Source organism: Pleurodeles waltl, chromosome 12 (assembly GCF_031143425.1).
Source record: "Pleurodeles waltl isolate 20211129_DDA chromosome 12, aPleWal1.hap1.20221129, whole genome shotgun sequence".
Classification (NCBI taxonomy): Eukaryota; Metazoa; Chordata; class Amphibia; order Caudata; family Salamandridae; genus Pleurodeles; species Pleurodeles waltl.
The window spans coordinates 127,561,562-127,633,650 of NC_090451.1; the positions used below are offsets into that span (position 1 = coordinate 127,561,562).

General features: G+C 43.2%; 11 non-coding genes across 11 annotated transcripts; all 11 read left to right on the plus strand.

Moving 5' to 3' along the window:
- Positions 1-3,420: 3,420 nt before the first annotated feature.
- Positions 3,421-3,494, plus strand: TRNAI-AAU (transfer RNA isoleucine (anticodon AAU)). Its single transcript has one exon. It is a non-coding gene; the product is annotated as a tRNA-Ile (tRNA).
- An 807-nt stretch (positions 3,495-4,301) lies between these two features.
- TRNAT-AGU (transfer RNA threonine (anticodon AGU)) lies at positions 4,302-4,375 on the plus strand. The gene has a single exon. It is a non-coding gene; the product is annotated as a tRNA-Thr (tRNA).
- Positions 4,376-18,209: 13,834 nt separating this feature from the next.
- On the plus strand, positions 18,210-18,283 carry TRNAI-AAU (transfer RNA isoleucine (anticodon AAU)). The gene has a single exon. It is a non-coding gene; the product is annotated as a tRNA-Ile (tRNA).
- An 808-nt stretch (positions 18,284-19,091) lies between these two features.
- Positions 19,092-19,165, plus strand: TRNAT-AGU (transfer RNA threonine (anticodon AGU)). The gene has a single exon. It is a non-coding gene; the product is annotated as a tRNA-Thr (tRNA).
- Positions 19,166-32,993: 13,828 nt separating this feature from the next.
- TRNAI-AAU (transfer RNA isoleucine (anticodon AAU)) lies at positions 32,994-33,067 on the plus strand. The gene has a single exon. It is a non-coding gene; the product is annotated as a tRNA-Ile (tRNA).
- An 808-nt stretch (positions 33,068-33,875) lies between these two features.
- Positions 33,876-33,949, plus strand: TRNAT-AGU (transfer RNA threonine (anticodon AGU)). The gene has a single exon. It is a non-coding gene; the product is annotated as a tRNA-Thr (tRNA).
- A 19,284-nt stretch (positions 33,950-53,233) lies between these two features.
- On the plus strand, positions 53,234-53,307 carry TRNAI-AAU (transfer RNA isoleucine (anticodon AAU)). The gene has a single exon. It is a non-coding gene; the product is annotated as a tRNA-Ile (tRNA).
- Positions 53,308-53,938: 631 nt separating this feature from the next.
- On the plus strand, positions 53,939-54,012 carry TRNAT-AGU (transfer RNA threonine (anticodon AGU)). Its single transcript has one exon. It is a non-coding gene; the product is annotated as a tRNA-Thr (tRNA).
- Positions 54,013-69,084: 15,072 nt separating this feature from the next.
- Positions 69,085-69,158, plus strand: TRNAI-AAU (transfer RNA isoleucine (anticodon AAU)). Its single transcript has one exon. It is a non-coding gene; the product is annotated as a tRNA-Ile (tRNA).
- A 779-nt stretch (positions 69,159-69,937) lies between these two features.
- TRNAT-AGU (transfer RNA threonine (anticodon AGU)) lies at positions 69,938-70,011 on the plus strand. Its single transcript has one exon. It is a non-coding gene; the product is annotated as a tRNA-Thr (tRNA).
- Positions 70,012-71,046: 1,035 nt separating this feature from the next.
- Positions 71,047-71,120, plus strand: TRNAT-AGU (transfer RNA threonine (anticodon AGU)). The gene has a single exon. It is a non-coding gene; the product is annotated as a tRNA-Thr (tRNA).
- Positions 71,121-72,089: the final 969 nt, after the last annotated feature.

The window sequence follows — 72,089 nt, forward strand, 5'->3', positions numbered from 1 at the left end:
ATTTGGTGCAGCTGGTGTATGGACAGGAATTCAGATCACTACATACATGTAGGAAAACTTTGTATATATAGGCCAAAATCACACACTGACACTTTATTTGTGGGAACGAGTGAATGTAGGCATGTATTTTTGTTTCAGAGTAAGTGAACTTTTATGCTGAATGGTCAGGACCCTGCGATTCCCAGGATTTATTATATTTCTGTACCAAATGCTTATTACCGTCTTCCCAGAGGATGGTATGGGACATGTTATTTGGGGATAGTTTTCCCAAAGATTTTAGATAGATGACTTAAAGAAGTTTCCGAAATTGACTGAATTACACCATAAGCGGCAGAGGAGGGAAACCTCTTCTACAGTGGTGGGAGATAACTTTGGTGCAGTGATTCCTTCCGTGGGAGTCATCCTAAATTCCATCAAGATACGAAAGTTGTCTACTATTGTGGATAACATGCTGACAAACTTTACAGGGGCAATACTCCTTATAGATACTGATTTAGCCGCGGATAGAGCTATGAAGCTTCAAAATAGGCTTGCTTTAGACGTTCTTTTAGCGAAAGACAGCAGAGTTTGTGAGATGATTAATTCTAGTCATTGTTGCTCATATATTCTGAATAATTATAGGGCGATAAGAGACTTACTCACTAACCTGACAAACTCAAGGAAGGACTTAAAAGAACTGAAATAACCAGGTGTTTGAGAAAAGGTTGGAAAAGGATTTGCTTCAGAGGGAAATTGGCTTAGTCAAATTTGGAATGGGGTACTATTAAAAATCATACAGAGAATATTAATTGTGATTGCTTGTATATTAGGAATATGGGGTTCATGTAAATTGTGTCAAAAGATAAAATTGAGAAAATCGCAAAATAATCAAAGGAGGGAAGAAAGAAATAGGGAAAGAATCCATAGAGAAGATTTGAGAAGAAGACAAAATACTGATGAGACAGAATTATTAAAGCAATGATGGTGAAGAAAGGTGTGACAACATATTTAGTCATCAGAGGAGGGACTGTTGAAGCAGATATGCTAATTAGAAATGATTAAGGAATGTGTATGCGTTTTGACTAACAGGAAATTGATAGAAAATTTAAATGTAGAGAAATGAATGTGCACGATTGAAAATGTGTCCACAGAGAGTGACAGCCAACTTATACGAACTTGTACTAAAATGATAAAAAATGTGAAAAAGAGTAATAATAACGTAGTAATATGTCATATTGAGATGTATAACCTATGTTTTGCATTATATTATAGAGTTAACTTAACCGAAGTTGAGGCCTAGTTACCAGGCCTCATGCAGAAGCTGAATTACTAGCACTACAAAGAAGCTGGTGCGTTGAACTGACCATGAACCGCGTATGTTAATAAAATCTGCTTAACTAGAATTTTCTGCAATGTACCGATAGGAGATGATGAAACTAGACATATAACAATACTGGTGTAAGACAGACTCAATGTACTTTCCCAGGACTTGAACAATAGAGGCACTGACTGGAGAAGAAGATGCAACATTTTCAATACCTGATGAACCCGATGATGAGGACACCGTACAGTGAACCAATCAACAAACTGAGAACGGCGTAATATTAGAGTTCATAGATTTGTGAAATTAAGGTTATTGGTTACGGTAATAACTGGTGATTGACTGACCAATTAGGAATTAGGAGGATGGACTGGAAAACCTTTAATAAAGTCATGGCAAGAGGTAAACATTTCGGAGATACGAGGGGAGAACTGATGCAGATATTAGATGGCAGAAGATGCGATTTGAGATTCTGTCATTGGGCTCGTGCTCTTGAGAGCCTGATGCGTTGCTGATAGATTGATGACCTGAAGACGAAGACTGACTTTGTTGCTGATCTATTCTGTGGATAGGTAGCTTTGACAATGTGACTGTTAATTTTTTTTTTGCCTTTCTTTCCAAGTACCAATTGCGCTGTTTGAATACGTTTTTCTTTTAGCTATATGTTTTCTAAATTAGTGTTCTAAATTATTTTTGCATGAAGTCCCACATGAAAATGCTAATCTACGTTAGGTAAGGTTCCTTTAGGTGACGTGAACAGTGACAAATGATTGATTAAACTGATTACTGAACTCTGCCATTAACGCTGATATATTAATCTGTGTTAGCTTATGCTGAAGCATTACAGCATATGTTTTTCTCAAGTTCTGATTAGATTATGTTATTCGTGATCACTAATTAACTAATTCAGAGCTGATCAAATAAAGTTAGAATTAATCAATGGACTAGTATTGTAACTAATAGGGAAATAAAATTGATAAAATGTATAATTGAGTTATGGTTATTCATGAAATGTTGACATTATCGATTGATGATTAGTGTTTTGCTTATTGATTATTGATACGTACATTGATAATTGATGATCATCAATTACTACATATCTAGGATACTCCATGCGATCCAAAAAGTTCATCAGCCTGTACGCTTCCCCTTGTAAGTTTACTTATTAAGGACCAGGCGCGCTAGCATAACCGGCAAAAGTGCAATTAACCATATAACAGGGTGATGTCATGCAAAGCGCTAGACTTCTGCCAAGCGAGATCGTGCTGTGAAAAAAGAGAAAAAGTAGTCCGCAAACCTGATGGAAAACAGCGAGCCTCGTATGTTTTCAGTACTTGGTCGCTGCACTCGAGGAGGGCTAACCACTGGAAAAGACATGACGTATGCATGCCTTCCACTAATGAAAGCAAGTAGACTTTAAAAAGCAAGCCCACGAACCAATGAAAGACTCTGATGTGACATGGACGGGGCTCCGATCCCTTTTCTAACTACTACAGCGTCTCACAAGCGATACGCATGCGCACGCGCATTTTAGCGAAGGCTCGACCCCAAAAAGGTGCTAAAAGTATTCAAAGTCAATGAAAATGTATTGGGCGCGAAAAGAGTTGTTGAAGGAGTGCCGAGAAAAGGGTACGGGAAGTGACGGGCTAGGGACGGAGAGTACAATTTATGATAGTGTGTGCTATAGATTGAGCTCGAGAAGCATGAGGACAACCTGTAGAACAGGAAACAACAAAGTAGCATAAGATTGCATATGCACAGTACTTGGACGGGGTCTATGGAGCGATTCTACTTTTCAGTCCATTTTCCCTGGAGTTGGGGCTCTTGTGGTTCTTGATAGCCTGTCGCCTTCAGTACAATTATTGATATAATGTCGGTGTTATGTAGTTGTAGCTTCCTTCTGTTTGAAGTTGTGGATTTACTTAGCATTGCCAGAGCACGTAAATGTCTTGAGGGAAAGGATGATGGCATAAGCATTACTCATCGTAAATGTCTTGAGGGAAAGGATGATGGCATAAGCATTACTCATCCCACGTCTGTTGAAGGAATCCGTAAACAGAGCCTCCTCTGCTCTATCAGTATACAGCTATTTACCAATGCATGAGTCTCTGATGGGGTATGGCCGGTTAGCTCAGTTGGTTAGAGCGTGGTGCTAATAACGCCAAGGTCGCGGGTTCGATCCCCGTACGGGCCAGTAATCTATTACTACCACTTTTCCTTTGCAGCTTAACGAACTAGAAAACCACGTAAACATCCTGCAGGACCTTTTAAGTAGCAGTTTACAGAATAGATTTTTCTTTATTCTACCAAATAAAAGTGTGAGCGATTACAGGATGCTGTAATAGTTATAGTTGACACTTGCTGAACCGCCATCCTCAGTGTTACCTAGGTACACTCGACCCGCACTTCTTCACGCTTTCTTTATTTCGGGGACTGCATGGACAAAACAATCTCGCTTTCTTTCCGAGAGTGGCGGGTCCCTCGGCTATACCGGGAAAGTTAGCTTAACGTCATCTTTGGAGACGGAGAGAATGTAGCGAGTAGAACGTCTAAACCACTTTCCTATCTCTGGGAGCTCTCTGGGGCTTTGCTTTACCCAGTGCGTGTCAGGGACCTCTGTGAAGCACTGGACAGGGCTGCTAGGGTCACGTGAGGAGTAGGGAGGACACGTGGGCTACGCACAAATTCATTTACGTGTCTTGTACATATTGGTGATCTTTGTATCATTGCTCTTTCGGTTGCATGTTGAGCTTGCACGAATGTTAAACACTTCGTCCACCAGTGTATGGCGTTTATACTTTAAAACATTACGAAATCAATAGAAATATTTATGTGTGCCGATATAATCTTTTCATGACCTATTTTTTACAGGTCCATTCCTTAGTCTGCTTTTCTCTCGTCTTTTTGTTGGGATCAGATGAAAAGAAACGGAGGCTTTAAACAGTTGAACACGCTGGCATTTTTAACACTGACTAAGACACAGTGACGTCAGCGATGGGGTGGCGCTGTGGCTTAGTTGGTTAAAGCGCCTGTCTAGTAAACAGGAGATCCTGAGTTCGAATCTCAGCAGTGCCTCAGTTTTCAAGCATTTTTCAAACAGATTAAAGAAAATAAACTGACAAAAAACATATAGATAGTCTGCAAACCCACGCTCTTATAATTACGCATTATACCATGAGTCCTCTTCCAAGCTAATTAACTCTTTTTTTTTTTTTTTTATGTTAAATTCTACCTGCCTATGGCAACAATTGAGTTTCAGTTGGCAGCAATGTAGTCTGGGTCCTATGTACTGATAGATGTAGGCTGTTCATTGGCTCTGAATCATGGATTGTTATTTATTGCATGTTATTTGTGAGGCTATCTATATCCAAACGTCTGTTTCGGAGGCCCCGTCATGCTTGAACTAATGGGCCCTTTTACTGATAAATAAGTTCTTTGCTGCTCAACACCATATGCAGTTTAAGTGTTGGACGGCTCTACATCATTTAAAAGACAGAGGTGGACTGAGAAGCGATTTTGACCTGTGGCCAAATAAACAATAATAACACCTTATCTGCGCTGCCATTCGCACTAGAAGCGACCATTCTAGATGCATTGCTGAATTAATATGTATTTTGCAAGCGTGCACTTCAACTGCTCGATGATTGCACATGATCTAATCGAAACACAAGCGAGTTTGGGTAGGGACAGCTGGGCAATGGGCTTATGGGAAATACTTGTGCTACACTTTGTTACTCTAGAGATGCAAGAATTATACATGTGACTGATGAACTTTATGTTGTATTTTATTGCCAGCAGGGGTCTTTTAGAGAGCTGTTTCAGTCACCAAATGGTTTTCATTAACTATGCATGGTAAATAAACGATATGATTTTATTTCATGTTACAGTGAGAATGTATTGTACCAACAACTGGAATATTTTTGACTTTCAAAGACCCATTGACAAAGCCAATCAGTTTGACTTTTTTCAGTGAGGAGATTTCCCCAGCATTCACTCACATCAAAGCACAGTAAGGCAGCAGTGATGAAAGCTTCAATCAACAGGCACAACACAGGCAGCAGCAGGGTGACCTTTAGTTACTGAGACTGTTACAGAACAGGCAGAAGAGGTTCAAGTTGCTCATCGCAAGAACAGACACAGTACAGGCAGCAGCAGGGTAACCTTCAGTTACCGACACTGTTACAGAACAGGCAGAGGGGATTCAAGCTTCAGTGCCCCAAGAACAGGCACAGCACAGGCAGCACCAGGGCAACCTTCCATATTGCATGGTTCGAGTCCACCTGCACAATCTGTAATTAAAAATATCCTGTTTGGTGAAATGATCTGTATAACGTGAAAATATAGTGAACTTGATCATTTTAAGATAATTTCAAGATGAACATCAATGATGGAAAGAAATGTTTCCTGGACAAATTTTACGATCCTAAAATGCTTAGGGACTCATTTACATGCTCCTTCCGCTACCGTAGAGTTATTTTTTTGGTGCACAAAAGTCCCCCACCTCCTGCCATATTTATAAACTGCCCCAATGAAACCATTGCGCCAGTTTGTAAAACTTGTGCCAAGGGAGGCGTTCCCCTCTAGGAGGCGTGCAGGAATGGCACAGTGACATTTACACAGTTTCACTGCATCATTCTAGTGTCATTTATTTAACACCTGCTCAAGGTCAGGCGTGAAAGTGACATTAGGCTGTTTTAAATGGGTCTCCCCAAACTTTGCTGGACTATCGCCAAAATGTTTGGTACTAGTCCAGCAAAGCGGCACAACTGGGTCAGAAATTTTGACGCAGTTGTGCTAACGAGTGCTATGGCGCGCTGTATTGTAAATACAGCGTTACCATGGTGTCATTAGGAGAGCGCAGGGCTGGGCAAGCACAATAGCGCATCGTGATTGATGCACCATTTTGTTGTAAATGTGGCCCTTAGTATAACAGAAAGGAGAGTACAGAATGTACCCAGAGAGAGAGGGGACTCTTATGGCTAAGGGCAGGGAGGCTAGATGGAAACAAGCTAAACTAGCACTTGTCACAAGATACACCTTATGTAGTCATAGGATTTTTAAGGTATTAAAGAAACATTGGCATCTCCTGCTGGAGATTCCCGGTGTGCTGGGCAAAATAAGCAAAAATCCAATGGTGGTGTATAAAAGAGGACACACGCTTAGGGATTTTTATGTCCCAGCTATGTAACGTCATTAGAACTTGAAGATACACGGCTACCGGATAAATCCCTGGAATTTTATACGTGCTGCAATTGCACAAATGGGTAGAATAAGATTAAAAAGTTTAAATACAATAGCTCTCGTGTGCATAAAGTTAAACACTTTATCAACTGCAACACTCAATTTGAGATCTTTATAACAGACTGTTGCTGAAATATGATTTATGTTAACAGCACGTACCGCAGTCTTAAGTTACGGATTCAGGAGCATTGGAGAGCACTGGATTCAAGTTACCCTGCCTAATGAAGGGTGATACTCTGAAAACCGGTCCGAGGATACTTGTTTCCAGTCCAAGGAGGACCTGGCTTGGCAGTTCGGGTTTGACTGTTCCCATAGGGAGCAGGGTCAAGCCTGATTTGCATACAGCTGGGTCCAAACTGGGGTGGCGTGGTGAGCAAAAAAAAAAATGGATTAAACCCAGGTTTGTTTGACTGTGGGTGAATAATTGCATTGTTCAGCATTCAGTCCATCATTTGTTCTTTTTGCAGTAGATATCCCATGACAGATCATTATAGGATGGCACATCTGAATGATCTAAGATTCTAGTTCCACAGGATTGATCATATTACGCCAATTAATCAGTGGAGGGATAGAGAACTGACCCTCAAACAAATAGAGGTGAACCAGTCGTTATCACACCATGGAACGTGGAAGGCCGGAAGACAATCTTGACAAGCAAATCAGCAGTTGCACTGCTGAACAGAAGTGACATAATATGCCTACAAGAAACATTGGCACTTAGCCCTTCAGTCCTACAAGACTATTATGAGCTCTTCAAACCAGTGAAATGTGCAAACCTGTTTGGTTGTATTTTTAATTTTTATCAAGCAAACAATTAAGGCCATCATATGCCTTTGAACCAAGCCTCCCCGGCCTTATAAGTGGCACTGACAACCAGGCTAGCACTCTGCCGCAAAAATACACTTTTACTCCTGATAAACTGGTACCATAATTCACAAAAGCTCAGAGACTTAGCACAACTAACGATCTCTGCAGCTGCCTTGAAACTATACTGCTCAAATATGCCATACATTAGGTCGTGCTGACAGGCAATTTTAACATCAGGGGTCTGAGAAATCCCCATATTATCACAAGAACTGTTAAAGAACAAGGAATAATGAACGACCTCCTAAATATTTTCAAACTAATCTCAGCCGAGCAAGCTCTAAAAAGTCAAAGCTCCCCACCTTTAAAGGAATCAGAACTATTGAGTACATTTTACTGTTGGAATCCCTAGCAAACCATTTTGGAAGGTTTGAGATCCCCAACAGGTGCGAGAGCGATAACAATCCTTTGATCCAAACTGTGAACGTAGGAGCCCCTCCGGCTACTAGGTACTAGGTCATGGGGTCCTCAACACAGGCCAAAGAAGCCAACTTATTTAAGAGGAACAAATGGAGGCCTATGGACACCTCAACAGTGAGGATTTGGCTCTGCAAAAAGATCTCAAACCCCAACACCACTCAGGGGGAGCTCTGCATCAGGTGGAGCAGACTGATCATGGAACTAATACATTGGCATAGGGTAGCGGCCGGCTGAAACAGCTGAATAGAGCTCCTCCTGACTAGCCTTCACAGAGCTGGCTGTGTGGGATTCATGGTGCCTCAGGCTGTAGTACGAGAAGCCCACAGGAGGCTGGGGCAGTGTGTGAGCTGAAGCATTATTGCTGAATATTTACTCGTGGCCCGGCTCTCGGCAGCATTACAGATAGGGCCCAAAGTTGCTGGTGCAAGCGGTTAGGGCAGTGCGAGCGGTGGCAGGAACAAGCGGCTGCCTTGCATCCTGGCCCCCAGGACAGCAGGCAGGTGTGCTTGTTGTATTTATCTAATAAGATGCAGGTCAAAACGATTAACATACAATAGGTAGATGTTAGGATATCACTGTAAAAGTGATATAAAGTGTCTTAAGTCTTTTAAAAACAAGTAAAGTTCTCTTAAAAACAATAAAGCTCTCTTGCAAGCACAAAGTACCTGGTTCGCGTTCAAAATCTCCGCAAGGGACCGCAGAGGAGGGGCGATGTGTGGAAAACGGGGAGGTGTGCGTCGGTTTCACCCTTTCGCACACCGACTTGCGTTGTTATTTTCCACGCAGGGGAAGGTTTTGTGTTGATTTACGGCATGCAGACTTGGTTCCTCTTCGGTTTGCGGGGATTTCTGGTGCCCCGGCGATTGAGCGTGGAATTCCGGGCTTGCGGAGTGAAGTCACAAACGCTGCGTCAATTTCTCTCTGGAACTCGGGCCGGTCGTCCCGGGTCAGCTATACGTCGATCCGGTGGGCGTGCGTCGAAGTTCTGGTCGCAACGCAGTCGCTGCGTCAATCTTCTCCTTGCGAAGTCACGCTTCATCATCCCAGTTCAGCGTGCGGTGAATTTCTGACCGTGTGGCAGGCTGTGCGCCATGTTTAGCAGGCTGTGCGTTGAATTTTTGCCGCACAAGGAGCCCAGTTGTTGGAGTGAAGTCATTTTGGTCCTGAGACTTCAGGGAACAGGAGGCAACCTCTATCCAAACCCTTGGAGAGCACTTCTCAGCATAGACAGGGAGCAGCAAGGCAGCAGGGCAACAGCAAGGCACCAGTCCTTGCCAGAAAAGCAGTCCCAGTGAGTCCTTTGGGCAGCCAGGCAGTTCCTCTTGGCAGGTCTGTTTCAGGGATTCTTCACCAGCAGGTTTCTTGTCCAGAAGTGTCTTTGAGGTAGAGTGTCTACCCTAAGAAGTGCCAAAGTCTGTTGTTTTGGGTCCTCTTCTTATACCCATTTTGGCCTTTGAAGTAGGCTTACTTCAAAGAAAAGTCTCACTTGTTTGTGAAATCCTGCCTTGCCCAGGTAAGGCCTCAGACACACACCAGGGGGTTGGAATCTGCATTGTGTGAGAACATGCACAGCCCTTTCAGGTGCGAGTGACCACTCCTCCCCTCCCTCCTAGAACAGATGGCTCATCAGAATATGAAGGCTACACCCCAGCCCCCTTTGTGTCACTGTCTGGAGAGAGGTGCAAACAACCTAACTGTCAAACTAACCCTGACAGGGAATCCACAAGCAGGCAGAGTCACAAAAATGGTTCAAGAAAGAAAATGCCTACTTTCTAAAAGTGGCATTTTCAAAACAAAGTGAATCTACGCTTTAATAATGTTTAAAGGCAGCCCCCAGGTTAACCTATGAGGGAGATGGGCCTTGCAACAGTGAAAACTGAATTTGGCGATATTTCACTATCAGTACATATAAAATAAATTAGTATATGTCCTACCTTAACCATACACTGCACCCTGCCCATGGGGCTACCTAGGGCATACCTTAGGGGTTTCTTATGTGTAGAAAAAGGGAAGGGTTAGGCCTGGCAAGCGGGTACACTTGCCAAGTTGAATTTACAGTTTAAAACTGGAAACACAGACACTGCAGTGGCAGGTCTGAGACATGATTACAGTGTTGGTGTCACTATCAGTGCTGCAGGCCCACTAATAGCATTTGATTTACAGGCCCTGGGCACCTCTAGTGCACTTTACTAGGGACTTACTAGTAAATCAAATATGCCAATCATGGATAAACCAAGTAACAGTACAATTTACACAGAGAGCATATGCACTTTAGCACTGGTTAGCAGTGGTAAAGTGCTCAGAGTTCAAAAGCCAACAAAAACTGGTCAGGAAAAATAGGAGGAAGGAGGCAAAAAGTTTGGGGATGACCCTGCAAAAAGGGCCAGGTCCAACACGCAGCAATAAACATGGAAAGGTATAATGGTTCCAGAATACAAGCTGGGAAGCGGGCTGGCAGGTTTGAAAGCAAAAGCTGTGTGAAAGAGATCGCATGGTTAGAAGCCAGAAACAGCGCCACCTATAATTCAGTATTCCAGCGTCCATCAGTTATGGAGCAACTGGAGCAGACATCTGGTGGAGGAAGCCAGGTTGTAGAGGAAGCAGGAGCTGCAACTAAGGCTAGGTCCATGACCGTGGTCTAAACAATTACAGGCCCGGGAAGGAGTTGAACTGAGCAAGGAGTGCAAGCAAGAAATCTGGGAAGATAAAGACTTAAACTGTTGCACTGCCTTGTTTTTTTGTTTTTTGACACTGTGATAGGGTGTTGGATTTAGGGGTTACAATATTTGATGCACATGCAATTCTAGTTTATTTTTGGTATGTGCAATGAAATGGAAGTGATAAATGTTTTGTGACTGGATAGACACAATTTGGTGGGAAACACTCTGCGGAGATGGCCAGGGGGAGCTCAACCATCTATAGCAGAACATGCAAGGTCTGATTGCCTCACATAGGGGGTGAGGGCAGGGAAGAGGGGAGAGCATTGGGAGATAGCTGTGGGAGGGGGATGAGAGTGATTGTGGGGTAGGGCTGGAGAGAGGAAGAGGGGGCAAGAGGGAGGGAAGGAAATAGAGCATAATGATGTAGAGAATCTGGGTGACTCAGTGGTGGAGTGCTGGTTTTATTGGTTGGTTTGCCAGGAGGAGTGGTACATGATTCATCTTTGATTAATAAGGATAAGTTATGTATTTTACAGTTAACGTATGCAGGCTCAATGATAGGAATAAGAGGGTAAAGGTGGCCGAGTTTCTCTGTGCTTTGGGGCTGGATTTAATATGCTAGCAGGCAACTCAAAAATCTTCGGTAAAAAGGGATCTGTTGCAAATTAGGGGGTATTCCTTGGCTGCCGGTACCTCACAAAGCATTACTGATAGGGGGTGGTGATATGAATGAAGAAAGCCCAGCTTACATCTAATCGAAGGCTGGTGGATAAGTATGGGTCATGGGAGATTCTCAGAAGTTGGGTAGCGGAAACAAGATTTACTCTATGCTTCAGCTTTGGTTCCAATTTTGATGAGATCAAGATAGGGGAGGAATCGACTGTGGGGCTATTGGAGTGGCCAATGCATTTAAGAGTATGTGGTGACTTTAATATTAATCTAGAGGTAAGCATACTTGGTGGGGTTACAAAGTGGTATCTAGGGAGGAAGCCCCAGGTGCTAAAAGCTCTTACTCAGCTAATGAAAACGCATGGGCTGATTGATATTTGGGAAACAGTGAAACCCTCGGATCCTGGCTATACATACTTTTCATATCCCCACTTGAAGTATACCTGTCTAGATTTTTTTCTGGTTTCAGAAGAGTTAGCTACTGTTAGAAATGGGGTCTCTAGTTGGCAGTCGGTTTGCACCCTGTCCAAGTAGGGACCCTTAATCTAATCAGGATAAGGAGATACCCGCGCAGATAACCCCTGCTCATCCCCCTGGTAGCCTGGTACTAGCAGTTAGGCTTATCTCAGAAGCAATGTGTAAAGCATCTGCACATAGCACACAGTAACACAATGAAAATACTAAAAAAGGACACCACACCAGTTTTAGAAAAATAGACAATATTTATCTGTGTTAATCAAGACCAAAGTGAAACAAATGCAACATGCATTAATAAAGATATTATTTTCTCAAGAATTAACTTAAAAAAACAGTTCCTTGAAGTTGGTAGCTTCACCTACCCATCATGGTGTGGTGATCAACAAAACCAACAGTTCAGGCCCTAATGGTTCATCCAATCTCTACGTAATGGTATCCTGCTGACCATGTGGCAGATTATGTCTCTTTTTACTTACGTCACTCTCTAGACAAGGTTACCAGGAATAAACTCAAATCTGAATGTCCCCGTCCCTCTTTACTCGACAATGTCACTGCTACCCCTGTGATTGATCCAAATATGCTCATGTTTTTTACCAAATTTTGGAAAGACCCTAAGGAAGGTGTGGATAGAGTCTGGTCGGGTTGCCAAGGTTGCCAAGATAAGCTTTTGGATGTGGTGGGACCTCTCACCAGGATTTTTGATTTGGCTGAGGAGGCCAAAATAGAAAATTCTCCAATAGACCCTGTGGTTTTCTCTAACGGGGCGCAACGCGCTATTTGTATGCTTGGGAATGCGAAAACCCAATTGTCTATTGAAAGAAGGAAGAGTCTCCTTCTAAAGATCGATCCTAAACTGGCATCTTTGGCCATTAAGGATGAGGGCCCTTCGGCTAAAGGTCTGTTATTTGGAGACTCCTTCATAAAGGAACTGGGTAAGTACGTCTCCACCTTCGCCACCCTGGACATAGCTCGTCTTTCTATTAAAAAGATATTTTCGTCACAGGTTTTTGCCAGGGCCGGCAAAGGCAGGAGTCGCTTTGCCGGCTGCTCCCTCAGAAGTAAATATACCAATCGAGACTCCTACAACCAGCAGAATCAGCTTGACACCTACACAGGATACAAGCCACGCTTCTACCCCCACAGTTCAAGAGGTTATCGAAACAGGGGTTATGTCAGCAAGGAGAGCAGATTTCCGGTAAGTGTTTCCAATTCTGGTCTTCCTCAGGGAGGAGGCAGACTAGCTTTGTTTCTAGATTCATGGTTGTTTCTCACGTCAGATCCCACGATTATTCAATCCATTCAAGGTTACCTCTCAGAGTTTTATCAACCCCCAAGTCAGTACCTTTTTCCTCTTCCCCTTGTTTTTTCTCAAGAAGAAAACCAACTTCTCCACAACAAAGTCCAGTCTCTCCACCCCAAACAGGCCATAGAACCATTTAAGTTCGACTCTTCGGGTTTTCTCATTACCATTTTCCTGGTCCAAAAGAAAAATCTGAAGTTTCGACTAGTTCTGAACCTCAAAAAATTCAACAATTTTGTTGTCTATCGACATTTCAAGATGGAGACTATCCTTCACCTCAGGGATATTTTACTTCAAAATGACTGGTTGGTCAGATTAGACCTTCAGGATGCTTACCTCATGGTACCTATTCCTCCCTCACACAGAAAATGTCTTCAATTTCAGCAAAACTCTTTCTACCAATTCAAAGTTCTTCCTTTCGGTCTCTCTTCGGCCCCTTGGTGTTTCACCAAGATTCTCAAGCCTGTAGCGGCCTTTCTCAGCTCTCACTGTGTTCGTCTGATTCTTTACCTAGACGATTTTAACCTGATGGCACAAGACAAAGACCTTCTCCTTGTTCGTGTACATCTTTGTCAAGATCTTCTACTCAAATTGGGATTCCTCATCAACTTTCAGAAATCAGCTGTCGTTCCAACTCAAAAATTGGAATTTCTCTGCTTTCCCATAGACACTACTCTTTCAATTCTTCAACTTCCCCAGCACAAAGTCTCCTTCATCAAGAAAGAAATTCGTCAATCTCTGTCCCTTCCACACATCTCACTCAGAACTCTAGCTCATCTAGTGGGAATTCTCGCTTCCTCTACTCAAGCTATTTTCCCAGGTCCTCTGCACTACCGCGGCCTCCAACATCTGAAGATACGCCATCTTCACAGGGGCCTTGCCTATTCCGATCCACTTGTTCTAGACTCTGAGTCCAAAGAGGAGCTTCTATGGTGGCTGACTCACCTAGATGCTTGGAACAGAAGAACTATCTTCTCTGCCGTCCAGATCTTGTATTAGAATCCAAGTTGGGGCGCAAGATGTGGTCAGATTTCGACTGGAGGCACATGGTCTCTGAAGGAGTCCTTGCACATAAACAGTTTAGAGATGCTTGCGGGTTCCTTTGTCATCCGCTCCTTTACAAAGGACCATGTAAGTTGCACCATTCTTCTCAGGATGGACAACCTAACCGCCGTCAGATATATCAACCATCTAGGAGGCACCAGGTCCAAGATTTTGTCTACCCTGGCAAAGCATCTCTGGGAATATTGTCTTCCTCGACAAATCTCAGTCAGAGCAGTTTACCTACTGGGCAATCTGAATACAGTTGCAGACTGGTATTCCAGACATCTTCACGATTCCAGCAATTGGCAGCTGCACCCTTCAGTGTTCAATCATCTTATTTCCATCTTTGGCGACATGTTCATAGATCTTTTTGCTTCTCCCCTCAATTCCCACTTTCCTTCCTTTTTCAGTTGGAGGCCGGATCTGCAGGCTCTTTCCATGGATGATTTCCTTCAGATTTGGCCGTCATCTCTTCTTTACCTCCCTTCCTTCTCATTCCTTGAGTCCTTGCACAAGCACGGAGACAACAATCCACACTAGTTCTCATAACCCCATTTTGGCAAGCTCATCCTTGGTATCCAACTTTATTGGAACTAACAACCGACCGTCCGGTCTGGCTTCCTCATTTCCCCAACCTCCTCTTAGATCCCCAAGGTCGACAACACCACTTGATCCTCAACAACTCCTTGTTCCTCATTGCTTTGAGGATTTCGGGTCAACCTGGAGAACCCCAGGAATTTCAGAGGATGCTCTCAAACTCATCCAACAGTCCAGGGCCCCTGGTACCTCCAAGGCTTACAAATCCGCTAGGGCCATTTGGTGCAGCTGGTGTATGGACAGGAATTCAGATCACTACATACATGTAGGAAAACTTTGTATATATAGGCCAAAATCACACACTGACACTTTATTTGTGGGAACGAGTGAATGTAGGCATGTATTTTTGTTTCAGAGTAAGTGAACTTTTATGCTGAATGGTCAGGACCCTGCGATTCCCAGGATTTATTATATTTCTGTACCAAATGCTTATTACCGTCTTCCCAGAGGATGGTATGGGACATGTTATTTGGGGATAGTTTTCCCAAAGATTTTAGATAGATGACTTAAAGAAGTTTCCGAAATTGACTGAATTACACCATAAGCGGCAGAGGAGGGAAACCTCTTCTACAGTGGTGGGAGATAACTTTGGTGCAGTGATTCCTTCCGTGGGAGTCATCCTAAATTCCATCAAGATACGAAAGTTGTCTACTATTGTGGATAACATGCTGACAAACTTTACAGGGGCAATACTCCTTATAGATACTGATTTAGCCGCGGATAGAGCTATGAAGCTTCAAAATAGGCTTGCTTTAGACGTTCTTTTAGCGAAAGACAGCAGAGTTTGTGAGATGATTAATTCTAGTCATTGTTGCTCATATATTCTGAATAATTATAGGGCGATAAGAGACTTACTCACTAACCTGACAAACTCAAGGAAGGACTTAAAAGAACTGAAATAACCAGGTGTTTGAGAAAAGGTTGGAAAAGGATTTGCTTCAGAGGGAAATTGGCTTAGTCAAATTTGGAATGGGGTACTATTAAAAATCATACAGAGAATATTAATTGTGATTGCTTGTATATTAGGAATATGGGGTTCATGTAAATTGTGTCAAAAGATAAAATTGAGAAAATCGCAAAATAATCAAAGGAGGGAAGAAAGAAATAGGGAAAGAATCCATAGAGAAGATTTGAGAAGAAGACAAAATACTGATGAGACAGAATTATTAAAGCAATGATGGTGAAGAAAGGTGTGACAACATATTTAGTCATCAGAGGAGGGACTGTTGAAGCAGATATGCTAATTAGAAATGATTAAGGAATGTGTATGCGTTTTGACTAACAGGAAATTGATAGAAAATTTAAATGTAGAGAAATGAATGTGCACGATTGAAAATGTGTCCACAGAGAGTGACAGCCAACTTATACGAACTTGTACTAAAATGATAAAAAATGTGAAAAAGAGTAATAATAACGTAGTAATATGTCATATTGAGATGTATAACCTATGTTTTGCATTATATTATAGAGTTAACTTAACCGAAGTTGAGGCCTAGTTACCAGGCCTCATGCAGAAGCTGAATTACTAGCACTACAAAGAAGCTGGTGCGTTGAACTGACCATGAACCGCGTATGTTAATAAAATCTGCTTAACTAGAATTTTCTGCAATGTACCGATAGGAGATGATGAAACTAGACATATAACAATACTGGTGTAAGACAGACTCAATGTACTTTCCCAGGACTTGAACAATAGAGGCACTGACTGGAGAAGAAGATGCAACATTTTCAATACCTGATGAACCCGATGATGAGGACACCGTACAGTGAACCAATCAACAAACTGAGAACGGCGTAATATTAGAGTTCATAGATTTGTGAAATTAAGGTTATTGGTTACGGTAATAACTGGTGATTGACTGACCAATTAGGAATTAGGAGGATGGACTGGAAAACCTTTAATAAAGTCATGGCAAGAGGTAAACATTTCGGAGATACGAGGGGAGAACTGATGCAGATATTAGATGGCAGAAGATGCGATTTGAGATTCTGTCATTGGGCTCGTGCTCTTGAGAGCCTGATGCGTTGCTGATAGATTGATGACCTGAAGACGAAGACTGACTTTGTTGCTGATCTTTTCTGTGGATAGGTAGCTTTGACAATGTGACTGTTAATTTTTTTTTTGCCTTTCTTTCCAAGTACCAATTGCGCTGTTTGAATACGTTTTTCTTTTAGCTATATGTTTTCTAAATTAGTGTTCTAAATTATTTTTGCATGAAGTCCCACATGAAAATGCTAATCTACGTTAGGTAAGGTTCCTTTAGGTGACGTGAACAGTGACAAATGATTGATTAAACTGATTACTGAACTCTGCCATTAACGCTGATATATTAATCTGTGTTAGCTTATGCTGAAGCATTACAGCATATGTTTTTCTCAAGTTCTGATTAGATTATGTTATTCGTGATCACTAATTAACTAATTCAGAGCTGATCAAATAAAGTTAGAATTAATCAATGGACTAGTATTGTAACTAATAGGGAAATAAAATTGATAAAATGTATAATTGAGTTATGGTTATTCATGAAATGTTGACATTATCGATTGATGATTAGTGTTTTGCTTATTGATTATTGATACGTACATTGATAATTGATGATCATCAATTACTACATATCTAGGATACTCCATGCGATCCAAAAAGTTCATCAGCCTGTACGCTTCCCCTTGTAAGTTTACTTATTAAGGACCAGGCGCGCTAGCATAACCGGCAAAAGTGCAATTAACCATATAACAGGGTGATGTCATGCAAAGCGCTAGACTTCTGCCAAGCGAGATCGTGCTGTGAAAAAAGAGAAAAAGTAGTCCGCAAACCTGATGGAAAACAGCGAGCCTCGTATGTTTTCAGTACTTGGTCGCTGCACTCGAGGAGGGCTAACCACTGGAAAAGACATGACGTATGCATGCCTTCCACTAATGAAAGCAAGTAGACTTTAAAAAGCAAGCCCACGAACCAATGAAAGACTCTGATGTGACATGGACGGGGCTCCGATCCCTTTTCTAACTACTACAGCGTCTCACAAGCGATACGCATGCGCACGCGCATTTTAGCGAAGGCTCGACCCCAAAAAGGTGCTAAAAGTATTCAAAGTCAATGAAAATGTATTGGGCGGGAAAAGAGTTGTTGAAGGAGTGCCGAGAAAAGGGTACGGGAAGTGACGGGCTAGGGACGGAGAGTACAATTTATGATAGTGTGTGCTATAGATTGAGCTCGAGAAGCATGAGGACAACCTGTAGAACAGGAAACAACAAAGTAGCATAAGATTGCATATGCACAGTACTTGGACGGGGTCTATGGAGCGATTCTACTTTTCAGTCCATTTTCCCTGGAGTTGGGGCTCTTGTGGTTCTTGATAGCTTGTCGCCTTCAGTACAATTATTGATATAATGTCGGTGTTATGTAGTTGTAGCTTCCTTCTGTTTGAAGTTGTGGATTTACTTAGCATTGCCAGAGCACGTAAATGTCTTGAGGGAAAGGATGATGGCATAAGCATTACTCATCGTAAATGTCTTGAGGGAAAGGATGATGGCATAAGCATTACTCATCCCACGTCTGTTGAAGGAATCCGTAAACAGAGCCTCCTCTGCTCTATCAGTATACGGCTATTTACCAATGCATGAGTCTCTGATGGGGTATGGCCGGTTAGCTCAGTTGGTTAGAGCGTGGTGCTAATAACGCCAAGGTCGCGGGTTCGATCCCCGTACGGGCCAGTAATCTATTACTACCACTTTTCCTTTGCAGCTTCACGAACTAGAAAACCACGTAAACATCCTGCAGGACCTTTTAAGTAGCAGTTTACAGAATAGATTTTTCTTTATTCTACCAAATAAAAGTGTGAGCGATTACAGGATGCTGTAATAGTTATAGTTGACACTTGCTGAAGCGCCATCCTCAGTGTTATCTAGGTACACTCGACCCGCACTTCTTCACGCTTTCTTTATTTCGGGGACTGCATGGACAAAACAATCTCGCTTTTTTTCCGAGAGTGGCGGGTCCCTCGGCTATACCGGGAAAGTTAGCTTAACGTCATCTTTGGAGATGGAAAGAATGTAGCGAGTAGAACGTCTAAACCACTTTCCTATCTCTGGGAGCTCTCTGGGGCTTTGCTTTACCCAGTGCGTGTCAGGGACCTCTGTGAAGCACTGGACAGGGCTGCTAGGGGTCACGTGAGGAGTAGGGAGGACACGTGGGCTACGCACAAATTCATTTACGTGTCTTGTACATATTGGTGATCTTTGTATCATTGCTCTTTCGGTTGCATGTTGAGCTTGCACGAATGTTAAACACTTCGTCCACCAGTGTATGGCGTTTATACTTTAAAACATTACGAAATCAATAGAAATATTTATGTGTGCCGATATAATCTTTTCATGACCTATTTTTTACAGGTCCATTCCTTAGTCTGCTTTTCTCTCGTCTTTTTGTTGGGATCAGATGAAAAGAAACGGAGGCTTTAAACAGTTGAACACGCTGGCATTTTTAACACTGACTAAGACACAGTGACGTCAGCGATGGGGTGGCGCTGTGGCTTAGTTGGTTAAAGCGCCTGTCTAGTAAACAGGAGATCCTGAGTTCGAATCTCAGCAGTGCCTTACTTTTCAAGCATTTTTCAAACAGATTAAAGAAAATAAACTGACAAAAAACATATAGATAGTCTGCAAACCCACGCTCTTATAATTATGCATTATACCATGAGTCCCCTTCCAAGCTAATTAACTCTTTTTTTTTTTTTTTTTTAATGTTAAATTCTACCTGCCTATGGCAACAATTGAGTTTCAGTTGGCAGCAATGTAGTCTGGGTCCTATGTACTGATAGATGTAGGCTGTTCATTGGCTCTGAATCATGGATTGTTATTTATTGCATGTTATTTGTGAGGCTATCTATATCCAAACGTCTGTTTCGGAGGCCCCGTCATGCTTGAACTAATGGGCCCTTTTACTGATAAATAAGTTCTTTGCTGCTCAACACCATATGCAGTGTAAGTGTTGGACGGCTCTACATCATTTAAAAGACAGAGGTGGACTGAGAAGCGATTTTGACCTGTGGCCAAATAAACAATAATAACACCTTATCTGCGCTGCCATTCGCACTAGAAGCGACCATTCTAGATGCATTGCTGAATTAATATGTATTTTGCAAGCGTGCACTTCAACTGCTCGATGATTGCACATGATCTAATCGAAACACAAGCGAGTTTGGGTAGGGACAGCTGGGCAATGGGCTTATGGGAAATACTTGTGCTACACTTTGTTACTCTAGAGATGCAAGAATTATACATGTGACTGATGAACTTTATGTTGTATTTTATTGCCAGCAGGGGTCTTTTAGAGAGCTGTTTCAGTCACCAAATGGTTTTCATTAACTATGCATGGTAAATAAACGATATGATTTTATTTCATGTTACAGTGAGAATGTATTGTACCAACAACTGGAATATTTTTGACTTTCAAAGACCCATTGACAAAGCCAATCAGTTTGACTTTTTTCAGTGAGGAGATTTCCCCAGCATTCACTCACATCAAAGCACAGTAAGGCAGCAGTGATGAAAGCTTCAATCAACAGGCACAACACAGGCAGCAGCAGGGTGACCTTTAGTTACTGAGACTGTTACAGAACAGGCAGAAGAGGTTCAAGTTGCTCATCGCAAGAACAGACACAGTACAGGCAGCAGCAGGGTAACCTTCAGTTACCGACACTGTTACAGAACAGGCAGAGGGGATTCAAGCTTCAGTGCCCCAAGAACAGGCACAGCACAGGCAGCACCAGGGCAACCTTCCATATTGCATGGTTCGAGTCCACCTGCACAATCTGTAATTAAAAATATCCTGTTTGGTGAAATGATCTGTATAACGTGAAAATATAGTGAACTTGATCATTTTAAGATAATTTCAAGATGAACATCAATGATGGAAAGAAATGTTTCCTGGACAAATTTTACGATCCTAAAATGCTTAGGGACTCATTTACATGCTCCTTCCGCTACCGTAGAGTTATTTTTTTGGTGCACAAAAGTCCCCCACCTCCTGCCATATTTATAAACTGCCCCAATGAAACCATTGCGCCAGTTTGTAAAACTTGTGCCAAGGGAGGCGTTCCCCTCTAGGAGGCGTGCAGGAATGGCACAGTGACATTTACACAGTTTCACTGCATCATTCTAGTGTCATTTATTTAACACCTGCTCAAGGTCAGGCGTGAAAGTGACATTAGGCTGTTTTAAATGGGTCTCCCCAAACTTTGCTGGACTATCGCCAAAATGTTTGGTACTAGTCCAGCAAAGCGGCACAACTGGGTCAGAAATTTTGACGCAGTTGTGCTAACGAGTGCTATGGCGCGCTGTATTGTAAATACAGCGTTACCATGGTGTCATTAGGAGAGCGCAGGGCTGGGCAAGCACAATAGCGCATCGTGATTGATGCACCATTTTGTTGTAAATGTGGCCCTTAGTATAACAGAAAGGAGAGTACAGAATGTACCCAGAGAGAGAGGGGACTCTTATGGCTAAGGGCAGGGAGGCTAGATGGAAACAAGCTAAACTAGCACTTGTCACAAGATACACCTTATGTAGTCATAGGATTTTTAAGGTATTAAAGAAACATTGGCATCTCCTGCTGGAGATTCCCGGTGTGCTGGGCAAAATAAGCAAAAATCCAATGGTGGTGTATAAAAGAGGACACACGCTTAGGGATTTTTATGTCCCAGCTATGTAACGTCATTAGAACTTGAAGATACACGGCTACCGGATAAATCCCTGGAATTTTATACGTGCTGCAATTGCACAAATGGGTAGAATAAGATTAAAGAGTTTAAATACAATAGCTCTCGTGTGCATAAAGTTAAACACTTTATCAACTGCAACACTCAATTTGAGATCTTTATAACAGACTGTTGCTGAAATATGATTTATGTTAACAGCACGTACCGCAGTCTTAAGTTACGGATTCAGGAGCATTGGAGAGCACTGGATTCAAGTTTCCCTGCCTAATGAAGGGTGATACTCTGAAAACCGGTCCGAGGATACTTGTTTCCAGTCCAAGGAGGACCTGGCTGGGCAGTTCGGGTTTGACTGTTCCCATAGGGAGCAGGGTCAAGCCTGATTTGCATACAGCTGGGTCCAAACTGGGGTGGCGTGGTGAGCAAAAAAAAAAATGGATTAAACCCAGATTTGTTTGACTGTGGGTGAATAATTGCATTGTTCAGCATTCAGTCCATCATTTGTTCTTTTTGCAGTAGATATCCCATGACAGATCATTATAGGATGGCACATCTGAATGATCTAAGATTCTAGTTCCACAGGATTGATCATATTACGCCAATTAATCAGTGGAGGGATAGAGAACTGACCCTCAAACAAATAGAGGTGAACCAGTCGTTATCACACCATGGAACGTGGAAGGCCGGAAGACAATCTTGACAAGCAAATCAGCAGTTGCACTGCTGAACAGAAGTGACATAATATGCCTACAAGAAACATTGGCACTTAGCCCTTCAGTCCTACAAGACTATTATGAGCTCTTCAAACCAGTGAAATGTGCAAACCTGTTTGGTTGTATTTTTAATTTTTATCAAGCAAACAATTAAGGCCATCATATGCCTTTGAACCAAGCCTCCCCGGCCTTATAAGTGGCACTGACAACCAGGCTAGCACTCTGCCGCAAAAATACACTTTTACTCCTGATAAACTGGTACCATAATTCACAAAAGCTCAGAGACTTAGCACAACTAACGATCTCTGCAGCTGCCTTGAAACTATACTGCTCAAATATGCCATACATTAGGTCGTGCTGACAGGCAATTTTAACATCAGGGGTCTGAGAAATCCCCATATTATCACAAGAACTGTTAAAGAACAAGGAATAATGAACGACCTCCTAAATATTTTCAAACTAATCTCAGCCGAGCAAGCTCTAAAAAGTCAAAGCTCCCCACCTTTAAAGGAATCAGAACTATTGAGTACATTTTACTGTTGGAATCCCTAGCAAACCATTTTGGAAGGTTTGAGATCCCCAACAGGTGCGAGAGCGATAACAATCCTTTGATCCAAACTGTGAACGTAGGAGCCCCTCCGGCTACTAGGTACTAGGTCATGGGGTCCTCAACACAGGCCAAAGAAGCCAACTTATTTAAGAGGAACAAATGGAGGCCTATGGACACCTCAACAGTGAGGATTTGGCTCTGCAAAAAGATCTCAAACCCCAACACCACTCAGGGGGAGCTCTGCATCAGGTGGAGCAGACTGATCATGGAACTAATACATTGGCATAGGGTAGCGGCCGGCTGAAACAGCTGAATAGAGCTCCTCCTGACTAGCCTTCACAGAGCTGGCTGTGTGGGATTCATGGTGCCTCAGGCTGTAGTACGAGAAGCCCACAGGAGGCTGGGGCAGTGTGTGAGCTGAAGCATTATTGCTGAATATTTACTCGTGGCCCGGCTCTCGGCAGCATTACAGATAGGGCCCAAAGTTGCTGGTGCAAGCGGTTAGGGCAGTGCGAGCGGTGGCAGGAACAAGCGGCTGCCTTGCATCCTGGCCCCCAGGACAGCAGGCAGGTGTGCTTGTTGTATTTATCTAATAAGATGCAGGTCAAAACGATTAACATACAATAGGTAGATGTTAGGATATCACTGTAAAAGTGATATAAAGTGTCTTAAGTCTTTTAAAAACAAGTAAAGTTCTCTTAAAAACAATAAAGCTCTCTTGCAAGCACAAAGTACCTGGTTCGCGTTCAAAATCTCCGCAAGGGACCGCAGAGGAGGGGCGATGTGTGGAAAACGGGGAGGTGTGCGTCGGTTTCACCCTTTCGCACACCGACTTGCGTTGTTATTTTCCACGCAGGGGAAGGTTTTGTATTGATTTACGGCATGCAGACTTGGTTCCTCTTCGGTTTGCGGGGATTTCTGGTGCCCCGGCGATTGAGCGTGGAATTCCGGGCTTGCGGAGTGAAGTCACAAACGCTGCGTCAATTTCTCTCTGGAACTCGGGCCGGTCGTCCCGGGTCAGCTATACGTCGATCCGGTGGGCGTGCGTCGAAGTTCTGGTCGCAACGCAGTCGCTGCGTCAATCTTCTCCTTGCGAAGTCACGCTTCATCATCCCAGTTCAGCGTGCGGTGAATTTCTGACCGTGTGGCAGGCTGTGCGCCATGTTTAGCAGGCTGTGCGTTGAATTTTTGCCGCACAAGGAGCCCAGTTGTTGGAGTGAAGTCATTTTGGTCCTGAGACTTCAGGGAACAGGAGGCAACCTCTATCCAAACCCTTGGAGAGCACTTCTCAGCATAGACAGGGAGCAGCAAGGCAGCAGGGCAACAGCAAGGCACCAGTCCTTGCCAGAAAAGCAGTCCCAGTGAGTCCTTTGGGCAGCCAGGCAGTTCCTCTTGGCAGGTCTGTTTCAGGGATTCTTCACCAGCAGGTTTCTTGTCCAGAAGTGTCTTTGAGGTAGAGTGTCTACCCTAAGAAGTGCCAAAGTCTGTTGTTTTGGGTCCTCTTCTTATACCCATTTTGGCCTTTGAAGTAGGCTTACTTCAAAGAAAAGTCTCACTTGTTTGTGAAATCCTGCCTTGCCCAGGTAAGGCCTCAGACACACACCAGGGGGTTGGAATCTGCATTGTGTGAGAACATGCACAGCCCTTTCAGGTGCGAGTGACCACTCCTCCCCTCCCTCCTAGAACAGATGGCTCATCAGAATATGAAGGCTACACCCCAGCCCCCTTTGTGTCACTGTCTGGAGAGAGGTGCAAACAACCTAACTGTCAAACTAACCCTGACAGGGAATCCACAAGCAGGCAGAGTCACAAAAATGGTTCAAGAAAGAAAATGCCTACTTTCTAAAAGTGGCATTTTCAAAACAAAGTGAATCTACGCTTTAATAATGTTTAAAGGCAGCCCCCAGGTTAACCTATGAGGGAGATGGGCCTTGCAACAGTGAAAACTGAATTTGGCGATATTTCACTATCAGTACATATAAAATAAATTAGTATATGTCCTACCTTAACCATACACTGCACCCTGCCCATGGGGCTACCTAGGGCATACCTTAGGGGTTTCTTATGTGTAGAAAAAGGGAAGGGTTAGGCCTGGCAAGCGGGTACACTTGCCAAGTTGAATTTACAGTTTAAAACTGGAAACACAGACACTGCAGTGGCAGGTCTGAGACATGATTACAGTGTTGGTGTCACTATCAGTGCTGCAGGCCCACTAATAGCATTTGATTTACAGGCCCTGGGCACCTCTAGTGCACTTTACTAGGGACTTACTAGTAAATCAAATATGCCAATCATGGATAAACCAAGTAACAGTACAATTTACACAGAGAGCATATGCACTTTAGCACTGGTTAGCAGTGGTAAAGTGCTCAGAGTTCAAAAGCCAACAAAAACTGGTCAGGAAAAATAGGAGGAAGGAGGCAAAAAGTTTGGGGATGACCCTGCAAAAAGGGCCAGGTCCAACACGCAGCAATAAACATGGAAAGGTATAATGGTTCCAGAATACAAGCTGGGAAGCGGGCTGGCAGGTTTGAAAGCAAAAGCTGTGTGAAAGAGATCGCATGGTTAGAAGCCAGAAACAGCGCCACCTATAATTCAGTATTCCAGCGTCCATCAGTTATGGAGCAACTGGAGCAGACATCTGGTGGAGGAAGCCAGGTTGTAGAGGAAGCAGGAGCTGCAACTAAGGCTAGGTCCATGACCGTGGTCTAAACAATTACAGGCCCGGGAAGGAGTTGAACTGAGCAAGGAGTGCAAGCAAGAAATCTGGGAAGATAAAGACTTAAACTGTTGCACTGCCTTGTTTTTTTGTTTTTTGACACTGTGATAGGGTGTTGGATTTAGGGGTTACAATATTTGATGCACATGCAATTCTAGTTTATTTTTGGTATGTGCAATGAAATGGAAGTGATAAATGTTTTGTGACTGGATAGACACAATTTGGTGGGAAACACTCTGCGGAGATGGCCAGGGGGAGCTCAACCATCTATAGCAGACCATGCAAGGTCTGATTGCCTCACATAGGGGGTGAGGGCAGGGAAGAGGGGAGAGCATTGGGAGATAGCTGTGGGAGGGGGATGAGAGTGATTGTGGGGTAGGGCTGGAGAGAGGAAGAGGGGGCAAGAGGGAGGGAAGGAAATAGAGCATAATGATGTAGAGAATCTGGGTGACTCAGTGGTGGAGTGCTGGTTTTATTGGTTGGTTTGCCAGGAGGAGTGGTACATGATTCATCTTTGATTAATAAGGATAAGTTATGTATTTTACAGTTAACGTATGCAGGCTCAATGATAGGAATAAGAGGGTAAAGGTGGCCGAGTTTCTCTGTGCTTTGGGGCTGGATTTAATATGCTAGCAGGCAACTCAAAAATCTTCGGTAAAAAGGGATCTGTTGCAAATTAGGGGGTATTCCTTGGCTGCCGGTACCTCACAAAGCATTACTGATAGGGGGTGGTGATATGAATGAAGAAAGCCCAGCTTACATCTAATCGAAGGCTGGTGGATAAGTATGGGTCATGGGAGATTCTCAGAAGTTGGGTAGCGGAAACAAGATTTACTCTATGCTTCAGCTTTGGTTCCAATTTTGATGAGATCAAGATAGGGGAGGAATCGACTGTGGGGCTATTGGAGTGGCCAATGCATTTAAGAGTATGTGGTGACTTTAATATTAATCTAGAGGTAAGCATACTTGGTGGGGTTACAAAGTGGTATCTAGGGAGGAAGCCCCAGGTGCTAAAAGCTCTTACTCAGCTAATGAAAACGCATGGGCTGATTGATATTTGGGAAACAGTGAAACCCTCGGATCCTGGCTATACATACTTTTCATATCCCCACTTGAAGTATACCTGTCTAGATTTTTTTCTGGTTTCAGAAGAGTTAGCTACTGTTAGAAATGGGGTCTCTAGTTGGCAGTCGGTTTGCACCCTGTCCAAGTAGGGACCCTTAATCTAATCAGGATAAGGAGATACCCGCGCAGATAACCCCTGCTCATCCCCCTGGTAGCCTGGTACTAGCAGTTAGGCTTATCTCAGAAGCAATGTGTAAAGCATCTGCACATAGCACACAGTAACACAATGAAAATACTAAAAAAGGACACCACACCAGTTTTAGAAAAATAGACAATATTTATCTGTGTTAATCAAGACCAAAGTGAAACAAATGCAACATGCATTAATAAAGATATTATTTTCTCAAGAATTAACTTAAAAAAACAGTTCCTTGAAGTTGGTAGCTTCACCTACCCATCATGGTGTGGTGATCAACAAAACCAACAGTTCAGGCCCTAATGGTTCATCCAATCTCTACGTAATGGTATCCTGCTGACCATGTGGCAGATTATGTCTCTTTTTACTTACGTCACTCTCTAGACAAGGTTACCAGGAATAAACTCAAATCTGAATGTCCCCGTCCCTCTTTACTCGACAATGTCACTGCTACCCCTGTGATTGATCCAAATATGCTCATGTTTTTTACCAAATTTTGGAAAGACCCTAAGGAAGGTGTGGATAGAGTCTGGTCGGGTTGCCAAGGTTGCCAAGATAAGCTTTTGGATGTGGTGGGACCTCTCACCAGGATTTTTGATTTGGCTGAGGAGGCCAAAATAGAAAATTCTCCAATAGACCCTGTGGTTTTCTCTAACGGGGCGCAACGCGCTATTTGTATGCTTGGGAATGCGAAAACCCAATTGTCTATTGAAAGAAGGAAGAGTCTCCTTCTAAAGATCGATCCTAAACTGGCATCTTTGGCCATTAAGGATGAGGGCCCTTCGGCTAAAGGTCTGTTATTTGGAGACTCCTTCATAAAGGAACTGGGTAAGTACGTCTCCACCTTCGCCACCCTGGACATAGCTCGTCTTTCTATTAAAAAGATATTTTCGTCACAGGTTTTTGCCAGGGCCGGCAAAGGCAGGAGTCGCTTTGCCGGCTGCTCCCTCAGAAGTAAATATACCAATCGAGACTCCTACAACCAGCAGAATCAGCTTGACACCTACACAGGATACAAGCCACGCTTCTACCCCCACAGTTCAAGAGGTTATCGAAACAGGGGTTATGTCAGCAAGGAGAGCAGATTTCCGGTAAGTGTTTCCAATTCTGGTCTTCCTCAGGGAGGAGGCAGACTAGCTTTGTTTCTAGATTCATGGTTGTTTCTCACGTCAGATCCCACGATTATTCAATCCATTCAAGGTTACCTCTCAGAGTTTTATCAACCCCCAAGTCAGTACCTTTTTCCTCTTCCCCTTGTTTTTTCTCAAGAAGAAAACCAACTTCTCCACAACAAAGTCCAGTCTCTCCACCCCAAACAGGCCATAGAACCATTTAAGTTCGACTCTTCGGGTTTTCTCATTACCATTTTCCTGGTCCAAAAGAAAAATCTGAAGTTTCGACTAGTTCTGAACCTCAAAAAATTCAACAATTTTGTTGTCTATCGACATTTCAAGATGGAGACTATCCTTCACCTCAGGGATATTTTACTTCAAAATGACTGGTTGGTCAGATTAGACCTTCAGGATGCTTACCTCATGGTACCTATTCATCCCTCACACAGAAAATGTCTTCAATTTCAGCAAAACTCTTTCTACCAATTCAAAGTTCTTCCTTTCGGTCTCTCTTCGGCCCCTTGGTGTTTCACCAAGATTCTCAAGCCTGTAGCGGCCTTTCTCAGCTCTCACTGTGTTCGTCTGATTCTTTACCTAGACGATTTTAACCTGATGGCACAAGACAAAGACCTTCTCCTTGTTCGTGTACATCTTTGTCAAGATCTTCTACTCAAATTGGGATTCCTCATCAACTTTCAGAAATCAGCTGTCGTTCCAACTCAAAAATTGGAATTTCTCTGCTTTCCCATAGACACTACTCTTTCAATTCTTCAACTTCCCCAGCACAAAGTCTCCTTCATCAAGAAAGAAATTCGTCAATCTCTGTCCCTTCCACACATCTCACTCAGAACTCTAGCTCATCTAGTGGGAATTCTCGCTTCCTCTACTCAAGCTATTTTCCCAGGTCCTCTGCACTACCGCGGCCTCCAACATCTGAAGATACGCCATCTTCACAGGGGCCTTGCCTATTCCGATCCACTTGTTCTAGACTCTGAGTCCAAAGAGGAGCTTCTATGGTGGCTGACTCACCTAGATGCTTGGAACAGAAGAACTATCTTCTCTGCCGTCCAGATCTTGTATTAGAATCCAAGTTGGGGCGCAAGATGTGGTCAGATTTCGACTGGAGGCACATGGTCTCTGAAGCACATAAACAGTTTAGAGATGCTTGCGGGTTCCTTTGTCATCCGCTCCTTTACAAAGGACCATGTAAGTTGCACCATTCTTCTCAGGATGGACAACCTAACCGCCGTCAGATATATCAACTATCTAGGAGGCACCAGGTCCAAGATTTTGTCTACCCTGGCAAAGCATCTCTGGGAATATTGTCTTCCTCGACAAATCTCAGTCAGAGCAGTTTACCTACTGGGCAATCTGAATACAGTTGCAGACTGGTATTCCAGACATCTTCACGATTCCAGCAATTGGCAGCTGCACCCTTCAGTGTTCAATCATCTTATTTCCATCTTTGGCGACATGTTCATAGATCTTTTTGCTTCTCCCCTCAATTCCCACTTTCCTTCCTTTTTCAGTTGGAGGCCGGATCTGCAGGCTCTTTCCATGGATGATTTCCTTCAGATTTGGCCGTCATCTCTTCTTTACCTCCCTTCCTTCTCATTCCTTGAGTCCTTGCACAAGCACGGAGACAACAATCCACACTAGTTCTCATAACCCCATTTTGGCAAGCTCATCCTTGGTATCCAACTTTATTGGAACTAACAACCGACCGTCCGGTCTGGCTTCCTCATTTCCCCAACCTCCTCTTAGATCCCCAAGGTCGACAACACCACTTGATCCTCAACAACTCCTTGTTCCTCATTGCTTTGAGGATTTCGGGTCAACCTGGAGAACCCCAGGAATTTCAGAGGATGCTCTCAAACTCATCCAACAGTCCAGGGCCCCTGGTACCTCCAAGGCTTACAAATCCGCTAGGGCCATTTGGTGCAGCTGGTGTATGGACAGGAATTCAGATCACTACATACATGTAGGAAAACTTTGTATATATAGGCCAAAATCACACACTGACACTTTATTTGTGGGAACGAGTGAATGTAGGCATGTATTTTTGTTTCAGAGTAAGTGAACTTTTATGCTGAATGGTCAGGACCCTGCGATTCCCAGGATTTATTATATTTCTGTACCAAATGCTTATTACCGTCTTCCCAGAGGATGGTATGGGACATGTTATTTGGGGATAGTTTTCCCAAAGATTTTAGATAGATGACTTAAAGAAGTTTCCGAAATTGACTGAATTACACCATAAGCGGCAGAGGAGGGAAACCTCTTCTACAGTGGTGGGAGATAACTTTGGTGCAGTGATTCCTTCCGTGGGAGTCATCCTAAATTCCATCAAGATACGAAAGTTGTCTACTATTGTGGATAACATGCTGACAAACTTTACAGGGGCAATACTCCTTATAGATACTGATTTAGCCGCGGATAGAGCTATGAAGCTTCAAAATAGGCTTGCTTTAGACGTTCTTTTAGCGAAAGACAGCAGAGTTTGTGAGATGATTAATTCTAGTCATTGTTGCTCATATATTCTGAATAATTATAGGGCGATAAGAGACTTACTCACTAACCTGACAAACTCAAGGAAGGACTTAAAAGAACTGAAATAACCAGGTGTTTGAGAAAAGGTTGGAAAAGGATTTGCTTCAGAGGGAAATTGGCTTAGTCAAATTTGGAATGGGGTACTATTAAAAATCATACAGAGAATATTAATTGTGATTGCTTGTATATTAGGAATATGGGGTTCATGTAAATTGTGTCAAAAGATAAAATTGAGAAAATCGCAAAATAATCAAAGGAGGGAAGAAAGAAATAGGGAAAGAATCCATAGAGAAGATTTGAGAAGAAGACAAAATACTGATGAGACAGAATTATTAAAGCAATGATTGTGAAGAAAGGTGTGACAACATATTTAGTCATCAGAGGAGGGACTGTTGAAGCAGATATGCTAATTAGAAATGATTAAGGAATGTGTATGCGTTTTGACTAACAGGAAATTGATAGAAAATTTAAATGTAGAGAAATGAATGTGCACGATTGAAAATGTGTCCACAGAGAGTGACAGCCAACTTATACGAACTTGTACTAAAATGATAAAAAATGTGAAAAAGAGTAATAATAACGTAGTAATATGTCATATTGAGATGTATAACCTATGTTTTGCATTATATTATAGAGTTAACTTAACCGAAGTTGAGGCCTAGTTACCAGGCCTCATGCAGAAGCTGAATTACTAGCACTACAAAGAAGCTGGTGCGTTGAACTGACCATGAACCGCGTATGTTAATAAAATCTGCTTAACTAGAATTTTCTGCAATGTACCGATAGGAGATGATGAAACTAGACATATAACAATACTGGTGTAAGACAGACTCAATGTACTTTCCCAGGACTTGAACAATAGAGGCACTGACTGGAGAAGAAGATGCAACATTTTCAATACCTGATGAACCCGATGATGAGGACACCGTACAGTGAACCAATCAACAAACTGAGAACGGCGTAATATTAGAGTTCATAGATTTGTGAAATTAAGGTTATTGGTTACGGTAATAACTGGTGATTGACTGACCAATTAGGAATTAGGAGGATGGACTGGAAAACCTTTAATAAAGTCATGGCAAGAGGTAAACATTTCGGAGATACGAGGGGAGAACTGATGCAGATATTAGATGCCAGAAGATGCGATTTGAGATTCTGTCATTGGGCTCGTGCTCTTGAGAGCCTGATGCGTTGCTGATAGATTGATGACCTGAAGACGAAGACTGACTTTGTTGCTGATCTATTCTGTGGATAGGTAGCTTTGACAATGTGACTGTTAATTTTTTTTTTGCCTTTCTTTCCAAGTACCAATTGCGCTGTTTGAATACCTTTTTCTTTTAGCTATATGTTTTCTAAATTAGTGTTCTAAATTATTTTTGCATGAAGTCCCACATGAAAATGCTAATCTACGTTAGGTAAGGTTCCTTTAGGTGACGTGAACAGTGACAAATGATTGATTAAACTGATTACTGAACTCTGCCATTAACGCTGATATATTAATCTGTGTTAGCTTATGCTGAAGCATTACAGCATATGTTTTTCTCAAGTTCTGATTAGATTATGTTATTCGTGATCACTAATTAACTAATTCAGAGCTGATCAAATAAAGTTAGAATTAATCAATGGACTAGTATTGTAACTAATAGGGAAATAAAATTGATAAAATGTATAATTGAGTTATGGTTATTCATGAAATGTTGACATTATCGATTGATGATTAGTGTTTTGCTTATTGATTATTGATACGTACATTGATAATTGATGATCATCAATTACTACATATCTAGGATACTCCATGCGATCCAAAAAGTTCATCAGCCTGTACGCTTCCCCTTGTAAGTTTACTTATTAAGGACCAGGCGCGCTAGCATAACCGGCAAAAGTGCAATTAACCATATAACAGGGTGATGTCATGCAAAGCGCTAGACTTCTGCCAAGCGAGATCGTGCTGTGAAAAAAGAGAAAAAGTAGTCCGCAAACCTGATGGAAAACAGCGAGCCTCGTATGTTTTCAGTACTTGGTCGCTGCACTCGAGGAGGGCTAACCACTGGAAAAGACATGACGTATGCATGCCTTCCACTAATGAAAGCAAGTAGACTTTAAAAAGCAAGCCCACGAACCAATGAAAGACTCTGATGTGACATGGACGGGGCTCCGATCCCATTTCTAACTACTACAGCGTCTCACAAGCGATACGCATGCGCACGCGCATTTTAGCGAAGGCTCGACCCCAAAAAGGTGCTAAAAGTATTCAAAGTCAATGAAAATGTATTGGGCGGGAAAAGAGTTGTTGAAGGAGTGCCGAGAAAAGGGTACGGGAAGTGACGGGCTAGGGACGGAGAGTACAATTTATGATAGTGTGTGCTATAGATTGAGCTCGAGAAGCATGAGGACAACCTGTAGAACAGGAAACAACAAAGTAGCATAAGATTGCATATGCACAGTACTTGGACGGGGTCTATGGAGCGATTCTACTTTTCAGTCCATTTTCCCTGGAGTTGGGGCTCTTGTGGTTCTTGATAGCTTGTCGCCTTCAGTACAATTATTGATATAATGTCGGTGTTATGTAGTTGTAGCTTCCTTCTGTTTGAAGTTGTGGATTTACTTAGCATTGCCAGAGCACGTAAATGTCTTGAGGGAAAGGATGATGGCATAAGCATTACTCATCGTAAATGTCTTGAGGGAAAGGATGATGGCATAAGCATTACTCATCCCACGTCTGTTGAAGGAATCCGTAAACAGAGCCTCCTCTGCTCTATCAGTATACGGCTATTTACCAATGCATGAGTCTCTGATGGGGTATGGCCGGTTAGCTCAGTTGGTTAGAGCGTGGTGCTAATAACGCCAAGGTCGCGGGTTCGATCCCCGTACGGGCCAGTAATCTATTACTACCACTTTTCCTTTGCAGCTTCACGAACTAGAAAACCACGTAAACATCCTGCAGGACCTTTTAAGTAGCAGTTTACAGAATAGATTTTTCTTTATTCTACCAAATAAAAGTGTGAGCGATTACAGGATGCTGTAATAGTTATAGTTGACACTTGCTGAAGCGCCATCCTCAGTGTTATCTAGGTACACTCGACCCGCACTTCTTCACGCTTTCTTTATTTCGGGGACTGCATGGACAAAACAATCTCGCTTTCTTTCCGAGAGTGGCGGGTCCCTCGGCTATACCGGGAAAGTTAGCTTAACGTCATCTTTGGAGATGGAAAGAATGTAGCGAGTAGAACGTCTAAACCACTTTCCTATCTCTGGGAGCTCTCTGGGGCTTTGCTTTACCCAGTGCGTGTCAGGGACCTCTGTGAAGCACTGGACAGGGCTGCTAGGGGTCACGTGAGGAGTAGGGAGGACACGTGGGCTACGCACAAATTCATTTACGTGTCTTGTACATATTGGTGATCTTTGTATCATTGCTCTTTCGGTTGCATGTTGAGCTTGCACGAATGTTAAACACTTCGTCCACCAGTGTATGGCGTTTATACTTTAAAACATTACGAAATCAATAGAAATATTTATGTGTGCCGATATAATCTTTTCATGACCTATTTTTTACAGGTCCATTCCTTAGTCTGCTTTTCTCTCGTCTTTTTGTTGGGATCAGATGAAAAGAAACGGAGGCTTTAAACAGTTGAACACGCTGGCATTTTTAACACTGACTAAGACACAGTGACGTCAGCGATGGGGTGGCGCTGTGGCTTAGTTGGTTAAAGCGCCTGTCTAGTAAACAGGAGATCCTGAGTTCGAATCTCAGCAGTGCCTTACTTTTCAAGCATTTTTCAAACAGATTAAAGAAAATAAACTGACAAAAAACATATAGATAGTCTGCAAACCCACGCTCTTATAATTATGCATTATACCATGAGTCCCCTTCCAAGCTAATTAACTCTTTTTTTTTTTTTTTTTTTAATGTTAAATTCTACCTGCCTATGGCAACAATTGAGTTTCTGTTGGCAGCAATGTAGTCTGGGTCCTATGTACTGATAGATGTAGGCTGTTCATTGGCTCTGAATCATGGATTGTTATTTATTGCATGTTATTTGTGAGGCTATCTATATCCAAACGTCTGTTTCGGAGGCCCCGTCATGCTTGAACTAATGGGCCCTTTTACTGATAAATAAGTTCTTTGCTGCTCAACACCATATGCAGTTTAAGTGTTGGACGGCTCTACATCATTTAAAAGACAGAGGTGGACTGAGAAGCGATTTTGACCTGTGGCCAAATAAACAATAATGTAGATTTTCCTAGTGTTAATGACGGAAAGTCTTAATTTTATTAAAGACACGGAGGCGAGTATTATGCCTTCTTTTCTTGCTTTATTTAAAACAGCAGCAAAAAAGAAAAACTACAAATCCCATGAGCGTGGTGAATACCAGCCAATGGGAAACAAACAATAGTCCATAACCAATAACCAATGGATAACCACTTGAACCCTTATGACGTAACTGGACTACAAACAGCCCTCTTTTCTTGCGCTAAAATCAGCTGTTACGGAACAAAGGAAATATAGCTGCCAAAATTAACAGGGCCATGATGAAAGACAACAACTCAGTACAAAAGTTCATGAGACCAGGAAACTGCTGATGAAGGGAAGCACACTGATGATCCGCCAAACAGAGCAGAGGATATGGAGAAAAACGCTGACGATGACAATCCCTCCGAACCATAGGAAATTGGTTTAAGTGGAAGGTTGAACCACCGATGGCACTAAAGGGAGGGAAGATAAATAAAGAACAGTAGTTATCAGGAAAACAACGGGTGGGATAATACTCGCCTCCGTGTCTTTAATAAAATTAAGACTTTCCGTCATTAACACTAGGAAAATCTACATTTTATGACAAGACCGGAGGCTCTTATTATGCATGTTTAAAGCGAATTAATAACATTCATAATCGTATTATCAATTGGTTTACAATAAAATACTTTAAACACATTGTCATTGGACCAATCTGCAGATCTAAGAATGTCCTCCAGACGGGAACCCGCCCAGAAAGCTTTAGACGCCATTGCACCCCTGGAAGAATGGGCTCCAAATATGGAAGTGTCAATGCCAGCCAAAGACATAATCCACTTGACCCAACGAGCCAAAGTAGCTGCGGATACGTGCTTGTGAGGTTTTTGAAAGGAAATGAGCAATTGGGAGGAAGAGGACGCTCTTAGATGTGCAGTCATATTCTCATATGCTTTCAAACATTGTGCTACACACAATTTGGGATGATTAGGGAAATAAGGGTAAAACACAGATTGCAAGTTAGTTTTTGTTCTTCTAGAAATAGTAAATAATACTCCCGAAGGAGTAAACTGACGAGAAGAAATATCTAAAGCTTTGACATCAGAAATACGTTTAAGTGATACTAGGCACAATAACATGGCAAGTTTAGCCGATAACATCTTTAAAGAAAGAGCCGAGTTATCGGGCCAGGAAAGAAAGAAATTCAGTACAATGTTAACATCCCACAAAGTTCTATATTTGGGAAGAGGAGGATTAGAAAATTTTACTCCCTTTAAAAGTCGGCAAACAAGCGGGTGTTCCCCCGCTGGTCTTCCATTGATGAAACAGTGATTCGATGAGATGGCAGACCTGTACAGATTAATAGTACGGAACGCTTTGCCCTTGCTAGCCTCTGCTGCAAGGAAATTCACTAGGAAAGTAACATCTGCTGAAAGGGGATCGATGTGTTTTCCCAAACACCAGCTGTGCCATAAAGACCAGGCTGACTTGTATGCATTCCTAGTGCCGGGGGCCCAGGACTGTTTGATATATTCCGAAGCTTGTGACGAAATGCAAGGGAAAGACTGGAAATTCCCGAAATTTTCCAGGCTGACAGGGCAAGAAGGTTGTCGATAATGAGGTTGTGAGGTCGTTGAAGGGGATCTAGAAGAAGATCCGGGAAAGAAGGAATGAGAAAAGGAAAATCTATTGCTAGTTCCAGAAGAGTTGGAAACCAAATTTGGGATTGCCAAAAAGGAACGATAAGAATTAAGGTAGCTTGTTGACGTCGGGCTTGGGCAAGAACTCTGCTGATCATAACGAAGGGAGGGAAAGCGTACGAAAGGAACTTGGACCAGTCCTGAAGGAAAGCATCGCAGGCCAGAGCTGAGGGGTCCGGTCTCCAACTGTAAAAATGGGGAAGTTGTGTGTTGAGTCGTGACGCGAATAAATCTATCCCCATGGGACCCCATCTGTTTTGGAGAAATTGGAAAATTGCGGGGTGAAGCTTCCAGTCGCTTGAATCGTGAAGATGACGTGAATGCCAGTCGGCGATGGAGTTTAGAGATCCTGGAAGATACTCTGCTTGGACTGAGATTTGATTTGCGAGACAAAACTCCCAAAAACTTTTGGCCAGTTCTGCTAAGGGTTTGGATTTCGTACCCCCTAGATGGTTGATATAGCGGACCGCGGAAATGTTGTCCATCCTTAAAAGAATAGCGCAGCGTACCCTGTTCTTTGCTAGGCTTCTTATCGCAAAGGAGCCTGCAAGCATCTCTAAACAGTTGATATGCAATTTGGACTACTTCGCAGACCATGGACCTCCAGTCGAGATTGGTCCACATCGGGCCCCCCAACCTGTTAGGCTTGCATCGGATTCTAATACAAGATCTGGGGCTGATGGAAAGATAGTCCTTCCGTTCCATGCATCTAAATGGTCTATCCACCATTGCAGTTCTATGCGGGAATCGTGATCTAGGGGAATAACGTCTGCGTAAGAAAGCCCTCTGCGGAGATGTTGAATCTTTAACCTTTGGAGAGCTCTGTAATGCAAAGGGCCTGGAAAAATGGCTTGAATGGACGAGGAGAGGAGACCGACGACCCGGGCAAGGGTTCTCAGGGAAATGGAAGCATGACGAAGAATTTGAAGAATCTCTGACTTTATGGACTTGATTTGCAGAAGGAAGAAGCAACGTGGCCGAAACTGAATTTATAAGGAAACCTAAGAATTCTATAGTTTGGGTAGGAAGAAGAATAGATTTCTCTTTGTTTATGATGAAGCCAAGGTCTGTCAAAAGAGAACAAGTGAGGTTGAGATGGGACGAGAGGAGATGAGGGGATTGATTCATGAGAATTATATCGTCTAGGTAAATAAGGAGTCTGACTCCTTGAGCTCTGAGGTGTGCAGTCACTGGCTTCATGAGCTTGGTGAAACACCATGGAGCTGACGACAGACCGAAAGGAAGAGATGTAAAGTGATAAAATTGGTCTAGCCACTGAAACTGAAGAAACTTCCTGTGTTCTGGGTGAATTGGGACTACCAGGTAAGCGTCCTGTAAATCCAAACGAACCATCCAGTCGTTTTGAAGAAGAGAATCTCTGAGATGGAGAATGGTTTCCATCTTGAAGTGGCGATAAACCACAAATTGATTGAACGACTTGAGATTGATCACCGGCCTCATTTTCTTGTTCTTCTTCTGAACTAAGAAAATGGAACTGGTGAAGCCTAGCGGATGAGGAAAAGTGGGGGCAATAGCTCTTTTTTGAAGGAGTATCTGAACTTCTGAGGAAATAAGAGCGGACATATCTGTAGAAAACCGTGGAAGAGATGGAGTCCCTGATTGTATTGGAGTGGAATAGAATTCCATTGTGTAACCTCGAACAGTATTGAGAACCCAAGGGTCTGAAGAAATCATTAGCCAATTTGGGAGAAAATGACAAAGCCGACCGCCCACATGGACGGAAGACGGAAAAGGAATTACCTGACTGGGTGGCATTTCTGTTGTTCCTGAAGCCTCTGTAACGGAAACCTCTGGTTCGTTGTGGATAAAACTGGGGCCTGAAGTCTTGGTAAGAAGAATGGTAGGATTGGTTACCACGGGAGCCTTGGTTGTAATATGAACGGCCGGCAAAGCGGCTCCTGCCTCTGCCGGCCCTGTTGAAAACCCGTTGGTGGAACATTTTCTTTAAGGATTGTTGCGCCTTGTCGATTGACGTAAAAGTGGCCACGTACTTGCCTAGTTCCTTGATAAAGTTATTGCCGAAAAGGCAACCTTCTGTGTTGGAAAGCGCTTGAAGTGAAGCCAAATGGACTAACTTGGGATCCAGTTTGAGCAAAATTCCTTTGCGGCGTTCTTGCGAAATCGCAGCATTTGCATTGCCTAACAGACATACAGCTCTTTGGACCCACAGCGAAAGTTCTTCGGGATCCATCGTGGAACCATCGATTCTGGCGGACTCCGCCATGTCAAAAATACGTGTGAGTGGTCCAATGATGTCTTATAATTTGTCTTGGCAAGAAGACCAGGCTTTATCTACCCCTTTCCTGGGGTCCTTGCCAAATTTAGTGAAAAAGGTGAGGATGGGTTGGTCGATAGAGGGAGTAACGGATGCCTTATGCTCTAGAGAGGGCCGAGGACACTCGGATTTAAGTTTGGAACGAGTTTGTTTATCTAAAGGACAAAATAACTTGGTTGAAATGTATTCTCCAACGTGAGGAGCCGGAAACCATTCAGTTGAGTTGGGATGCAATATGAACGAGGGATCAAACATAGGCAAACCTTCCGAGTCTAGCAGAGGAGTAATATTATCAGAAGACGTTTTAATTCTTTTAGGAGCAGGGGTCGAGTCACAATCGTCCTGATCAGATGGGTCAACATCTGAGTTAACATCTGGAACCTCGTCATCTGTGTCTGGAATGGAGGTGATGACTACAGGAGTCGAAATGTTCTTGGATTTTGTCTTGCGTTTTTGAGCAATGCTCTCCGTGACTCTTTTCTCCTTAATTGGAGCCTTTTGAGGAGCCGCGTCCTCTGCCATGGGTGAGGGAACCTCACAAACTTTCTGCGCCAATTTATGAGAAGTAAGTGAAGGGCGCTGTCTGCATTCCCCTGCAGACTGGGCATTAAATGTATTATTAAACATTTTTAAAACGGAAGATTCCAGTGTCTTTGACAAATTATTCATTGAATTATTCACAGCTTGTTGAACTGTATTTTGAATAAAATGACTGATGTCTTGCTTAATAGCAGAAACCTCCTCAGGATCCTCCTGATGTGAGGTTGAGCTGCCTGAATCCATGTTTGGAGCAAACTGGTTAATAAGGGGTTAATGAAAAAGAAAATGGAAACTAAGCCACAGCTCCGCCCCAGGGCGTGTTTAACTCTGCCTACTGAAATCCCTGATAACGACGGCAGGACTGGAAGGGGATGACGTTTCCGGAAAAACTACTTGAGAAACGGTATGAATTTCCAACGTAGGAGCGGCGGTGAGCGAGGCAAACGCTGTGCGAATAACAGGAGGCAAAACGAGATAGAACCGTTCCTCGCGCGTCGTCGAGATAATGGCGCGCAGCGAGAAACGGTTAAATCCGTTAATGAAATTAGCGCGCGCCGGAGAGCGTGAAGGCACCACTGAAATGCGGCAACATGCCGACTAGGACAGACATGAAGAATATCAAGTAAACATTACGCCGTGCGCATTAACCGTGAAAGTATCATACAATGTAAGAGAAAATAAAAAGTCGACTTAACTGGATTACGAGCAGCAAGAAAAGAGGACTGTTTGTAGTCCAGTTACGTCATAAGGGTTCAAGTGGTTATCCATTGGTTATTGGTTATGGACTATTGTTTGTTTCCCATTGGCTGGTATTCACCACGCTCATGGGATTTGTAGTTTTTCTTTTTTGCTGCTGTTTTAAATAAAGCAAGAAAAGAAGGCATAATAAGAGCCTCCGGTCTTGTCATAAAATTACACCTTATCTGCGCTGCCATTCGCGCTAGAAGCGACCATTCTAGATGCATTGCTGAATTAATATGTATTTTGCAAGCGTGCACTTTAACTGCTCGATGATTGCACATGATCTAATCGAAACACAAGCGAGTTTGGGTAGGGACAGCTGGGCAATGGGCTTATGGGAAATACTTGTGCTACACTTTGTTACTCTAGAGATGCAAGAATTATACATGTGACTGATGAACTTTATGTTGTATTTTATTGCCAGCAGGGGTCTTTTAGAGAGCTGTTTCAGTCACCAAATGGTTTTCATTAACTATGCATGGTAAATAAACGATATGATTTTATTTCATGTTACAGTGAGAATGTATTGTACCAACAACTGGAATATTTTTGACTTTCAAAGACCCATTGACAAAGCCAATCAGTTTGACTTTTTTCAGTGAGGAGATTTCCCCAGCATTCACTCACATCAAAGCACAGTAAGGCAGCAGTGATGAAAGCTTCAATCAACAGGCACAACACAGGCAGCAGCAGGGTGACCTTTAGTTACTGAGACTGTTACAGAACAGGCAGAAGAGGTTCAAGTTGCTCATCGCAAGAACAGACACAGTACAGGCAGCAGCAGGGTAACCTTCAGTTACCGACACTGTTACAGAACAGGCAGAGGGGATTCAAGCTTCAGTGCCCCAAGAACAGGCACAGCACAGGCAGCACCAGGGCAACCTTCCATATTGCATGGTTCGAGTCCACCTGCACAATCTGTAATTAAAAATATCCTGTTTGGTGAAATGATCTGTATAACGTGAAAATATAGTGAACTTGATCATTTTAAGATAATTTCAAGATGAACATCAATGATGGAAAGAAATGTTTCCTGGACAAATTTTACGATCCTAAAATGCTTAGGGACTCATTTACATGCTCCTTCCGCTACCGTAGAGTTATTTTTTTGGTGCACAAAAGTCCCCCACCTCCTGCCATATTTATAAACTGCCCCAATGAAACCATTGCGCCAGTTTGTAAAACTTGTGCCAAGGGAGGCGTTCCCCTCTAGGAGGCGTGCAGGAATGGCACAGTGACATTTACACAGTTTCACTGCATCATTCTAGTGTCATTTATTTAACACCTGCTCAAGGTCAGGCGTGAAAGTGACATTAGGCTGTTTTAAATGGGTCTCCCCAAACTTTGCTGGACTATCGCCAAAATGTTTGGTACTAGTCCAGCAAAGCGGCACAACTGGGTCAGAAATTTTGACGCAGTTGTGCTAACGAGTGCTATGGCGCGCTGTGTTGTAAATACAGCGTTACCATGGTGTCATTAGGAGAGCGCAGGGCTTGGCAAGCACAATAGCGCATCGTGATTGATGCACCATTTTGTTGTAAATGTGGCCCTTAGTATAACAGAAAGGAGAGTACAGAATGTACCCAGAGAGAGAGGGGACTCTTATGGCTAAGGGCAGGGAGGCTAGATGGAAACAAGCTAAACTAGCACTTGTCACAAGATACACCTTATGTAGTCATAGGATTTTTAAGGTATTAAAGAAACATTGGCATCTCCTGCTGGAGATTCCCAGTGTGCTGGGCAAAATAAGCAAAAATCCAATGGTGGTGTATAAAAGAGGACACACGCTTAGGGATTTTTATGTCCCAGCTATGTAACGTCATTAGAACTTGAAGATACACGGCTACCGGATAAATCCCTGGAATTTTATACGTGCTGCAATTGCACAAATGGGTAGAATAAGATTAAAGAGTTTAAATACAATAGCTCTCGTGTGCATAAAGTTAAACACTTTATCAACTGCAACACTCAATTTGAGATCTTTATAACAGACTGTTGCTGAAATATGATTTATGTTAACAGCACGTACCGCAGTCTTAAGTTACGGATTCAGGAGCATTGGAGAGCACTGGATTCAAGTTACCCTGCCTAATGAAGGGTGATACTCTGAAAACCGGTCCGAGGATACTTGTTTCCAGTCCAAGGAGGACCTGGCTTGGCAGTTCGGGTTTGACTGTTCCCATAGGGAGCAGGGTCAAGCCTGATTTGCATACAGCTGGGTCCAAACTGGGGTGGCGTGGTGAGCAAAAAAAAAAATGGATTAAACCCAGATTTGTTTGACTGTGGGTGAATAATTGCATTGTTCAGCATTCAGTCCATCATTTGTTCTTTTTGCAGTAGATATCCCATGACAGATCATTATAGGATGGCACATCTGAATGATCTAAGATTCTAGTTCCACAGGATTGATCATATTACGCCAATTAATCAGTGGAGGGATAGAGAACTGACCCTCAAACAAATAGAGGTGAACCAGTCGTTATCACACCATGGAACGTGGAAGGCCGGAAGACAATCTTGACAAGCAAATCAGCAGTTGCACTGCTGAACAGAAGTGACATAATATGCCTACAAGAAACATTGGCACTTAGCCCTTCAGTCCTACAAGACTATTATGAGCTCTTCAAACCAGTGAAATGTGCAAACCTGTTTGGTTGTATTTTTAATTTTTATCAAGCAAACAATTAAGGCCATCATATGCCTTTGAACCAAGCCTCCCCGGCCTTATAAGTGGCACTGACAACCAGGCTAGCACTCTGCCGCAAAAATACACTTTTACTCCTGATAAACTGGTACCATAATTCACAAAAGCTCAGAGACTTAGCACAACTAACGATCTCTGCAGCTGCCTTGAAACTATACTGCTCAAATATGCCATACATTAGGTCGTGCTGACAGGCAATTTTAACATCAGGGGTCTGAGAAATCCCCATATTATCACAAGAACTGTTAAAGAACAAGGAATAATGAACGACCTCCTAAATATTTTCAAACTAATCTCAGCCGAGCAAGCTCTAAAAAGTCAAAGCTCCCCACCTTTAAAGGAATCAGAACTATTGAGTACATTTTACTGTTGGAATCCCTAGCAAACCATTTTGGAAGGTTTGAGATCCCCAACAGGTGCGAGAGCGATAACAATCCTTTGATCCAAACTGTGAACGTAGGAGCCCCTCCGGCTACTAGGTACTAGGTCATGGGGTCCTCAACACAGGCCAAAGAAGCCAACTTATTTAAGAGGAACAAATGGAGGCCTATGGACACCTCAACAGTGAGGATTTGGCTCTGCAAAAAGATCTCAAACCCCAACACCACTCAGGGGGAGCTCTGCATCAGGTGGAGCAGACTGATCATGGAACTAATACATTGGCATAGGGTAGCGGCCGGCTGAAACAGCTGAATAGAGCTCCTCCTGACTAGCCTTCACAGAGCTGGCTGTGTGGGATTCATGGTGCCTCAGGCTGTAGTACGAGAAGCCCACAGGAGGCTGGGGCAGTGTGTGAGCTGAAGCATTATTGCTGAATATTTACTCGTGGCCCGGCTCTCGGCAGCATTACAGATAGGGCCCAAAGTTGCTGGTGCAAGCGGTTAGGGCAGTGCGAGCGGTGGCAGGAACAAGCGGCTGCCTTGCATCCTGGCCCCCAGGACAGCAGGCAGGTGTGCTTGTTGTATTTATCTAATAAGATGCAGGTCAAAACGATTAACATACAATAGGTAGATGTTAGGATATCACTGTAAAAGTGATATAAAGTGTCTTAAGTCTTTTAAAAACAAGTAAAGTTCTCTTAAAAACAATAAAGCTCTCTTGCAAGCACAAAGTACCTGGTTCGCGTTCAAAATCTCCGCAAGGGACCGCAGAGGAGGGGCGATGTGTGGAAAACGGGGAGGTGTGCGTCGGTTTCACCCTTTCGCACACCGACTTGCGTTGTTATTTTCCACGCAGGGGAAGGTTTTGTGTTGATTTACGGCATGCAGACTTGGTTCCTCTTCGGTTTGCGGGGATTTCTGGTGCCCCGGCGATTGAGCGTGGAATTCCGGGCTTGCGGAGTGAAGTCACAAACGCTGCGTCAATTTCTCTCTGGAACTCGGGCCGGTCGTCCCGGGTCAGCTATACGTCGATCCGGTGGGCGTGCGTCGAAGTTCTGGTCGCAACGCAGTCGCTGCGTCAATCTTCTCCTTGCGAAGTCACGCTTCATCATCCCAGTTCAGCGTGCGGTGAATTTCTGACCGTGTGGCAGGCTGTGCGCCATGTTTAGCAGGCTGTGCGTTGAATTTTTGCCGCACAAGGAGCCCAGTTGTTGGAGTGAAGTCATTTTGGTCCTGAGACTTCAGGGAACAGGAGGCAACCTCTATCCAAACCCTTGGAGAGCACTTCTCAGCATAGACAGGGAGCAGCAAGGCAGCAGGGCAACAGCAAGGCACCAGTCCTTGCCAGAAAAGCAGTCCCAGTGAGTCCTTTGGGCAGCCAGGCAGTTCCTCTTGGCAGGTCTGTTTCAGGGATTCTTCACCAGCAGGTTTCTTGTCCAGAAGTGTCTTTGAGGTAGAGTGTCTACCCTAAGAAGTGCCAAAGTCTGTTGTTTTGGGTCCTCTTCTTATACCCATTTTGGCCTTTGAAGTAGGCTTACTTCAAAGAAAAGTCTCACTTGTTTGTGAAATCCTGCCTTGCCCAGGTAAGGCCTCAGACACACACCAGGGGGTTGGAATCTGCATTGTGTGAGAACATGCACAGCCCTTTCAGGTGCGAGTGACCACTCCTCCCCTCCCTCCTAGAACAGATGGCTCATCAGAATATGAAGGCTACACCCCAGCCCCCTTTGTGTCACTGTCTGGAGAGAGGTGCAAACAACCTAACTGTCAAACTAACCCTGACAGGGAATCCACAAGCAGGCAGAGTCACAAAAATGGTTCAAGAAAGAAAATGCCTACTTTCTAAAAGTGGCATTTTCAAAACAAAGTGAATCTACGCTTTAATAATGTTTAAAGGCAGCCCCCAGGTTAACCTATGAGGGAGATGGGCCTTGCAACAGTGAAAACTGAATTTGGCGATATTTCACTATCAGTACATATAAAATAAATTAGTATATGTCCTACCTTAACCATACACTGCACCCTGCCCATGGGGCTACCTAGGGCATACCTTAGGGGTTTCTTATGTGTAGAAAAAGGGAAGGGTTAGGCCTGGCAAGCGGGTACACTTGCCAAGTTGAATTTACAGTTTAAAACTGGAAACACAGACACTGCAGTGGCAGGTCTGAGACATGATTACAGTGTTGGTGTCACTATCAGTGCTGCAGGCCCACTAATAGCATTTGATTTACAGGCCCTGGGCACCTCTAGTGCACTTTACTAGGGACTTACTAGTAAATCAAATATGCCAATCATGGATAAACCAAGTAACAGTACAATTTACACAGAGAGCATATGCACTTTAGCACTGGTTAGCAGTGGTAAAGTGCTCAGAGTTCAAAAGCCAACAAAAACTGGTCAGGAAAAATAGGAGGAAGGAGGCAAAAAGTTTGGGGATGACCCTGCAAAAAGGGCCAGGTCCAACACGCAGCAATAAACATGGAAAGGTATAATGGTTCCAGAATACAAGCTGGGAAGCGGGCTGGCAGGTTTGAAAGCAAAAGCTGTGTGAAAGAGATCGCATGGTTAGAAGCCAGAAACAGCGCCACCTATAATTCAGTATTCCAGCGTCCATCAGTTATGGAGCAACTGGAGCAGACATCTGGTGGAGGAAGCCAGGTTGTAGAGGAAGCAGGAGCTGCAACTAAGGCTAGGTCCATGACCGTGGTCTAAACAATTACAGGCCCGGGAAGGAGTTGAACTGAGCAAGGAGTGCAAGCAAGAAATCTGGGAAGATAAAGACTTAAACTGTTGCACTGCCTTGTTTTTTTGTTTTTTGACACTGTGATAGGGTGTTGGATTTAGGGGTTACAATATTTGATGCACATGCAATTCTAGTTTATTTTTGGTATGTGCAATGAAATGGAAGTGATAAATGTTTTGTGACTGGATAGACACAATTTGGTGGGAAACACTCTGCGGAGATGGCCAGGGGGAGCTCAACCATCTATAGCAGACCATGCAAGGTCTGATTGCCTCACATAGGGGGTGAGGGCAGGGAAGAGGGGAGAGCATTGGGAGATAGCTGTGGGAGGGGGATGAGAGTGATTGTGGGGTAGGGCTGGAGAGAGGAAGAGGGGGCAAGAGGGAGGGAAGGAAATAGAGCATAATGATGTAGAGAATCTGGGTGACTCAGTGGTGGAGTGCTGGTTTTATTGGTTGGTTTGCCAGGAGGAGTGGTACATGATTCATCTTTGATTAATAAGGATAAGTTATGTATTTTACAGTTAACGTATGCAGGCTCAATGATAGGAATAAGAGGGTAAAGGTGGCCGAGTTTCTCTGTGCTTTGGGGCTGGATTTAATATGCTAGCAGGCAACTCAAAAATCTTCGGTAAAAAGGGATCTGTTGCAAATTAGGGGGTATTCCTTGGCTGCCGGTACCTCACAAAGCATTACTGATAGGGGGTGGTGATATGAATGAAGAAAGCCCAGCTTACATCTAATCGAAGGCTGGTGGATAAGTATGGGTCATGGGAGATTCTCAGAAGTTGGGTAGCGGAAACAAGATTTACTCTATGCTTCAGCTTTGGTTCCAATTTTGATGAGATCAAGATAGGGGAGGAATCGACTGTGGGGCTATTGGAGTGGCCAATGCATTTAAGAGTATGTGGTGACTTTAATATTAATCTAGAGGTAAGCATACTTGGTGGGGTTACAAAGTGGTATCTAGGGAGGAAGCCCCAGGTGCTAAAAGCTCTTACTCAGCTAATGAAAACGCATGGGCTGATTGATATTTGGGAAACAGTGAAACCCTCGGATCCTGGCTATACATACTTTTCATATCCCCACTTGAAGTATACCTGTCTAGATTTTTTTCTGGTTTCAGAAGAGTTAGCTACTGTTAGAAATGGGGTCTCTAGTTGGCAGTCGGTTTGCACCCTGTCCAAGTAGGGACCCTTAATCTAATCAGGATAAGGAGATACCCGCGTAGATAACCCCTGCTCATCCCCCTGGTAGCCTGGTACTAGCAGTTAGGCTTATCTCAGAAGCAATGTGTAAGGCATCTGCACATAGCACACAGTAACACAATGAAAATACTAAAAAAGGACACCACACCAGTTTTAGAAAAATAGACAATATTTATCTGTGTTAATCAAGACCAAAGTGAAACAAATGCAACATGCATTAATAAAGATATTATTTTCTCAAGAATTAACTTAAAAAAACAGTTCCTTGAAGTTGGTAGCTTCACCTACCCATCATGGTGTGGTGATCAACAAAACCAACAGTTCAGGCCCTAATGGTTCATCCAATCTCTACGTAATGGTATCCTGCTGACCATGTGGCAGATTATGTCTCTTTTTACTTACGTCACTCTCTAGACAAGGTTACCAGGAATAAACTCAAATCTGAATGTCCCCGTCCCTCTTTACTCGACAATGTCACTGCTACCCCTGTGATTGATCCAAATATGCTCATGTTTTTTACCAAATTTTGGAAAGACCCTAAGGAAGGTGTGGATAGAGTCTGGTCGGGTTGCCAAGGTTGCCAAGATAAGCTTTTGGATGTGGTGGGACCTCTCACCAGGATTTTTGATTTGGCTGAGGAGGCCAAAATAGAAAATTCTCCAATAGACCCTGTGGTTTTCTCTAACGGGGCGCAACGCGCTATTTGTATGCTTGGGAATGCGAAAACCCAATTGTCTATTGAAAGAAGGAAGAGTCTCCTTCTAAAGATCGATCCTAAACTGGCATCTTTGGCCATTAAGGATGAGGGCCCTTCGGCTAAAGGTCTGTTATTTGGAGACTCCTTCATAAAGGAACTGGGTAAGTACGTCTCCACCTTCGCCACCCTGGACATAGCTCGTCTTTCTATTAAAAAGATATTTTCGTCACAGGTTTTTGCCAGGGCCGGCAAAGGCAGGAGTCGCTTTGCCGGCTGCTCCCTCAGAAGTAAATATACCAATCGAGACTCCTACAACCAGCAGAATCAGCTTGACACCTACACAGGATACAAGCCACGCTTCTACCCCCACAGTTCAAGAGGTTATCGAAACAGGGGTTATGTCAGCAAGGAGAGCAGATTTCCGGTAAGTGTTTCCAATTCTGGTCTTCCTCAGGGAGGAGGCAGACTAGCTTTGTTTCTAGATTCATGGTTGTTTCTCACGTCAGATCCCACGATTATTCAATCCATTCAAGGTTACCTCTCAGAGTTTTATCAACCCCCAAGTCAGTACCTTTTTCCTCTTCCCCTTGTTTTTTCTCAAGAAGAAAACCAACTTCTCCACAACAAAGTCCAGTCTCTCCACCCCAAACAGGCCATAGAACCATTTAAGTTCGACTCTTCGGGTTTTCTCATTACCATTTTCCTGGTCCAAAAGAAAAATCTGAAGTTTCGACTAGTTCTGAACCTCAAAAAATTCAACAATTTTGTTGTCTATCGACATTTCAAGATGGAGACTATCCTTCACCTCAGGGATATTTTACTTCAAAATGACTGGTTGGTCAGATTAGACCTTCAGGATGCTTACCTCATGGTACCTATTCATCCCTCACACAGAAAATGTCTTCAATTTCAGCAAAACTCTTTCTACCAATTCAAAGTTCTTCCTTTCGGTCTCTCTTCGGCCCCTTGGTGTTTCACCAAGATTCTCAAGCCTGTAGCGGCCTTTCTCAGCTCTCACTGTGTTCGTCTGATTCTTTACCTAGACGATTTTAACCTGATGGCACAAGACAAAGACCTTCTCCTTGTTCGTGTACATCTTTGTCAAGATCTTCTACTCAAATTGGGATTCCTCATCAACTTTCAGAAATCAGCTGTCGTTCCAACTCAAAAATTGGAATTTCTCTGCTTTCCCATAGACACTACTCTTTCAATTCTTCAACTTCCCCAGCACAAAGTCTCCTTCATCAAGAAAGAAATTCGTCAATCTCTGTCCCTTCCACACATCTCACTCAGAACTCTAGCTCATCTAGTGGGAATTCTCGCTTCCTCTACTCAAGCTATTTTCCCAGGTCCTCTGCACTACCGCGGCCTCCAACATCTGAAGATACGCCATCTTCACAGGGGCCTTGCCTATTCCGATCCACTTGTTCTAGACTCTGAGTCCAAAGAGGAGCTTCTATGGTGGCTGACTCACCTAGATGCTTGGAACAGAAGAACTATCTTCTCTGCCGTCCAGATCTTGTATTAGAATCCAAGTTGGGGCGCAAGATGTGGTCAGATTTCGACTGGAGGCACATGGTCTCTGAAGGAGTCCTTGCACATAAACAGTTTAGAGATGCTTGCGGGTTCCTTTGTCATCCGCTCCTTTACAAAGGACCATGTAAGTTGCACCATTCTTCTCAGGATGGACAACCTAACCGCCGTCAGATATATCAACCATCTAGGAGGCACCAGGTCCAAGATTTTGTCTACCCTGGCAAAGCATCTCTGGGAATATTGTCTTCCTCGACAAATCTCAGTCAGAGCAGTTTACCTACTGGGCAATCTGAATACAGTTGCAGACTGGTATTCCAGACATCTTCACGATTCCAGCAATTGGCAGCTGCACCCTTCAGTGTTCAATCATCTTATTTCCATCTTTGGCGACATGTTCATAGATCTTTTTGCTTCTCCCCTCAATTCCCACTTTCCTTCCTTTTTCAGTTGGAGGCCGGATCTGCAGGCTCTTTCCATGGATGATTTCCTTCAGATTTGGCCGTCATCTCTTCTTTACCTCCCTTCCTTCTCATTCCTTGAGTCCTTGCACAAGCACGGAGACAACAATCCACACTAGTTCTCATAACCCCATTTTGGCAAGCTCATCCTTGGTATCCAACTTTATTGGAACTAACAACCGACCGTCCGGTCTGGCTTCCTCATTTCCCCAACCTCCTCTTAGATCCCCAAGGTCGACAACACCACTTGATCCTCAACAACTCCTTGTTCCTCATTGCTTTGAGGATTTCGGGTCAACCTGGAGAACCCCAGGAATTTCAGAGGATGCTCTCAAACTCATCCAACAGTCCAGGGCCCCTGGTACCTCCAAGGCTTACAAATCCGCTAGGGCCATTTGGTGCAGCTGGTGTATGGACAGGAATTCAGATCACTACATACATGTAGGAAAACTTTGTATATATAGGCCAAAATCACACACTGACACTTTATTTGTGGGAACGAGTGAATGTAGGCATGTATTTTTGTTTCAGAGTAAGTGAACTTTTATGCTGAATGGTCAGGACCCTGCGATTCCCAGGATTTATTATATTTCTGTACCAAATGCTTATTACCGTCTTCCCAGAGGATGGTATGGGACATGTTATTTGGGGATAGTTTTCCCAAAGATTTTAGATAGATGACTTAAAGAAGTTTCCGAAATTGACTGAATTACACCATAAGCGGCAGAGGAGGGAAACCTCTTCTACAGTGTTGGGAGATAACTTTGGTGCAGTGATTCCTTCCGTGGGAGTCATCCTAAATTCCATCAAGATACGAAAGTTGTCTACTATTGTGGATAACATGCTGACAAACTTTACAGGGGCAATACTCCTTATAGATACTGATTTAGCCGCGGATAGAGCTATGAAGCTTCAAAATAGGCTTGCTTTAGACGTTCTTTTAGCGAAAGACAGCAGAGTTTGTGAGATGATTAATTCTAGTCATTGTTGCTCATATATTCTGAATAATTATAGAGCGATAAGAGACTTACTCACTAACCTGACAAACTCAAGGAAGGACTTAAAAGAACTGAAATAACCAGGTGTTTGAGAAAAGGTTGGAAAAGGATTTGCTTCAGAGGGAAATTGGCTTAGTCAAATTTGGAATGGGGTACTATTAAAAATCATACAGAGAATATTAATTGTGATTGCTTGTATATTAGGAATATGGGGTTCATGTAAATTGTGTCAAAAGATAAAATTGAGAAAATCGCAAAATAATCAAAGGAGGGAAGAAAGAAATAGGGAAAGAATCCATAGAGAAGATTTGAGAAGAAGACAAAATACTGATGAGACAGAATTATTAAAGCAATGATGGTGAAGAAAGGTGTGACAACATATTTAGTCATCAGAGGAGGGACTGTTGAAGCAGATATGCTAATTAGAAATGATTAAGGAATGTGTATGCGTTTTGACTAACAGGAAATTGATAGAAAATTTAAATGTAGAGAAATGAATGTGCACGATTGAAAATGTGTCCACAGAGAGTGACAGCCAACTTATACGAACTTGTACTAAAATGATAAAAAATGTGAAAAAGAGTAATAATAACGTAGTAATATGTCATATTGAGATGTATAACCTATGTTTTGCATTATATTATAGAGTTAACTTAACCGAAGTTGAGGCCTAGTTACCAGGCCTCATGCAGAAGCTGAATTACTAGCACTACAAAGAAGCTGGTGCGTTGAACTGACCATGAACCGCGTATGTTAATAAAATCTGCTTAACTAGAATTTTCTGCAATGTACCGATAGGAGATGATGAAACTAGACATATAACAATACTGGTGTAAGACAGACTCAATGTACTTTCCCAGGACTTGAACAATAGAGGCACTGACTGGAGAAGAAGATGCAACATTTTCAATACCTGATGAACCCGATGATGAGGACACCGTACAGTGAACCAATCAACAAACTGAGAACGGCGTAATATTAGAGTTCATAGATTTGTGAAATTAAGGTTATTGGTTACGGTAATAACTGGTGATTGACTGACCAATTAGGAATTAGGAGGATGGACTGGAAAACCTTTAATAAAGTCATGGCAAGAGGTAAACATTTCGGAGATACGAGGGGAGAACTGATGCAGATATTAGATGGCAGAAGATGCGATTTGAGATTCTGTCATTGGGCTCGTGCTCTTGAGAGCCTGATGCGTTGCTGATAGATTGATGACCTGAAGACGAAGACTGACTTTGTTGCTGATCTATTCTGTGGATAGGTAGCTTTGACAATGTGACTGTTAATTTTTTTTTTGCCTTTCTTTCCAAGTACCAATTGCGCTGTTTGAATACGTTTTTCTTTTAGCTATATGTTTTCTAAATTAGTGTTCTAAATTATTTTTGCATGAAGTCCCACATGAAAATGCTAATCTACGTTAGGTAAGGTTCCTTTAGGTGACGTGAACAGTGACAAATGATTGATTAAACTGATTACTGAACTCTGCCATTAACGCTGATATATTAATCTGTGTTAGCTTATGCTGAAGCATTACAGCATATGTTTTTCTCAAGTTCTGATTAGATTATGTTATTCGTGATCACTAATTAACTAATTCAGAGCTGATCAAATAAAGTTAGAATTAATCAATGGACTAGTATTGTAACTAATAGGGAAATAAAATTGATAAAATGTATAATTGAGTTATGGTTATTCATGAAATGTTGACATTATCGATTGATGATTAGTGTTTTGCTTATTGATTATTGATACGTACATTGATAATTGATGATCATCAATTACTACATATCTAGGATACTCCATGCGATCCAAAAAGTTCATCAGCCTGTACGCTTCCCCTTGTAAGTTTACTTATTAAGGACCAGGCGCGCTAGCATAACCGGCAAAAGTGCAATTAACCATATAACAGGGTGATGTCATGCAAAGCGCTAGACTTCTGCCAAGCGAGATCGTGCTGTGAAAAAAGAGAAAAAGTAGTCCGCAAACCTGATGGAAAACAGCGAGCCTCGTATGTTTTCAGTACTTGGTCGCTGCACTCGAGGAGGGCTAACCACTGGAAAAGACATGACGTATGCATGCCTTCCACTAATGAAAGCAAGTAGACTTTAAAAAGCAAGCCCACGAACCAATGAAAGACTCTGATGTGACATGGACGGGGCTCCGATCCCTTTTCTAACTACTACAGCGTCTCACAAGCGATACGCATGCGCACGCGCATTTTAGCGAAGGCTCGACCCCAAAAAGGTGCTAAAAGTATTCAAAGTCAATGAAAATGTATTGGGCGCGAAAAGAGTTGTTGAAGGAGTGCCGAGAAAAGGGTACGGGAAGTGACGGGCTAGGGACGGAGAGTACAATTTATGATAGTGTGTGCTATAGATTGAGCTCGAGAAGCATGAGGACAACCTGTAGAACAGGAAACAACAAAGTAGCATAAGATTGCATATGCACAGTACTTGGACGGGGTCTATGGAGCGATTCTACTTTTCAGTCCATTTTCCCTGGAGTTGGGGCTCTTGTGGTTCTTGATAGCTTGTCGCCTTCAGTACAATTATTGATATAATGTCGGTGTTATGTAGTTGTAGCTTCCTTCTGTTTGAAGTTGTGGATTTACTTAGCATTGCCAGAGCACGTAAATGTCTTGAGGGAAAGGATGATGGCATAAGCATTACTCATCGTAAATGTCTTGAGGGAAAGGATGATGGCATAAGCATTACTCATCCCACGTCTGTTGAAGGAATCCATACACAGAGCCTCCTGTGCTCTGTCAGTATACAGCTATTTACCAATGCATGCGTCTCTGATGGGGTATGGCCGGTTAGCTCAGTTGGTTAGAGCGTGGTGCTAATAACGCCAAGGTCGCGGGTTCGATCCCCGTACGGGCCTGTAATCTATTACTACCACCTTTCCTTTTCAGCTTAATGAACTAGAAAACCACGTAAACATCCTGCAGGACCTTTTAAGTAGCAGTTTACAAAATAGATTTTTCTTTATTCTACCAAATAAAAGTGTGAGCGATTACAGGATGCTGTAATAGTTATAGCTGACACTTGCTGAAGCGCCATCCTCAGTGTTATCTAGGTACACTCGACCCGCACTTCTTCACGCTTTCTTTATTTCGGGGACTGCATGGACAAAACAATCTCGCTTTCTTTCCGAGAGTGGCGGGTCCCTCGGCTATACCGGGAAAGTTAGCTTAACGTCATCTTTGGAGACGGAGAGAATGTAGCGAGTAGAACGTCTAAACCACTTTCCTATCTCTGGGAGATCTCTGGGGCTTTGCTTTACCCAGTGCGTGTCAGGGACCTCTGTGAAGCACTGGACAGGGCTTCTAGGGGTCTCGTGAGGAGTAGGGAGGACACGCGGGCTACGCACACATTCATTCCTTAGTCTGCTTTTCTCTCGTCTTTTTGTTGGGATCAGATGAAAAGAAACGGAGGCTTTAAACAATTGAACACGCTGTTGCATCTGGCATTTTTAACACTGACTAAGACACAGTGACGTCAGCGATGGGGTTGGCGCTGTGGCTTAGTTGGTTAAAGCGCCTGTCTAGTAAACAGGAGTTCCTGAGTTCGAATCTCAGCAGTGCCTTAGTTTTCAAGCATTTTTCAAACAGATTAAAGAAAATAAACTGACAAAAAACATATAGATAGTCTGCAAACCCATGCTCTTATAATTACGCAATATACCATGAGTCCTCTTCCAAGCTAATTAACTCATTTTTTTTTTTTTTTTTTTTTAAATGTTAAATTCTACCTGCCTATGACAACAATTGAGTTTCAGTTGGCAGCAATGTAGTCTGGGTCCTATGTACTGATAGATGTAGGCTGTTCATTGGCTCTGAATCATGGATTGTTATTTATTGCATGTTATTTGTGAGGCTATCTATATCCAAACGTCTGTTTCGGAGGCCCCGTCATGCTTGAACTAATGGGCCCTTTTACTGATAAATAAGTTCTTTGCTGCTCAACACCATATGCAGTTTAAGTGTTGGACGGCTCTACATCATTTAAAAGACAGAGGTGGACTGAGAAGCGATTTTGACCTGTGGCCAAATAAACAATAATTACACCTTATCTGCGCTGCCATTCGCACTAGAAGCGACCATTCTAGATGCATTGCTGAATTAATATGTATTTTGCAAGCGTGCACTTTAACTGCTCGATGATTGCACATGATCTAATCGAAACACAAGCGAGTTTGGGTAGGGACAGCTGGGCAATGGGCTTATGGGAAATACTTGTGCTACACTTTGTTACTCTAGAGATGCAAGAATTATACATGTGACTGATGAACTTCATGTTGTATTTTATTGCCAGCAGGGGTCTTTTAGAGAGCTGTTTCAGTCACCAAATGGTTTTCATTAACTAAGCATGGTAAATAAACGATATGATTTTATTTCATGTTACAGTGAGAATGTATTGTACCAACAACTGGAATATTTTTGACTTTCAAAGACCCATTGACAAAGCCAATCAGTTTGACTTTGTTCAGTGAGAAGATTTCCCCAGCATTCACTCACATCAAAGCACAGTAAGGCAGCAGTGATGAAAGCTTCAATCAACAGGCACAACACAGGCAGCAGCAGGGTGACCTTTAGTTACTGAGACTGTTACAGAGCAGGCAGAAGAGGTTCAAGTTGCTCATCGCAAGAACAGGCACAGTACAGGCAGCAGCAGGGTAACCTTCAGTTACCGACACTGTTACAGAACAGGCAGAGGGGATTCAAGCTTCAGTGCCCCAAGAACAGGCACAGCACAGGCAGCACCAGGGCAACCTTCCATATTGCATGGTTCGAGTCCACCTGCACAATCTGTAATTAAAAATATCCTGTTTGGTGAAATGATCTGTATAACGTGAAAATATAGTGAACTTGATCATTTTAAGATAATTTCAAGATGAACATCAATGATGGAAAGAAATGTTTCCTGGACAAATTTTACGATCCTAAAATGCTTAGGGACTCATTTACATGCTCCTTCCGCTACCGTAGAGTTATTTTTTTGGTGCACAAAAGTCCCCCACCTCCTGCCATATTTATAAACTGCCCCAATGAAACCATTGCGCCAGTTTGTAAAACTTGTGCCAAGGGAGGCGTTCCCCTCTAGGAGGCGTGCAGGAATGGCACAGTGACATTTACACAGTTTCACTGCATCATTCTAGTGTCATTTATTTAACACCTGCTCAAGGTCAGGCGTGAAAGTGACATTAGGCTGTTTTAAATGGGTCTCCCCAAACTTTGCTGGACTATCGCCAAAATGTTTGGTACTAGTCCAGCAAAGCGGCACAACTGGGTCAGAAATTTTGACGCAGTTGTGCTAACGAGTGCTATGGCGCGCTGTATTGTAAATACAGCGTTACCATGGTGTCATTAGGAGAGCGCAGGGCTGGGCAAGCACAATAGCGCATCGTGATTGATGCACCATTTTGTTGTAAATGTGGCCCTTAGTATAACAGAAAGGAGAGTACAGAATGTACCCAGAGAGAGAGGGGACTCTTATGGCTAAGGGCAGGGAGGCTAGATGGAAACAAGCTAAACTAGCACTTGTCACAAGATACACCTTATGTAGTCATAGGATTTTTAAGGTATTAAAGAAACATTGGCATCTCCTGCTGGAGATTCCCGGTGTGCTGGGCAAAATAAGCAAAAATCCAATGGTGGTGTATAAAAGAGGACACACGCTTAGGGATTTTTATGTCCCAGCTATGTAACGTCATTAGAACTTGAAGATACACGGCTACCGGATAAATCCCTGGAATTTTATACGTGCTGCAATTGCACAAATGGGTAGAATAAGATTAAAGAGTTTAAATACAATAGCTCTCGTGTGCATAAAGTTAAACACTTTATCAACTGCAACACTCAATTTGAGATCTTTATAACAGACTGTTGCTGAAATATGATTTATGTTAACAGCACGTACCGCAGTCTTAAGTTACGGATTCAGGAGCATTGGAGAGCACTGGATTCAAGTTACCCTGCCTAATGAAGGGTGATACTCTGAAAACCGGTCCGAGGATACTTGTTTCCAGTCCAAGGAGGACCTGGCTTGGCAGTTCGGGTTTGACTGTTCCCAGAGGGAGCAGGGTCAAGCCTGATTTGCATACAGCTGGGTCCAAACTGGGGTGGCGTGGTGAGCAAAAAAAAAAATGGATTAAACCCAGATTTGTTTGACTGTGGGTGAATAATTGCATTGTTCAGCATTCAGTCCATCATTTGTTCTTTTTGCAGTAGATATCCCATGACAGATCATTATAGGATGGCACATCTGAATGATCTAAGATTCTAGTTCCACAGGATTGATCATATTACGCCAAATAATCGGTGGAGGGATAGAGAACTGACCCTCAAACAAATAGAGGTGAACCAGTCGTTATCACACCATGGAACGTGGAAGGCCGGAAGACAATCTTGACAAGCAAATCAGCAGTTGCACTGCTGAAAAGAAGTGACATAATATGCCTACAAGAAACATTGGCACTTAGCCCTTCAGTCCTACAAGACTATTATGAGCTCTTCAAACCAGTGAAATGTGCAAACCTGTTTGGTTGTATTTTTAATTTTTATCAAGCAAACAATTAAGGCCACCATATGCCTTTGAACCAAGCCTCCCCGGCCTTATAAGTGGCACTGACAACCAGGCTAGCACTCTGCCGTAAAAATACACTTTTACTCCTGATAAACTGGTACCATAATTCACAAAAGCTCAGAGACTTAGCACAACTAACGATCTCTGCAGCTGCCTTGAAACTATACTGCTCAAATATGCCATACATTAGGTCGTGCTGACAGGCAATTTTAACATCAGGGGTCTGAGAAATCCCCATATTATCACAAGAACTGTTAAAGAACAAGGAATAATGAACGACCTCCTAAATATTTTCAAACTAATCTCAGCCGAGCAAGCTCTAAAAAGTCAAAGCTCCCCACCTTTAAAGGAATCAGAACTATTGAGTACATTTTACTGTTGGAATCCCTAGCAAACCATTTTGGAAGGTTTGAGATCCCCAACAGGTGCGAGAGCGATAACAATCCTTTGATCCTAACTGTGAACGTATGAGCCCCTCCGGCTACTAGGTACTAGGTCATGGGGTCCTCAACACAGGCCAAAGAAGCCAACTTATTTAAGAGGAACAAATGGAGGCCTATGGACACCTCAACAGTGAGGATTTGGCTCTGCAAAAAGATCTCAAACCCCAACACCACTCAGGGGGAGCTCTGCATCAGGTGGAGCAGACTGATCATGGAACTAATACATTGGCATAGGGTAGCGGCCGGCTGAAACAGCTGAATAGAGCTCCTCCTGACTAGCCTTCACAGAGCTGGCTGTGTGGGATTCATGGTGCCTCAGGCTGTAGTACGAGAAGCCCACAGGAGGCTGGGGCAGTGTGTGAGCTGAAGCATTATTGCTGAATATTTACTCGTGGCCCGGCTCTCGGCAGCATTACAGATAGGGCCCAAAGTTGCTGGTGCAAGCGGTTAGGGCAGTGCGAGCGGTGGCAGGAACAAGCGGCTGCCTTGCATCCTAGCCCCCAGGACAGCAGGCAGGTGTGCTTGTTGTATTTATCTAATAAGATGCAGTTCAAAACGATTAACATACAATAGGTAGATGTTAGGATATCACTGTAAAAGTGATATAAAGTGTCTTAAGTCTTTTAAAAACAAGTAAAGTTCTCTTAAAAACAATAAAGGTCTCTTGCAAGCACAAAGTACCTGGTTCGCGTTCAAAATATCCGCAAGGGACCGCAGAGACGGGGCGATGTGTGGAAAACGGGGAGGTGTGCGTCGGTTTCGCCCTTTCGCACACCGACTCACGTTGTTATTTTCCACGCAGGGGAAGGTTTTGTGTTGATTTCCGGCATGCAGACTTGGTTCCTCTTTGGTTTGCGGGGATTTCTGGTGCCCCGGCGATTGAGCGTGGAATTCCGGGCTTGCGGAGTGAAGTCACAAACGCTGCGTCAATTTCTCTCTGGAACTCAGGCCGGTCGTCCCGGGTCAGCTATACGTCGATCCGGTGGTCGTGCGTCGAAGTTCTGGTCGCAACGCAGTCGCTGCGTCAATCTTCTCCTTGCGAAGTCACGCTTCATCATCCCAGTTCACCGTGCGGTGAATTTCTGACCGTGTGGCAGGCTGTGCGTCATGTTTAGCAGGCTGTGCGTTGAATTTTTGCCGCACAAGGAGCCCAGTTGTTGGAGTGAAGTCATTTTGGTCCTGAGACTTCAGGGAACAGGAGGCAAGCTCTATCCAAACCCTTGGAGAGCACTTCTCAGCATAGCCAGGGAGCAGCAAGGCAGCAGGGCAACAGCAAGGCATCAGTCCTTGCCAGAAAAGCAGTCCCAGTGAGTCCTTTGGGCAGCCAGGCAGTTCCTCTTGGCAGGTCTGTTTCAGGGATTCTTCACCAGCAGGTTTCTTGTCCAGAAGTGTCTTTGAGGTAGAGTGTCTACCCTAAGAAGTGTCCAAAGTCTGTTGTTTTGGGTCCTCTTCTTATACCCATTTTGGCCTTTGAAGTAGGCTTACTTCAAAGAAAAGTCTCACTTGTTTGTGAAATCCTGCCTTGCCCAGGTAAGGCCTCAGACACACACCAGGGGGTTGGAATCTGCATTGTGTGAGGACATGCACAGCCCTTTCAGGTGCGAGTGACCACTCCTCCCCTCCCTCCTAGAACAGATGGCTCATCAGAATATGAAGCCTACACCCCAGCCCCCTTTGTGTCACTGTCTGGAGAGAGGTGCAAACAACCTAACTGTCAAACTAACCCTGACAGGGAATCCACAAGCAGGCAGAGTCACAAAAATGGTTCAAGAAAGAAAATGCCTACTTTCTAAAAGTGGCATTTTCAAAACAAAGTGAATCTACGCTTTAATAATGTTTAAAGGCAGCCCCCAGGTTAACCTATGAGGGAGATGGGCCTTGCAACAGTGAAAACTGAATTTGGCGATATTTCACTATCAGTACATATAAAATAAATTAGTATATGTCCTACCTTAACCATACACTGCACCCTGCCCATGGGGATACCTAGGGCATACCTTAGGGGTTTCTTATGTGTAGAAAAAGGGAAGGGTTAGGCCTGGCAAGCGGGTACACTTGCCAAGTTGAATTTACAGTTTAAAACTGGAAACACAGACACTGCAGTGGCAGGTCTGAGACATGATTACAGTGTTGGTGTCACAATCAGTGCTGCAGGCCCACTAATAGCATTTGATTTACAGGCCCTGGGCACCTCTAGTGCACTTTACTAGGGACTTACTAGTAAATCAAATATGCCAATCATGGATAAACCAAGTAACAGTACAATTTACACAGAGAGCATATGCACTTTAGCACTGGTTAGCAGTGGTAAAGTGCTCAGAGTTCAAAAGCCAACAAAAACTGGTCAGGAAAAATAGGAGGAAGGAGGCAAAAAGTTTGGGGATGACCCTGCAAAAAGGGCCAGGTCCAACATGCAGCAATAAACATGGAAAGGTATAATGGTTCCAGAATACAAGCTGGGAAGCGGGCTGGCAGGTTTGAAAGCAAAAGCTGTGTGAAAGAGATCGCATGGTTAGAAGCCAGAAACAGCGCCACCTATAATTCAGTATTCCCGCGTCCATCAGTTATGGAGCAACTGGAGCAGACATCTGGTGGAGGAAGCCAGGTTGTAGAGGAAGCAGGAGCTGCAGCTAAGGCTAGGTCCATGACCGTGGTCTAAACAATTACAGGCCCGGGAAGGAGTTGAACTGAGCAAGGAGTGCAAGCAAGAAAGCTGGGAAGATAAAGACTTAAACTGTTGCACTGCCTTGTTTTTTTGTTTTTTGACACTGTGATAGGGTGTTGGATTTAGGGGTTACAATATTTAATGCACATGCAATTCTAGTTTATTTTTGGTATGTGCAATGAAATGGAAGTGATAAATGTTTTGTGACTGGATAGACACAATTTGGTGGGAAACACTCTGCGGAGATGGCCAGGGGGAGCTCAACCATCTATAGCAGATCATGCAAGGTCTGATTGCCTCACATAGGGGGTGAGGGCAGGGAAGAGGGGAGAGCATTGGGAGATAGCTGTGGGAGGGGGATGAGAGTGATTGTGGGGTAGGGCTGGAGAGAGGAAGAGGGGGCAAGAGGGAGGGAAGGAAATAGAGCATAATGATGTAGAGAATCTGGGTGACTCAGTGGTGGAGTGCTGGTTTTATTGGTTGGTTTGCCAGGAGGAGTGGTACATGATTCATCTTTGATTAATAAGGATAAGTTATGTATTTTACAGTTAACGTATGCAGGCTCAATGATAGGAATAAGAGGGTAAAGGTGGCCAAGTTTCTCTGTGCTTTGGGGCTGGATTTAATATGCTAGCAGGCAACTCAAAATCCTTCGGTAAAAAGGGATCTGTTGCAAATTAGGGGGTATTCCTTGGCTGCCTGTACCTCACAAAGCATTACTGATAGGGGGTGGTGATATGAATGAAGAAAGCCCAGCTTACATATAATCGAAGGCTGGTGGATAAGTATGGGTCATGGGAGATTCTCAGAAGTTGGGTAGCGGAAACAAGATTTACTCTATGCTTCAGCTTTGGTTCCAATTTTGATGAGATCAAGATAGGGGAGGAATCGACTGTGGGGCTATTGGAGTGGCCAATGCATTTAATAGTATGTGGTGACTTTAATATTAATCTAGAGGTAAGCATACTTGGTGGGGTTACAAAGTGGTATCTAGGGAGGAAGCCCCAGGTGCTAAAAGCTCTTACTCAGCTAATGAAAACGCATGGGCTGATTGATATTTGGGAAACAGTGAAACCCTCGGATCCTGGCTATAGATACTTTTCATATCCCCACTTGAAGTATACCTGTCTAGATTTTTTTCTGGTTTCAGTAGAGTTAGCTACTGTTAGAAATGGGGTCTCTAGTTGGCAGTCGGTTTGCACCCTGTCCAAGTAGGGACCCTTAATCTAATCAGGATAAGGAGATACCCGCGTAGATAACCCCTGCTCATCCCCCTGGTAGCCTGGTACTAGCAGTTAGGCTTATCTCAGAAGCAATGTGTAAAGCATCTGCACATAACACACAGTAACACAGTGAAAATACTAAAAAAGGACACCACACCAGTTTTAGAAAAATAGACAATATTTATCTGTGTAAAACAAGACCAAAGTGAAACAAATGCAACATGCATTAATAAAGATATTATTTTCTCAAGAATTAACTTAAAAAAACAATTCCTTGAAGTTGGTAGCTTCACCTAGAGCCATCATGGTGTCGTGATCAACAAAACCAACAGTTCAGGCCAGCTGCAGCTTCGTGGGCCAGCTACAGTGTCGGTAAGATCCACAAACAGTACCTTTGGAATTGCAGGGCGTCGTGATCCTCGACATGAAATTCGGAGGGTGGCGTCGCTGGTGTTGTGTTGTTGGTTCCAGAGGTCGGGCGTGTCTTCAGGCCCTTGAAGTGGCATACGTTGTGGATGGAACTTTGGGCTGATGAAGTCAGGAGCGCTGGTGTGGATGGCTTCAGTGCTGTGGTGCAAAGCGGGACGATGTGAGGTTCGGTGCCCACAAGTCACGATGGTGGCAGCGACTCAGTGACGGCATCCAGCGGCGTCGGTGAGAACAGGGCTGCAGTGTGAAGTGGGGCGGGTCGACATACTTTTTCAACAGGTCATGGTGCAGGCATCACCTGCACCATGTTGCTGTAGCGCCGTCGTTGGTAGGCCCAAGTCGGCGGTGCAGCGCGGGATGGGCTCAGTGCGGCATCCACAGGTCATGGTGCTGAGAGGGATGCCTGGTGCTGGCGTTGGTGGACCGGGGCTGCGGTGTGGGTTGGGATGGTGCTTCATGTACCTCACAAGCAGTGTCTACAGGCCACGGTGCAGGCAGCAGTGCAGGTGTCAGCAGTAGCAGAGTAGTCGGGGATGCCCAGGCTGTGGTGTGAGGAAGGCGATGCCAGAGTGCAGGGCCTACAGGTCATGGTGAAAGCAGCGTCTCGGTGGCGGCGTCTGATGGTGGCATTGGTGAGGCCAGGGTTGCAGTGCGAAGTTGGGCACTGCTGCTCTTTGCAGCATCGGCAGGTCACGGTGCAGGCCAGCAGTGTAGTTGACAGCGGCGCAGTGTTTTTTCTTCTTGAACAGCACAAAACACTCAGTTTCCAGTGCTGTAGGCAGATGAAACTGAAGTCTTTAGTGTCCCTAAGACTTCCAATAGGAGGCAAGCTCTACTCCAAACCCTTGGAGAACTCCCTCAAGCAGGATACACAGCAAGGTTCACCCTTTGCTCTCTTTTAAGGCAGAAGCAGCCACTGCAGGCCAATCCAGCAAAGTAACACAGCAAAAAGGCAGTACTCTTCATCCAGCGTTTCTGCTCTTCTCCTTGACAGAGGTTCCTCTTCATCCAGAAAGAGTATAAAAGACTGGGGATTTGGGTCAACTACTCATACCCCGTTCTGCCTTTGAAGTAGACCTCAGGTCTTGGTAGACCACTCTGGTGAACCCATGTTCGACCCTTCCCTAATGGTTCATCCAATCTCTAAGTAATGGTATCCTGCTGACCATGTGGCAGATTATGTCTCTTTTTACTTACGTCACTCTCTAGACAAGGTTACCAGGAATAAACTCAAATCTGAATGTCCCCGTCCCTCTTTACTCGACAATGTCACTGCTACCCCTGTGATTGATCCAAATATGCTCATGTTTTTTACCAAATTTTGGAAAGACCCTAAGGAAGGTGTGGATAGAGCCTGGTCGGGTTGCCAAGGTTGCCAAGATAAGCTTTTGGATTTGGTGGGACCTCTCACCAGGATTTTTGATTTGGCTGAGGAGGCCAAAATAGAAAATTCTCCAATAGACCCTGTGGTTTTCTCTAACTGGGCGCAACGCGCTATTTGTATGCTTGGGAATGCGAAAACCCAATTGTCTATTGAAAGAAGGAAGAGTCTCCTTCTAAAGATCGATCCTAAACTGGCATCTTTGGCCATTAAGGATGAGGGCCCTTCGGCTAAAGGTCTGTTATTTGGAGACTCCTTCATAAAGGAACTGGGTAAGTACGTCTCCACCTTCGCCACCCTGGACATAGCTCGTCTTTCTATTAAAAAGATATTTTCGTCACAGGTTTTTGCCAGGGCCGGCAAAGGCAGGAGTCGCTTTGCCGGCTGCTCCCTCAGAAGTAAATATACCAATCGAGACTCCTACAACCAGCAGAATCAGCTTGACACCTACACAGGATACAAGCCACGCTTCTACCCCCACAGTTCAAGAGGTTATCGAAACAGGGGTTATGTCAGCAAGGAGAGCAGATTTCCGGTAAGTGTTTCCAATTCTGGTCTTCCTCAGGGAGGAGGCAGACTAGCTTTGTTTCTAGATTCATGGTTGTTTCTCACGTCAGATCCCAGGATTATTCAATCCATTCAAGGTTACCTCTCAGAGTTTTATCAACCCCCAAGTCAGTACCTTTTTCCTCTTCCCCTTGTTTTTTCTCAAGAAGAAAACCAACTTCTCCACAACGAAGTCCAGTCTCTCCACCCCAAACAGGCCATAGAACCATTTAAGTTCGACTCTTCGGGTTTTCTCATTACCATTTTCCTGGTCCAAAAGAAAAATCTGAAGTTTCGACTAGTTCTGAACCTCAAAAAATTCAACAATTTTGTTGTCTATCGAAATTTCAAGATGGAGACTATCCTTCAACTCAGGGATATTTTACTTAAAAATGACTGTTTGGTCAGATTAGACCTTCAGGATGCTTACCTCATGGTACCTATTCATCCCTCACACAGAAAATGTCTTCAATTTCAGCAAAACTCTTTCTACCAATTCAAAGTTCTTCCTTTCGGTCTCTCTTCGGCCCCTTGGTGTTTCACCAAGATTCTCAAGACTGTAGCGGCCTTTCTCAGCTCTCACTGTGTTCGTCTGATTCTTTACCTAGACAATTTTAACCTGATGGCACAAGACAAAGACCTTCTCCTTGTTCGTGTACATTTTTGTCAAGATCTTCTACTCAAATTGGGATTCCTCATCAACTTTCAGAAATCAGCTGTCGTTCCAACTCAAAAATTGGAATTTCTCTGCTTTCCCATAGACACTACTCTTTCAATTCTTCAACTTCCCCAGCACAAAGTCTCCTTCATCAAGAAATAAATTTGTCAATCTCTGTCCCTTCCACACATCTCACTCAGAACTCTAGCTCATCTAGTGGGAATTCTCGCTTCCTCTACTCAAGCTATTTTCCCAGGTCCTCTGCACTACCGCGGCCTCCAACATCTGAAGATACGCCATCTTCACAGGGGCCTTGCAAATTCCGATCCACTTGTTCTAGACTCTGAGTCCAAAGAGGAGCTTCTATGGTGGCTGACTCACCTAGATGCCTGGAACAGAAGAACTATCTTCTCTGCCGTCCAGATCTTGTAATAGAATCCAATGCAATTCGGACCGGTTGGGGCGCAAGATGTGGTCAGATTTCGACTGGAGGCACATGGTCTCTGAAGGAGTCCTTGCACATAAACAGTTTAGAGATGCTTGCGGGTTCCTTTGTCATCCGCTCCTTTACAAAGGACCATGTAAGTTGCACCATTCTTCTCAGGATGGACAACCTAACAGCCGTCAGATATATCAACCATCTAGGATGCACCAGGTCCAAGATTTTGTCTACCCTGGCAAAGCATCTCTGGGAATATTGTCTTCCTCGACAAATCTCAGTCAGAGCAGTTTACCTACTGGGCAATCTGAATACAGTTGCAGACTGGTATTCCAGACATCTTCACGATTCCAGCAATTGGCAGCTGCACCCTTCAGTGTTCAATCATCTTATTTCCATCTTTGGCGACATGTTCATAGATCTTTTTGCTTCTCCCCTCAATTCCCACTTTCCTTCCTTTTTCAGTTGGAGGCCGGATCTGCAGGCTCTTTCCATGGATGATTTCCTTCAGATTTGGCCGTCATCTCTTCTTTACCTCCCTTCCTTCTCATTCCTTGAGTCCTTGCACAAGCACGCAGACAACAATCCACACTAGTTCTCATAACCCCATTTTGGCAAGCTCATCCTTGGTATCCAACTTTATTGGAACTAACAACCGACCGTCCGGTCTGGCTTCCTCATTTCCCCAACCTCCTCTTAGATCCCCAAGGTCGACAACACCACTTGATCCTCAACAACCCCTTGTTCCTCATTGCTTTGAGGATTTCGGGTCGACCTGGAGAACCCCAGGAATTTCAGAGGATGCTCTCAAACTCATCCAACAGTCCAGGGCCCCTGGTACCTCCAAGGCTTACAAATCCGCTAGGGCCATTTGCTGCAGCTGGTGTATGGACAGGAATTCAGATCACTACATACATGTAGGAAAACTTTGTATATATAGGCCAAAATCACACACTGACACTTTATTTGTGGGAACGAGTGAATGTAGGCATGCGTTTTTGTTTCAGAGTAAGTGAACTTTTATGCTGAATGGTCAGGACCCTGCGATTCCCAGGATTTATTATATTTCTGGACCAAATGCTTATTACCGTCTTCCCAGAGGATGGTATGGGACATGTTATTTGGGGATAGTTTTCCCAAAGATTTTAGATAGATGACTTAAAGAAGTTTCCGAAATTGACTGAATTACACCATAGGCGGCAGAGGAGGGAAACCTCTTCTACAGTGGTGGGAGATAACTTTGGTGCAGTGATTCCTTCCGTGGGAGTCATCCTAAATTCCATCAAGATACGAAAGTTGTCTACTATTGTGGATAACATGCTGACAAACTTTACAGGGGCAATACTCCTTATAGATACTGATTTAGCCGCGGATAGAGCTATGAAGCTTCAAAATAGGCTTGTTAAAGACGTTCTTTTAGCGAAAGACAGCAGAGTTTGTGAGATGATTAATTCTAGGCATTGTTGCTCATATATTCTGAATAATTATAGGGCGATAAGAGACTTACTCACTAACCTGACAAACTCAAGGAAGGACTTAAAAGAACTGAAATAACCAGGTGTTTGAGAAAAGGTTGGAAAAGGATTTGCTTCAGAGGGAAATTGGCTTAGTCAAATTTGGAATGGGGTACTATTAAAAATCATACAGAGAATATTAATTGTGATTGCTTGTATATTAGGAATATGGGGTTCATGTAAATTGTGTCAAAAGATAAAATTGAGAAAATCGCAAAATAATCAAAGGAGGGAAGAAAGAAATAGGGAAAGAATCCATAGAGAAGATTTGAGAAGAAGACAAAATACTGATGAGACAGAATTATTAAAGCAATGATGGTGAAGAAAGGTGTGACAACATATTTAGTCATCAGAGGAGGGACTGTTGAAGCAGATATGCTAATTAGAAATGATTAAGGAATGTGTATGCGTTTTGACTAACAGGAAATTGATAGAAAATTTAAATGTAGAGAAATGAATGTGCACGATTGAAAATGTGTCCACAGAGAGTGACAGCCAACTTATACGAACTTGTACTAAAATGATAAAAAATGTGAAAAAGAGTAATAATAACGTAGTAATATGTCATATTGAGATGTATAACCTATGTTTTGCATTATATTATAGAGTTAACTTAACCGAAGTTGAGGCCTAGTTACCAGGCCTCATGCAGAAGCTGAATTACTAGCACTACAAAGAAGCTGGTGCGTTGAACTGACCATGAACCGCGTATGTTAATAAAATCTGCTTAACTAGAATTTTCTGCAATGTACCGATAGGAGATGATGAAACTAGACATATAACAATACTGGTGTAAGACAGACTCAATGTACTTTCCCAGGACTTGAACAATAGAGGCACTGACTGGAGAAGAAGATGCAACATTTTCAATACCTGATGAACCCGATGATAAGGACACCGTACAGTGAACCAATCAACAAACTGAGAACGGCGTAATATTAGAGTTCATAGATTTGTGAAATTAAGGTTATTGGTTACGGTAATAACTGGTGATTGACTGACCAATTAGGAATTAGGAGGATGGACTGGAAAACCTTTAAAAAAGTCATGGCAAGAGGTAAACATTTCGGAGATACGAGGGGAGAACTGATGCAGATATTAGATGGCAGAAGATGCGATTTGAGATTCTGTCATTGGGCTCGTGCTCTTGAGAGCCTGATGCGTTGCTGATAGATTGATGACCTGAAGACGAAGACTGACTTTGTTGCTGATCTATTCTGTGGATAGGTAGCTTTGACAATGTGACTGTTAATTTTTTTTTTGCCTTTCTTTCCAAGTACCAATTGCGCTGTTTGAATACCTTTTTCTTTTAGCTATATGTTTTCTAAATTAGTGTTCTAAATTATTTTTGCATGAAGTCCCACATGAAAATGCTAATCTACGTTAGGTAAGGTTCCTTTAGGTGACGTGAACAGTGACAAATGATTGATTAAACTGATTACTGAACTCTGCCATTAACGCTGATATATTAATCTGTGTTAGCTTATGCTGAAGCATTACAGCATATGTTTTTCTCAAGTTCTGATTAGATTATGTTATTCGTGATCACTAATTAACTAATTCAGAGCTGATCAAATAAAGTTAGAATTAATCAATGGACTAGTATTGTAACTAATAGGGAAATAAAATTGATAAAATGTATAATTGAGTTATGGTTATTCATGAAATGTTGACATTATCGATTGATGATTAGTGTTTTGCTTATTGATTATTGATACGTACATTGATAATTGATGATCATCAATTACTACATATCTAGGATACTCCATGCGATCCAAAAAGTTCATCAGCCTGTACGCATCCCCTTGTAAGTTTACTTATTAAGGACCAGGCGCGCTAGCATAACCGGCAAAAGTGCAATTAACCATATAACAGGGTGATGTCATGCAAAGCGCTAGACTTCTGCCAAGCGAGATCGTGCTGTGAAAAAAGAGAAAAAGTAGTCCGCAAACCTGATGGAAAACAGCGAGCCTCGTATGTTTTCAGTACTTGGTCGCTGCACTCGAGGAGGGCTAACCACTGGAAAAGACATGACGTATGCATGCCTTCCACTAATGAAAGCAAGTAGACTTTAAAAAGCAAGCCCACGAACCAATGAAAGACTCTGATGTGACATGGACGGGGCTCCGATCCCTTTTCTAACTACTACAGCGTCTCCCAAGCGATACGCATGCGCACGCGCATTTTAGCGAAGGCTCGACCCCAAAAAGGTGCTAAAAGTATTCAAAGTCAATGAAAATGTATTGGGCGGGAAAAGAGTTGTTGAAGGAGTGCCGAGAAAAGGGTACGGGAAGTGAAGGGCTAGGGACGGAGAGTACAATTTATGATAGTGTGTGCTATAGATTGAGCTCGAGAAGCATGAGGACAACCTGTAGAACAGGAAACAACAAAGTAGCATAAGATTGCATATGCACAGTACTTGGACGGGGTCTATGGAGCGATTCTACTTTTCAGTCCATTTTCCCTGGAGTTGGGGCTCTTGTGGTTCTTGATAGCCTGTCGCCTTCAGTACAATTATTGATATAATGTCGGTGTTATGTAGTTGTAGCTTCCTTCTGTTTGAAGTTGTGGATTTACTTAGCATTGCCAGAGCACATAAATGTCTTGAGGGAAAGGATGATGGCATAAGCATTACTCATCGTAAATGTCTTGAGGGAAAGGATGATGGCATAAGCATTACTCATCCCACGTCTGTTGAAGGAATCCGTAAACAGAGCCTCCTGTGCTCTATCAGTATACAGCAATTTACCAATGCATGAGCCTCTGTTGGGGTGTGGCCGGTTAGCTCAGTTGGTTAGAGCGTGGTGCTAATAACGCCAAGGTCGCGGGTTCGATCCCCGTACGGGCCAGTAATCTATTACTACCACTTTTCCTTTGCAGTTTAACGAACTAGAAAACCACGAAACATCCTGCAGGACCTTTTAAGTAGCAGTTTACAGAATAGATTTTGCTTTATTCTACCAAATAAAAGTGTGAGCGATTACAGGATGCTCAGTGTTATCTAGGTACACTCGACCCGCACTTCTTCACGATTTCTTTATTTCGGGGACTGCATGGACAAAACAATCTCGCTTTCTTTCCGAGAGTGGCGGGTCCCTCGGCTATACCGGGAAAGTTAGCTTAACGTCATCTTTGGAGATGGAAAGAATGTAGCGAGTAGAACGTCTAAACCACTTTCCTATCTCTGGGAGCTCTATGGGGCTTTGCTTTACCCAGTGCGTGTCAGGGACCTCTGTGAAGCACTGGACAGGGCTGCTAGGGGTCACGTGAGGAGTAGGGAGGACACGTGGGCTACGCACACATTCATTTACGTGTCTTGTACACATTGGTGATCTTTGTATCATTGCTCTTTCGGTTGCATGTTGAGCTTGCACGAATGTTAAACACTTCGTCCACCAGTGTATGGCGTTTATACTTTAAAACATTACGAAATCAATAGAAATATGTATGTGTGCCGATATAATCTTTTCATGACCTATTTTTTACAGGTCCATTCCTTAGTCTGCTTTTCTCTCGTCTTTTTGTTGGGATCAGATGAAAAGAAACGGAGGCTTTAAACAATTGAACACGCTGTAGCATTTGGCATTTTTAACACTGACTAAGACACAGTGACGTCAGCGACGAGGTTGGCGCTGTGGCTTAGTTGGTTAAAGCGCCTGTCTAGTAAACAGGAGATGCTGAGTTCGAATCTCAGCAGTGCCTTAGTTTTCAAGCATTTTTCAAACAGATTAAAGAAAATAAACTGACAAAAAACATATAGATAGTCTGAAAACCCACGCTCTTATAATTATGCATTATACCATGAGTCCCCTTCCAAGCTAATTAACTCTTTTTTTTTTTTTTTTTTTTTAATGTTAAATTCTACCTGCCTATGGCAACAATTGAGTTTCAGTTGGCAGCAATGTAGTCTGGGTCCTATGTACTGATAGATGTAGGCTGTTCATTGGCTCTGAATCATGGATTGTTATTTATTGCATGTTATTTGTGAGACTATCTATATCCAAACGTCTGTTTCGGAGCCCCCGTCATGCTTGAACTAATGGGCCCTTTTACTGATAAATAAGCTAATAACGCCAAGGTCGAGGGTTCGATCCCCGTACGGGCCAGTAATCTATTACTACCACTTTTCCTTTGCAGCTTCACGAACTAGAAAACCACGTAAACAGCCTGCAGGACCTTTTAAGTAGCAGTTTACAGAGTAGATTTTTCTTTATTCTACTAAATAAAAGTGTGAGCGATTACAGGATGCTGTAATAGTTATAGCTGACACTTGCTGAAGCGCCATCCTCAGTGTTATCTAGGTACACTCGACCCGCACTTCTTCACGCTTTCTTTATTTCAGGGGACTTCATGGACAAAACAATCTCGCTTTCTTTCCGAGAGTGGCGGGTCCCTCGGCTATACCGGGAAAGTTAGCTTAACGTCATCTTTGGAGACGGAAAGAATGTAGCGAGTAGAACGTCTAAACCACTTTCCTATCTCTGGGAGCTCTCTGGGGCTTTGCTTTACCCAGTGCGTGTCAGGGACCTCGGTGAAGCACTGGACAGGGCTGCTAGGGGTCACGTGAGGAGTAGGGAGGACACGCGGGCTACGCACACATTCATTCCTTAGTCTGCTTTTCTCTCGTCTTTTTGTTGGGATCAGATGAAAAGAAACGAAGGCTTTAAACAATTGAACACGCTGTAGCATCTGGCATTTTTAACACTGACTAAGACACAGTGACGTCAGCGATTGGGTGGCGCTGTGGCTTAGTTGGTTAAAGCGCCTGTCTAGTAAACAGGAGATCCTGAGTTCGAATCTCAGCAGTGCCTTAGTTTTCAAGCATTTTTCAAACAGATTAAAGAAAATAAACTGACAATAAACATATAGTCTGCAAACCCACGCTCTTATAATTACGCATTATACCATGAGTCCTCCTCCAAGCTAATTAACTCTTTTTTTATTTTTTTTTTATTTTTTAATGTTAAATTCTACCTGCCTATGGCAACAATTGAGTTTCAGTTGGCAGCAATGTAGTCTGGGTCCTATGTACTGATAGATGTAGGCTGTTCATTGGCTCTGAATCATGGATTGTTATTTATTGCATGTTATTTGTGAGGCTATCTATATCCAAACGTCTGTTTCGGAGGCCCCGTCATGCTTGAACTAATGGGCCCTTTTACTGATAAATAAGTTCTTTGCTGCTCAACACCATATGCAGTTTAAGTGTTGGACGGCTCTACATCATTTAAAAGACAGAGGTGGACTGAGAAGCGATTTTGACCTGTGGCCAAATAAACAATAATAACACCTTATCTGCGCTGCCATTCGCACTAGAAGCGACCATTCTAGATGCATTGCTGAATTAATATGTATTTTGCAAGCGTGCACTTTAACTGCTCGATGATTGCACATGATCTAATCGAAACACAAGCGAGTTTTGGTAGGGACAGCTGGGCAATGGGCTTATGGGAAATACTTGTGCTACACTTTGTTACTCTAGAGATGCAAGAATTATACATGTGACTGATGAACTTTATGTTGTATTTTATTGCCAGCAGGGGTCTTTTAGAGAGCTGTTTCAGTCACCAAATGGTTTTCATTAACTATGCATGGTAAATAAACGATATGATTTTATTTCATGTTACAGTGAGAATGTATTGTACCAACAACTGGAATATTTTTGACTTTCAAAGACCCATTGACAAAGCCAATCAGTTTGACTTTGTTCAGTGAGAAGATTTCCCCAGCATTCACTCACATCAAAGCACAGTAAGGCAGCAGTGATGAAAGCTTCAATC